Raw genomic sequence first — 72,089 nt, forward strand, 5'->3', positions numbered from 1 at the left:
CATAACAAAAATAATAATGACAACGCTAAAAATTTGAAGTTTAAAAAATAAAAGTTTAACAGACTGACCGCACTTAAAGCTTGTTAACATTGTGTTTTCCAACTTAACGACTTATTCAACAGTTTTGTTAAACTATGAAACTGTGTCTCTGAATTCTGTGATTTTGAGTTTTTCAGATAAATTGCAGGATTCACACATTTATCATGTTTTAATCTTTTAAAAGAGATCAGATTCTGACAGAACACAAGCTATTTCTGTTTTTCATTCAGCTCTGCCCTCTGGTTCACTTCACCTCTCCTCACGTCTCCTCCCATCAGCCATCTGGTCGTCTGCCATCACACACACACACACGCACACACACACACACACACACACAAACACACACACACATGCCTGCAACCTGTGGAGCAGACCTGCAGTGCTGCGTCTCCTTCTTCAGTCCTTCAGTCACCTGAGATTTCACTCACAGGAGGAGACGTAAAGTTTTAAAAGTCTCTTCTTGTGTTTTCATTCTTATTCTTTCTTAAATTTCTGCACTGGATTAAATAATCGACTTGTCTCTTTTTGTCCGACTGGAGAAGGTGAACAGGTTTCAAAGGTCAGAACTGGTTCTAAGAGCCAGACTACATCCATTTAGTTCTGCCTCAGAGAAAAAAAGTTTCTCGTTCTAAATTATTCCTGAGACATCCTCAATGTTTAAGTTATCTTTATTTTTAAGTCCTTAAACACTGAGTATCCCATCTGAATTTACAGAGAATATTTTGTGTTTTTCCTCTGCTGGCTTCTTTCGGGTCACTTCTAATAGTTTTTCACCCACCGGAAAGGAAATTGTGCTGCTGCTCCTTCAGCTTGCGGAAAATCCCGTTTAAATTGTCAGTGTTCCTCCAGCTGAGTCCTCAGGGACAAAGAGGACAAAGTGGAAAAATAAATAAATAATAAATAAATAAACATCTTTGTGACTATGACTGACGGCAGTTTGTCCTCAATCTGTCCAGGAAATACTTCAACATAAACAGTTTATTATGAACTAAAGAAGGAAAAGGTGACCTTGATGGATTGCAGTGACCTGTTTGCACACGGGGACGCGGCGCCTGTCCCCTTAGGGCCCCAGCAGGTGATTCAGCTCAGAGAGAAGAGCAGCCGGTCCTCTGGTTGTACAGAGAAACATTTATTTATTCAGGTTTATCTGCAGTAACTTCTGCATGCTAACAAACTCAGGAGCAGACTCACAAAGAATGGATTGCAGCCGATGATAGCTCCATGAATTTCATGCATATCACCTGAAGCTGCTGTCTGCCTGTCATTAGGTCCAATTCACTCATTATATCATTGTGCCAACACGCCCAGAAAGTGTTGAAGCTGAGCACAGTTTGCCTCCTTTTTACACATCATTGCATTTATCCAAGTAGCAAAGTGTAAATGTGTTAGAGTGTGAATAAGTCTTAATCTGATGCGTACTTGTGTTGAGCTGGTGCTGCTTGATTTTTTTAAGTGCAAAGATCCAGTAAGTGTGTCTTCAGAGATCAGAGAGACGCAGTGCAGCAGGTTTAAACCTCCACAATCAGACCAGCAGATCAGTCAGGGACTAATATTAATTAATGTTCTGTGTTCGTATACACACACAGTCAACGGCCACACAGTGAACGTATGTGAGCACAGTCTACATCCAAACAGTGGCCCTCATTTATCAAACAAGCGTACGACAGAAAGTCAGCCTATAGTGGGCGCACGATCATTTCTACGCAGGGCTCGGTATTTATCAATTTGGACGTGAGCTGAGGGAACGATAAGACGTCTGCTCTCAGCTCGTGTACGTAAATTGAAGTCAGCGTTAAGTCCACACATCTGAGTCGGAGAATTGTTCTTAGACTATTGTATCGACGCCTGGAGCTGATACAACTCTGCCGTGTTTTGTTTTTTAATGGTGACAAAGCAAAACATGTTTAGGTTACATCATTTATCATTAAAACATCATTAAAAATAAATACACCCTGCGACCGTGAAATTCTTTAAACAGAAGCTAGACGAGGCTATAAAATGTTGTAGTCTTCTGGTATTTACCGTTATCCAGCTCGGACACCGGATCGTCAGTGTCTCTTTCACCAGCAGTTGTGCCCCAATAGAAACATTTCCAGTCAGCGCTGGGACAGAATTCTACTAAATGTAAAGTAGTGAATAATATCTCTCCATCATAATAATAACAATATTTGGATATTATATAGGCTATTAGGCTCATGATGTATAAATTAAATATTCCAACCTCACCGGGAGTTTAATGGTCCACTGCTACTCTGCTGACAGCACCACTGATTTTCTTCCTTCCTTTTCAATTTTTATGCTGCCAAACAAAACCAGTTTGTTGTGTTGCAGCTGTTGGACGTCAGCGTTTCACTTTCTGCCTCTGAGAAATTCCTCTTCTTTTAGGATTAAAACTTACTTTCAAACATTGTTTATCTCCTGGCTGCAACCAAAAATATGTGAAAACATTAAAGTCTGTGGTCCGAATGTAAAATATCCACTGAACTTTAATTTCATAAACCTTCATCGCTGCGTATTTCTGTAAAATGTCTATTTCCTCCTGTTGTTATTTGTAACGGTGCATTTTGCTATTTAACATGTCTTTTGTGCCCTTCGGGTGTCGTAAACTCTTGAGGCGAGCCTTCTAAATCAGGTATATATTAGGGCGTGGTATTTAAATGCCGCTTGTTTCGAGCCGCCACATTTCTCAACAGCCGATCATTCTTACGCTGTGATTGGTGAGATTCGATTGTTTGATAAATCACACGTGAACCCTGTCAAAAGACGAAATGTACACTCAGATCTGTGCTCATTTCTACGCTCGTTTGATAAATGTCCACGTCCACACAGTGAGCGTATGTGAGCACAGTCCACATTCACACAGTGAGCATACGTGAGCACATCAGCTGTAGACATCACGAGAGTCAGACTGAGCCAGAAATCTATTCATTTATTAACCTTATTTTTAATTTATTTCTAATGCTGTTTACCAGGTCATAAATATATCTCTGAAACGGCCCTGCCCAAATTATACGAGGCAGTTAAGGAACACATTTCGTGTATGCTTAAAGACCTGCATGCAGTCAGAACATCGTATCGGAACATCTCTAGTTGCTCTGTCAAAGCACTTTGTAAACACTGTTTTTAAATAAATAACATATCCCCTTTCCTGGAGCTGCTCCTGATGGTGTCAGATACACATATGATGTGGTAGCACTTTGAAAACCTGAGCGAGGAGCACACAATCTGCTCACACTCCAGAAGAAGAAGAAGAAGAAGAAGAAGAAGAAGAAGAAGAAGGTAAAATAAATGACGTGGTTGATTTCATTGATCATCAGAAGCTGTTTGACCTGGAAAACAACTTGATTTAATAATGCAGATGCAAAAACCCTCATCAGCAGAAAAACACTCGCTCCGTGTTTCCACGTTGTTTATCTACAGCGACCTTTGACTGCCTCCAAAAATTAATCCTGCCTACACACACACACACACACACACACACACATGCACTTCATATTTCAAAGACATGGTAATAGGCATTGTCATCAGGCACCTACAAGGCTTTATCATGGAATCTAGGCCAGATTAGAATATTCATTAGGTCTGCCCTTTTCAACTCCAGGCTGCAGGAAGAGAAGTTGCTTCAGCTTCAACACACACACAAAAACACACACACGCACAAACACACAATGCTCAGCTGTCAGGGAGTCAGGCTGTCACCAGGTTATAATGTGACAAAAAAACTAACCTCATGCCTCTTCGGAGGCTAAAACATATAACATTGAACTCCTTGACAGTCAGTTGAGTTAACGTTAGTTTAATGTGTGTAGGAAATTTGGTACTTCCTGTCATGGTGGTACAAGAAGTAGGCGGCGACCTATTTGATATGGGCCTTAACTCTGATAACACCATGACTGAGGGGAACATGTAGATTAGGGGGCTCTGTCCTGAGGTGTTGTATAGGGGAGGAAGATAGGGCCACATTGAGTCTTGCTGAAGAGCCAATGCTGAAAAGTGCAACAGTCATAAGTCGAACGGTGTACGGGACTTTGTTGTATTGTAAAAAAGCCATTCGGAATTGTGTGGTGTATGGAATACAAATGTGCTAATAAAACTTGCTGAACAGAGTATTGAGTGCTTTGTGTTTGGCCAGCTCACCGATTAATTTAGTGCAGTTGTTAAAATTGCCACGACAAATGATCACCAGGAAGTCTCTTTGAGTCCTTTCAAAATAAAAGTGTCTGTTATCAAAACAGGATTTGCATAGTACTGTGTATATATTTTTTATTTTGCGCATGTATACATGCAGCGATTAATCGATGAATTGATTGCGAACGGTATAGATAATCAAGTTGGCAGGTTTCTTCCAAACGCCCATCCCTACGCCCAACTATTGTGCTTTTGCTGCTGACAAAATGTTTGCAATGAAAGGGTCTATTTGCCTGCACAGTAACAGATTGTGGGCCGAAGCGGAGGCCACGCAATGACTGTAGAGTCAATACATTCAGGGGGAGACGTACAGTAGCTAAGCTGCACATCCTCTGCATAATATACTGTTCAAACAACATGCACAAGGGCTTTTGGGCCAGACTTTAACAAGCTTTAAAAGTGATCAGTAAAATCTTAAAAATCCTGTTTCATTTACTTTTACTTCACAACACTTTACCTTTCATGGTGAATACAACCACATGTACCTAACTGAAACCACTGACGTACACACCTCATGCATGTGTTACTTTAGGTTATGTTACTTTATTTAAATAAATCTATTTTTATATCAGCTATGCACTGCGTCTCTCCCGTTTTTGTAATCTCCCTTGAGCCCGGTCATGACAGAATTAAGTCATGTTTCCATCAGCTGGTTTGGAGCGAATAGACTCATTCACAGCACCGTTTGGTCAGAAGGTCAGAAGGTCAGAAGGTGGCGCTACAGGCTACACATGTCTGTAGTCTGCCAGTAAACAGACAAGAAGAAAGTAGAAGTTGTTAAACGGAAACAAAACATTTCCACAGCCATCTTGGCTTTTACAAGAGAACCGGAGAGAGATCTAAAGTATTAATTGTTGTTTCATGTCAGCTGGTATTTTATGTTTCATGCTGTCAAGAGACAAAGACAAATTAATAAAACATCCAGGAAGACACCGTCAGGAAACAGCTGATGAGTCATATCAGTTGAATATTCACTTTATCAGACCTTATCCAGTAAAGGTGTTTCCATATCACATTGAGCAGAAAATATTTTTCGACAGAGGCAAAAAGCTCCTCAGGATAAAAAGTTTTTTGCACAATTGAGGAAGTTTTATTGATTCATTTTTCCATTTTAACACAGATTTTCTAATGCAATACTTACATTATACAGTAAGGCTGTTGACACTTTGATAACTTGTGATCTTCTGACAAAGAAAAGAAAATCATGAAACCAAGAAGATGCATATTTTTCACAGTTAATTTTATGTATTTTGTAGTCACTGTGTATTTCTTCTTGTTTGTCGAGATCTGACCCTGGATCTGTGACCCTCCATGTGTCTTTATACACTAGAATTTGAGCTTCAGATGTGACATTATCTGTGTCTAATGTTGTCACTGAAGCTGCTCTGAGATCAGCTGCTCCTCATCTCCTCCTCCTCCTCCTCCTCTCTCAGCTCCCTGCAGTCTGTCACAGATCACACACTGACACACTGACCCAGAACCTGCAGCTCACTGCTGAAATATTCACAGCTTCAGAGAGGAGCCGAGACGACTGACGGCCGGAGACAGAAACCGTCTGCTGACAGGAGACAGACAGCAGACTGTTTCTGTCCTCCTCAGGAAACAGCTGCACATGTGGGGACAGCTCGTGATATTTAAAAATGTAATTATTTATATAAATTAATTTTTGTGTTGACATATTTAAGATATTTTTCTTTGTGAGGTTAGTTTCTGTTCGTACTGCTCATACAGTCTACTTAGTTTGTTTTTTCTCCTGTGTTTATTCCAGATAAACCTGGACACTAAAAAAACAAGAGAACAAACTGCAGACATGAAACTATTTGTTTGTCTTTCACCGTTCAGCGTCTCTCGGTGTCTGTCAGTGAGACGAGGAGAAGAAAACCTGCAGCAGAACTCCAGGTGGAGAAAAACAAGAATTCTTCAAATATGACAAATGGTGCAGCACGCTCTCAGACAGGACGTCAGGCACTGAGAGCTGGAGCTGCAGAAACGTCACAACACTCCTGAAGAGTCCTGAAGGACAGACAGCAGCGCCAACCAGAGACAACCATCACACAGAGACACGAGCACAGAGCGGGTTCAGGCATAAAAACTGGTTTAAACAAAGTGGAGGAAAAGCTGAATTCCACGGTGTTTACTGAAATAAATAAAAATGTAACATACAACTACTTTGTTGTTTGCCAGTAAAATGGAAACACAAAGAAGAAACAGTGCAATCAGAGCAGAATCTGCCCCAATCTGTGTTTCCATGAAAGTCAAAGTGAAATTTTGGAATGTTGCATTTAGTTTGTGAGTTCCCTGACATATAAATCTATTTTCTAAGCAGTTATTGGAACATAAACGATTTTGTGTTGATTTCAATTATCAGAGCTCCAGCACAAGAAGATACAGTCGTACCATCAGCAGAAAGTCCTGCAGACACACGACACAAAAGTCTTTTGTTCCCTCAAATACCACAAGAGTTTCTTCTCTTCTTCAAAATTAGGGATTGCTGGAGATCAAAATGTCCTTGCACCTACATGCATACATTGTGACAGTTTAGTTAATTTTAGGTATTAAGCTGCTTGCTTAAGGTGAGAGAAAAATGTGCATGGTTTGGCGTAGAAAAAGATAGTTTAAAAGTTCTATAAATGGACACAACTACCAGAAGGGAGGTTGGTATGTTTGTGATGTGAAACAACATAGAAGTTCACTGTAAAAAATGTTTGTAGAAATTACAGTTACGCTGTCAAATTGCAACAGAAATAAACCATCAAATCTAAAATTGTATAACACCATAGTAGACATATTGAATTACCATAAATCATGAAAAAGTAAAACTTAAATTTTTAATGTCATAAAATGTAGAAAACATACAGTTTTACCATATAATGTTTTGGATGAATAAATGAAAAAAAAAGGCACAAGCACTGGATTATTCTGTCTTAATTACAGATTTTGCTGATGTCTACATTTCACTTTAAAGTAAAAAACTTTCACCATACAGCAAAATCGTACTGTAATGTCTGATATATTCTCACTGTATTTTTCACAGTGATATTCTGGCAACCACAGCTGCCAGCATTTTACTGTAAATTACAATGTTTTTGTTTTTTTACAGTGTAGCTACACACAGAAGTTAAGTCAAAGAGTTGAAGTGGACTTTGTTGTTCTTTATACTCTTTTTTCTCAATTCTGCCTCAGCTTTAAACTTTTATCTTCACTTTCTTCATAACTACTGAGGCCACTAGAGAGTGACGCTTACTGAAACGGTAAGTTTGGTCCACATACACAGGGTGTTTTTTGGGGGGAGGACCATCTCACTGGCAGAGATACAGGAGTAGCACTTAGTCTGTCCGTCTGTTCACATGTCTGGCACAGTGAGATCCCGCTGGTCCATTGCTCAGCGTCTGAATGGACCTTAGTGTCCCTGGTGGTGCAGGATCGTCTGCAGCAGGCAGAACAGTTAGTGTGAACATGGTAAACACTAAACCTGCTGAACATTCGTCATTGTTATGATGTTAGCATTGAGCTCATGTGCAGCATGTTACTGTGAGCAGCTGCAGACTCTTAGTCTTCTGCTGTGTTTCCTCAAAGCACTTTCTCGATCAGAGTGTCAGTTCCATTGTAAATCTAATCAAACATTGAGTATGCACTCAGTTCTGGGCCTCTCCGTCGTCCTGCTCTCCTCCATAATTCATCAGCGGAGCCGAGCAGAAAGCAGCAACACGAGGAGACACGAGAGGGACGCCGAGCTGCCTCCCTGCAGGCCGCGCACAGAGGAGGCATTAACGAGGAGGAGCAGACGACGTGGTGAGCGGATCCCTCCGGGCTCTGATGGATGGAGGCAGAAACACAACAAGCCGAGCCTCGGGCACGGTGAAGAGACCGACTCCAGCTGAGCTCCAGTCAGTCCATGAACCTGCAGAGAGCTCAGCAGCAGGAACACAAACAGCTTCATCTGCCTGTTGATCTGTTCCCAACAGTGCTGCACACACACATACACACAGGTATTTTAGGCATCTGTCTGCTTTTGTTTTGTATCTTGAAAAACGTGCCCAGATAGCTCTTCCAGCAGTCAGTGGACATGCAGCTCTCTGCAGTGTTTCCCTTCTGCAGCTGAACAGAAACTGCTCGGTGCCTCTCACCTTGACAGGAAGACGTTTCTGGAAGTAAAGAGTCAATAATGAAAAGTTGTTTCTTTTATGTTTTCTTTTTTTTCTTCCTTTTTTTTGGGGGGGGGGGTTATTCTAATGTGACATTGTCATATCATACAGCTCCCCCTGCATACTTCTTCTTCTTCTTTTCTATTTTCAAACCTCTTTGATTTATTTCTGTTCTGTTTGTTTCAGATAACTTCAGAGGTTTTCCTCTAACCGCAGCAGCGTGCTCCACTCTCTGCCGTTACTCACAGGAGGAGAACACACACACACACCGCTCACAGCCGGCACTCCACTGAACCGACGATCACGAGTTGCAGCCGAAGGACGACCTCGTATTGGTCCTGAATGTTAAATTACACTGAATTTTATGTAAAAACAGGCTACAAAAATACACATATTGCTGAATGTAAAATTAAGTAACTTTCTGTTTTCTTAGAGTAAAAAAAAATTTAAAAACTGTCATAATAAAGTAAAAAAAAAACTTCAGGGATTCTACAGATATTTATTTTTTTAATACAGATATTTACTGTTTACTATCTGTATTTTTAAAGAAATTATTATTATGCCTTACATTTGTTCACTGTTATTTGATGGAAAGTGTTTGTTAAGTGTGTCTTCCAAACTTTTTTGACGTTTTTTAACAATCTTTTTTTTTTTTTTTTAACAGTGTGGCTTCAGAGAGTATTGAGACCTCTTCAATGTTATTAAGTGTCGCTTGTGTTGTTTTAACTTTCTGTAGTTTGCCCTAAGGGTAAAAATGACGAAAGATTGAACCCCTTAAATAAAGCAGCTTGGTTGAATTTGAAAACCCAACTCTGTTTTGCATGAAGAAAGAACATGTCACTCATCACAAACTCTGTGAACATCGAGGTTTTCCCTCTTTACAATGCAGAAAAACTGGATTTAGTCAGTGAAATACACGCGGTATTATTACAACACGCCTGTCATGATTGTTTTTTTTACTAAAGAATCACACCTGCTCACATCTAAAGACAAGTGTTTTTTAGAGATTTTAGACAGACTGTGAATCTTGCAGGGTAACTCTTCACAAGATTACAACTAGATTCTTTTAGCATTTTTTTCCTACCATGCAAATTTTCCCATCATGCTTTTAGTAAAAACTTACAAAATGGAAGAGAAGCAGCTACTCTAGTGTGTGCAGTGGTTTGTGTTGAAAAAAAAAAGAAGAGGAGAAGACGCCACATATGACCCCTCGCAAAGCTGAAAAATGGCTGTTTTTTTTTTTACATGAAAAGTTGACTATTTCACAGTAAAAATAGATATAGGGAAGAATAAAGGAAAGGAAAATTTAGAAATGAATTCATGATATTAAATTATGTCCTATTTAATTATAATTTCTTTAATTGAATAATTATATTGATCAGCTCTACCAACTTTCATTTAGTTAATCATACATTAATCATTGATTATCAATTACTTACTTATGTATAAATGTATTTATACATTTTAACTGGGTCTCCTTATTGTTCTCTTTACTAAGAAACAGCGCCCCCAAAAATCTAAATATATCACATAACTATATTTTCATTTAGGACTGAGCTTACTAACATTATCGTGATGTTACTTTTTCCTGTCAAAATTGTTTTACTGCGTGGTCTGGAACCGGGGACCTTTCCCCCACTCATCTATTGGTTGTTGATTGTGTTACATCACTGTGAGGAGACTAGGAAAAGACTGATATGAAACAGTGCAGATTACTACCTTAAACATAACGATCGAGATGACAGGCGCGCGCTGTGACTCCAGTAAAACGCCTAGATTTACTAAAGGCTTTCAGTTTTAGGCTGGGTCCAGACTAAAGTCGTTCTCATTCAGTTGTAGAGTTCAGATCTTCGTCCTGATGGTTTTTAACTGCTGGGACATTCACAGCTTTACAAAAAGTTTAATAACTTTAGCTGATCTTTGTCTCTACACAATTTGATAGCAAATATCTTCAGAAACTCCCTCCTCAGCTTGGTTTCTGTGGGATGTGGAGGCTCGTGTGCACAGGTGTGTGTGCCCCATCAGTTCTCCAGGTGGACTTCAGTCGTTCGTTCGTCGTTCTCTGCAGCAATCAAAGCCAACAGGATGCACCTGGACTCAGCCAGAGCAGAAACAGATCAGACTTTTGAGGTTTTTGATAAAAATGTTTTTCCACTCTGTCACCATGGATCACTGGCTGTAGGAGTCATTACAGAAAAGGTCAATTTGATCCATTTCAGATTAAATCTGTAACATAAATGAAGGTCTGATTATTGTGTGAAGATGCTGTTCAAGGAAACAAACACCTGCAACTGTAAGATGATCTTCTACTGATCAGGAATTGTTAGGACCTACATTTGTTTTCTTAACTACTGATGTATTCCAGGGTCTATAATAATGAATAATCTTGGTTCCACTGGGGATTGAACCCAGGACCTTCTGCGTGTAAGCAAACATGATGACTACTACACTATGGAACCTCTGTGATGAACCTTTCACACATCAACTGTGTAAAAAAATACTTTCCAAGCTTCCAACTTTATACAATTTAACACAACTGAAGGACACAAACACCTTCAGCTGTTACACTTTGATCAACAGTTAATAATAAATGTAGAAATGCACCAATATAGTCTGGAAAGAAGAAGACTGCTGGCTATAAAACATGGATGTAAACAAGCAAGTTTCAAACTACTCAAAAAGTGTTTCATGAGATGGAAAGGCAGTGAAGAAACACTGAATGTTACATTGCTTGTTTATACAGAAACTCTTTAAAGGGGTCTTTGCCAAGTTGAATTCAAGGTATTTGAGGAGCTGCAGACAGCCTGTCAGGTGTCAGTCTGCCGGCTGACACTTTGTGACGAGAGAAAAAGTGAAGTTTAGTCCTCCGGGCTGCAGCAGCTACAACCTGAGCTGTCAGAAAAAACTGTCTCCAAACTGTTTTAAAGCTCTGAAAAACATAAAACTCAGCAGGCTGACACTGAAGATGGAGAGGATCTGTCTCCCTCAGAGTCTCAGCAGAGATTACAGCGCATGCATCTTATAATTGTTCAGAGCGAGTCACTCCTCGTACCAATTATAGCGCATTAGCAGCAGCTGCCAAAGTCATTTCATCGCCGCTCATCTGGGAGCTCAAAACAAAAAGAAAGAGAAGCCACCCTTCCTCCCACTGCCTTCAGTCGCTCGCAGCATCAAATGAAGTGAGGATTTAAGATGGTGCAGATAAATGAGATTTAAGGATTAGACGGAGAGATGTGACTGAACTTTTGGTGACTTGTTTTAAAACGACAAGAGGAAGTGAGTCACGCTGCTGCTGCTGGAGATGACAGCAGTTTCTTCTGAAATGCAACACAGGAAAGAAGGTTTAAATTAAACCACAACAAAAAAAAGCACCTTAGAACACATCGGAGGATGCATGATTCATAGATCCAGCAGATTCTCACATTCTCCTAAATATCTTATCTCCATTTTAGCAGCAGTCATGAGGCAGAAAAACACCAAAGCACCTGTGTTAAATAAAGTTTTGACAAGGATTTGAGTGTGAATTTAATATTAAATATCATCAGCAATAAGCTCATGTCCACTTAGTTCCTCTCTTCAAAGGGCATTACAGGAGATTCATTTTCCACTTTTATAAACTTAGGAGACAAAAAAAAGCAAAAACAACTTTTTCAGAAACTTTGACTGCATTCTTATGATGCATCTTTTATCCACCATGCTTAACAGACTGTCTGTCACACACAGAAAGCTGTTGGTCTGAGCCTGAGGAGAAAAATCAGGTTCAACACTACAATGAACTGCTGATCGTCCTGAAAAAACTGCCAGACACGTGTAACTGTGAACTCAATTTATTTATTTATTTACTGTGTACAGCAGTTTGCTTTACAGTTACCTGTTCATGGTACATGCACTACAGATGGCGTCAGTTCAGACGAAAGATATGGTAAACAGAGGATTGAACCCAGGACCTTCTGCATGTAAAGCACTACTACACTACGGATGGTACCACCAACTGTTATTCAATTGAGGCGTAAATGTGGTTCTGACTGTAATTTAGTTAAAAAAAGGAGGCTCACACATGTATGGTTCCACTGGGGATTGAACCAAGGACCTTCTGCGTGTAAAGCAGCATGATACTACTACACAATGGAACCCCTGATTTGTCTTGGTTGGATGCTGCAAACAAGACCAGCTAGTTGCTCGGCCTCTGTATGGTACAACCCTATATTTGTTATCTACTCCAACTACTGATGTTTTCCAGGGTCTAATAAGACTGTGAACTGGTTCCACTGGGGATTGAACCTAGGACCTTCTGTGTTTACCATGCAAACAGGAGAAACTTGTGTTTGTGTATGTTCATCCAAGCAGCACAGAAGATCTTATAACCAACACAGTTTTTATATAATAAGACAGAGGACCCAGGACCTTCTGCGTGTAATGCAGACGTGATGACTACTACACTATGGAACCTCAATACCATGGTTTTATCAAATGGAAGTAACGCACAAAAATGATTCTGAACATACTGTAGCAGTTAAAAAGTTGCCTCCAGAGGTCCATTAAGAAATGTCAGAGAGAGTTTGTCTGGTCTTGACTTTTGGTTGGGTGGATATTTTCTAACATTTACCATGGGAACACTGCAAACAGGAACTGATAAAAACTCAGATTGTAAGGCAATCCCACGTTTGTTGACTTCACAAGTGACATTTGCCAGGGTCTACTTAGACAAAGATGTGGTTCCACTGGGGATTGAACCCAGGCCCTTCTGCGTGTAAAGCAGACGTGATAACTACTACACTATGGAACCCCTATGATAATGCATTCGTGCATCACACTTTTGCTGTTGAATGTTGAAAAAATGGTTTGTTGGCTTCAAACGTTCTCAAATTACAGCTAAACATTGAATAAATGTATTTGTGAAAACATTTGAGATGTGAACATACAACGCAGTAACAGATTATTGACTTATATTTGATCAGCGCTGTCTGGTTAGACAGTTTGATCTGAATTGCACTGGACGCTTAGCCTGGGTATACCCATACTGCCTTGCACGCTCGAATTTAATTTCGAACCTCCATCCAGTCTGGCAACCAGGAAGATTTCTTAGCCCTGTTTTAGGGATCCAATCACAGAGCGGTGATCTGGCTATGAGCCGGGGGACAGCGGAGCCGCAGAGAAACTCACAGTCCTTGTTTATTGCCCATAAAATCAGTGGATGTGTGTGGCTGAATGACATGAGGGAGAATAAAGCGTGAAAATAAATCTTGCAGAAAGCGAGAACTGGGGAAGCAACGCAGCAAGCAACACTCTCTCACAGACACACACACACAACAAACATCCATTTCTGTTGCTCTACTACGTCATCTGGTATAACTGATCTGATTGGCTAAGAGCTACCTACAGACGCTTTTGATAGACATTCTAAGCGCCCAATAAACTGCTCCGGAGGATCGTAAACCACACCTCCTCTACGGAGAAATGAACGGTTGGTTTCCAGACCAAATCTCATTTGAGATTTGTCTGGTGTAAGCCAGGCTTACATTACATGGGGATTGAACCCAGAACCTTCTGCGTGTAAAGCAGACGTGGTGACTACTACACTATGGAACCTCAATACCATGGTTTTATCATATGGAGGTAACGCACAAAAATGATTCTGAACATTCGAGCAGTTAAAAAGTTGCCTCCAGAGGTCCATTAAGAAATGTATATTTCCAGGATGAATGTTGCAAACAAGACCTGCTAGTAGCTTGGCTTCTGCATGGTACAATCCCATTTTTGTTGTCTTAACTGTACTGATGTTTCCCCGAATGTAATAAAGAAGACTTGTGGTGCCACTGGGGATTGAATCCAGGACCTTCTGCGTGTAAAGCAGACGTGATAACTACTACACTAAAAAAAACTCTTAAGTAGGCTGCAATCTAATTGAGATACATTTGTGGTTCTGAGCATAATTTAGCAATAAAATAAGCTTTATGCAGTCCTGTATACACCCTGGGATAGACATACACCATGGGAACACTGCAAACAGGAACTGATAAAAACTCAGATTGTCAGGCAAACCCACGTTTGTTGACTTCACAAGTGACATTTGCCAGGGTCTACTTAGACAAAGATGTTGTCTACTGGGGATTGAACACAGGACTTTCTGCGTGTAAAGCAGACGTGATAACTACTACACTATGATAATGCATTCGTGCATCACACTTTTGCTGTTGAATGTTGAAAAAATGGTTTGTTGGCTTCAAACATTCTCATATTACAGCTAAACATTGATTAAATGTATTTGTGAAAACATTTGAGATGTGAACATACAACGCAGTAACAGAATATTGACTTATATGTGATCAGCGCTGTCTGGTTAGACAGTTTGATCTGAGTTGCACTGGACGCTGGTCATTGTATCAAACTGACACAAACCTCCAAACTACCACACTTTACTTTCAGAGCAGTTAAAGCTAAACCAACATGTACACTGACAATTAGAGAGACAACTGAACGCACACGGCTGCCCATGTCAATTTCTCCTTCTCAACTAGAATTACTGCCTTGTGTTTGTCTCTGCACACCTGTCAAGTTGTAGTTCATATCCATGTCTTTCCAGGCTCCTTTTGCCAGCCATGACAGAAGTCACTGTTGCTGCAGAAGATCAACGTTAACACAATTGTTCATCCAAGCAGCATAGAAGATCTTATAACCACCACAGTTTTCATATAATAAGACAGAAGACTGGTTCCACTGGGGATTGAACCCAGGACCTTCTGCGTGTAAAGCAGACGTGATGACTACTACACTATGGAACCTCAATACCATGGTTTTATCCAATGGAAGTAACGCACAAAAATGATTCTTAACATACGAGCAGTTAAAAAGTTGCCTCCAGAGGTCCATTAAGAAATGTCAGACAGAGTTTGTCTGGTCTTGACTTTTGGTTGGTTGGGTATCTTCTAACATTTACCATGGGAACACTGCAAACAGGAACTGATAAAAACTCAGATTGTCAGGCAATCCCACGTTTGTTGACTTCACAAGTGACATTTGCCAGGGTCTACTTAGACAAAGATGTGGTTCCACTGGGGATTGAATCCAGGACCTTCTGCGTGTAAAGCAGACGTTATAACTACTACACTAAAAAACCTCTTAAGTAGGCTGCAATCTAATTGAGATACATATGTGGTTCTGAGCATAATTTAGCAATAAAATAAGCTATATGCAGTACTGTATACACCCTGCCTCTTGTCCAGTGTTAGCTGGGATTGGCTCTATTGGTTTGATTGGTTCAGCTTAGGGTAAGAACATCAGGTCAGACAGAGTTTGTCTGGTCTTGACTTTTGGTTGGGTGGGTATTTTCTAACATTTACCATGGGAACACTGCAAACAGGAACTGACAAAACCTCTGATTGTCAGGCAGTCCCACATTTGTTGACTTCACAAGTGACATTTGCCAGGGTCTACTTAGACAAAGATGTGGTTCCACTGGGGATTGAACCCAGGACCTTCTGCGTGTAAAGCAGACGTGATAACTACTACACTATGGAACCCCTGTGATAATGCATTCGTGCATCACAATTTTGCTGTTGAATGTGGGAAAATGGTTTCTTGGCTTCAAACTTTTTCATATTACAGCTAAACATTGATTAAATGTATTTGTGAAAACATTTGAGATGTGAACATACAACGCAGTAACAGAATATTGACTTATATTTGATCAGCGCTGTCTGGTTAGACAGTTTGATCTGTATTGCACTGGACGCTGGTCATTGTATCAAACTGACACAAACCTCCAAACTACCACACTTTACTTTCAGAGCAGTTAAAGCTAATCCAACATGCACACTGACATTTAGAGAGACAACTCAACGCACACGGCTGCCCATGTCAATTTCTCCTTCTCAACTAGAATTTCTGCCTTGTTTTTGTCTCTGCACACCTGTCAAGTTGTAGTTTATATCCATGTCTTTCCAGACTCCTTTAGCCAGCCATGACAGAAGTCACTGTTGCTGCAGAAGATCAACGTTAACACAATTGTTCATCCAAGCAGCACAGAAGATATTATAACCACCACAGTTTTCATATAATAAGAGAGAGGACTGGTTCCACTGGGGATTGAACCCAGGACCTTCTGCGTGTAAAGCAGACGTGATGACTACTACACTATGGAACCTCAATACCATGGTTTTATCAAATGGAATTAACACACAAAAATGATTCTGAACATACTGTAGCAGTTAAAAAGTTGCTTCCAGAGGTCCATTAAGAAATGTATATTTCCAGGATGAATGTTGCAAACAAGACCTGCTAGTAGCTTGGCTTCTGCATGGTACAATCGCATATTTGTTGTCTTAACTGTACTGATGTTTCCCCGTATGTAATAAAGAAGACTTGTGGTGCCACTGGGGATTGAATCCAGGACCTTCTGCGTGTAAAGCAGACGTGATGACTACTACACTATGGAACCTCAATACCATGGTTTTATCAAATGGAAGTAACGCAAAAAAATTATTCTTAACATACGAGCAGTTAAAAAGTTGCCTCCAGAGGTCAATTAAGAAATCTATATTTCCAGGATGAATGTTGCAAACAAGACCTGCTAGTAGCTTGGCTTCTGCATGGTACAATCCCATATTTGTTGTCTTAACTGTACTGATGTTTCCCCGTATGTAATAAAGAAGACTTGTGGTGCCACTGGGGATTGAATCCAGGACCTTCTGCGTGTAAAGCAGACATGATAACTACTACACTAAAAAACCTCTTAAGTAGGCTGCAATCTAATTGAGATACATTTGTGGTTCTGAGCATAATTTAGCAATAAAATAAGCTTTATGCAGTCCTGTATACACCCTGCCTCTTGTCCAGTGTTAGCTGGGATTGGCTCTATTGGTTTGATTGGTTCAGCTTAGGGTAAGAACATCAGGTCAGACAGAGTTTGTCTGGTCTTGACTTTTGGTTGGGTGGGTATTTTCTAACATTTACCATGGGAACACTGCAAGCAGGAACTGATAAAAACTCAGATTGTCAGGCAAACCCACATTTGTTGACTTCACAAGTGACATTTGCCAGGGTCTACTTAGACAAAGATGTTGTCTACTGGGGATTGAACACAGGACTTTCTGCGTGTAAAGCAGACGTGATAACTACTACGCTATGATAATGCATTCATGCATCACACTTTTGCTGTTGAATGTTGAAAAAATGGTTTGTTGGCTTCAAACATTCTCATATTACAGCTAAACATTGATTAAATGTATTTGTGAAAACGTTTGAGATGTGAACATACAACGCAGTAACAGAATATTGACTTATATGTGATCAGCGCTGTCTGGTTAGACAGTTTGATCTGAGTTGCACTGGACGCTGGTCATTGTATCAAACCCCCCACAAACCTCCAAACTACCACACTTCACTTTCAGAGCAGTTAAAGCTAAACCAACATGTACACTGACAATTAGAGAGACAACTGAACGCACACGGCTGCCCATGTCAATTTCTCCTTCTCAACTAGAATTACTGCCTTGTGTTTGTCTCTGCACACCTGTCAAGTTGTAGTTCATATCCATGTCTTTCCAGGCTCCTTTTGCCAGCCATGACAGAAGTCACTGTTGCTGCAGAAGATCAACGTTAACACAATTGTTCATCCAAGCAGCACAGAAGATCTTATAACCACCACAGTTTTCATATAATAAGACAGAGGACTGGTTCCACTGGGGATTGAACCCAGGACCTTCTGCGTGTAAAGCAGACGTGATGACTACTACACTATGGAACCTCAATACCATGGTTTTATCAAATGGAAGTAACGCACAAAAATGATTCTTAACATACGAGCAGTTAAAAAGTTGCCTCCAGAGGTCCATTAAGAAATGTCAGACAGAGTTTGTCTGGTCTTGACTTTTGGTTGGTTGGGTATTTTCTAACATTTACCATGGGAACACTGCAAACAGGAACTGATAAAAACTCAGATTGTCAGGCAATCCCACGTTTGTTGACTTCACAAGTGACATTTGCCAGGGTCTACTTAGACAAAGATGTGGTTCCACTGGGGATTGAACCCAGGACCTTCTGCGTGTAAAGCAGACGTTATAACTACTACACTAAAAAACCTCTTAAGTAGGCTGCAATCTAATTGAGATACATATGTGGTTCTGAGCATAATTTAGCAATAAAATAAGCTTTATGCAGTACTGTATACACCCTGCCTCTTGTCCAGTGTTAGCTGGGATTGGCTCTATTGGTTTGATTGGTTCAGCTTAGGGTAAGAACATCAGGTCAGACAGAGTTTGTCTGGTCTTGACTTTTGGTTGGGTGGGTATTTTCTAACATTTACCATGGGAACACTGCAAACAGGAACTGACAAAACCTCAGATTGTCAGGCAGTCCCACATTTGTTGATTTCACAAGTGACATTTGCCAGGGTCTACTTAGACAAAGATGTGGTTCCACTGGGGATTGAACCCAGGACCTTCTGCGTGTAAAGCAGACATGATAACTACTACACTATGGAACCCCTGTGACAATGCATTCGTGCATCACAATTTTGCTGTTGAATGTCGGAAAATGGTTTCTTGGCTTCAAACTTTTTCATATTACAGCTAAACATTGATTAAATGTATTTGTGAAAACATTTGAGATGTGAACATACAACGCAGTAACAGAATATTGACTAATATTTGATCAGCGCTGTCTGGTTAGACAGTTTGATCTGTATTGCACTGGACGCTGGTCATTGTATCAAACTGACACAAACCTCCAAACTACCACACTTTACTTTCAGAGCAGTTAAAGCTAAACCAACATGCACACTGACATTTAGAGAGACAACTCAACGCACACGGCTGCCCATGTCAATTTCTCCTTCTCAACTAGAATTTCTGCCTTGTTTTTGTCTCTGCACACCTGTCAAGTTGTAGTTTATATCCATGTCTTTCCAGACTCCTTTAGCCAGCCATGACAGAAGTCACTGTTGCTGCAGAAGATCAACGTTAACACAATTGTTCATCCAAGCAGCACAGAAGATATTATAACCACCACAGTTTTCATATAATAAGAGAGAGGACTGGTTCCACTGGGGATTGAACCCAGGACCTTCTGCGTGTAAAGCAGACGTGATGACTACTACACTATGGAACCTCAATACCATGGTTTTATCAAATGGAATTAACACACAAAAATGATTCTGAACATACTGTAGCAGTTAAAAAGTTGCTTCCAGAGGTCCATTAAGAAATGTATATTTCCAGGATGAATGTTGCAAACAAGACCTGCTAGTAGCTTGGCTTCTGCATGGTACAATCCCATATTTGTTGTCTTAACTGTACTGATGTTTCCCCGTATGTAATAAAGAAGACTTGTGGTGCCACTGGGGATTGAATCCAGGACCTTCTGCGTGTAAAGCAGACGTGATAACTACTACACTATGGAACCCCTGTGACAATGCATTCGTGCATCACAATTTTGCTGTTGAATGTCGGAAAATGGTTTCTTGGCTTCAAACTTTTTCATATTACAGCTAAACATTGATTAAATGTATTTGTGAAAACATTTGAGATGTGAACATACAACGCAGTAACAGAATATTGACTAATATTTGATCAGCGCTGTCTGGTTAGACAGTTTGATCTGTATTGCACTGGACGCTGGTCATTGTATCAAACTGACACAAACCTCCAAACTACCACACTTTACTTTCAGAGCAGTTAAAGCTAAACCAACATGCACACTGACATTTAGAGAGACAACTCAACGCACACGGCTGCCCATGTCAATTTCTCCTTCTCAACTAGAATTTCTGCCTTGTTTTTGTCTCTGCACACCTGTCAAGTTGTAGTTTATATCCATGTCTTTCCAGACTCCTTTAGCCAGCCATGACAGAAGTCACTGTTGCTGCAGAAGATCAACGTTAACACAATTGTTCATCCAAGCAGCACAGAAGATATTATAACCACCACAGTTTTCATATAATAAGACAGAGGACTGGTTCCACTGGGGATTGAACCCAGGACCTTCTGCGTGTAAAGCAGACGTGATGACTACTACACTATGGAACCTCAATACCATGGTTTTATCAAATGGAAGTAACGCACAAAAATGATTCTGAACATACTGTAGCAGTTAAAAAGTTGCTTCCAGAGGTCCATTAAGAAATGTATATTTCCAGGATGAATGTTGCAAACAAGAACTGCTAGTAGCTTGGCTTCTGCATGGTACAATCCCATATTTGTTGTCTTAACTGTACTGATGTTTCCCTGTATGTAATAAAGAAGACTTGTGGTGCCACTGGGGATTGAATCCAGGACCTTCTGCGTGTAAAGCAGACGTGATAACTACTAGACTAAGAAACATGCTTAGTAGGCTGCAATCTAATTGAGAAACACATGTGGTTCTGAGCATAATTTAGCAATAAAATAAGCTTTATGCAGTCCTGTATACACCCTGCCTCTTGTCCAGTGTTAGCTGGGATTGGCTCTATTGGTTTGATTGGTTAAGCTTAGGGTAAGAACATCAGGTCAGACAGAGTTTGTCCGGCCTTGACTTTTGGTTGGGTGGGTATTTTCTAACATTTACCATGGCAACACTGAAAACAGGAACTGATAAAAACTCAGATTGTCAAGCAGTCCCACACATGTTGACTTCACAAGTGACATTTGCCAGGGTTTACTTAGACAAAGATGTGGCTCCACTGGGGATTGAACCCAGGACCTTCTGCTTGTAAAGCAGACGTGATAACTACTACACTGGTTTCTTGGCTTCAAACTTTCTCATATTTCAGCTAAACATTGATTAAATGTATTTGTGCATTTGAGATGTGAACATACAACGCAGTAACAGAATATTGACTTATATTTGATTAGCGCTGTCTGGTTAGACAGTTTGATCTGAGTTGCACTGGATGCTGGTCATTGTATCAAACCCCCCACAAACCTCCAAACTACCACGCTTTACTTTCAGAGCAGTTAAAGCTAAACCAACATGCACATTGACATTTAGAGAGACAACTGAACGCACACGGCTGCCCATGTCAATTTCTCCTTCTCAACTAGAATTACTGCCTTGTGTTCGTTTACCCAGCCATGATAGGAGTCATCGTTACTTCAGATTCACACAGATGTTCATCCTGGCAGCACAGAAGATCTTATAACCAACACAGTTTTCATATAACCAGCTGGTAAGAGGTCAGAGTTCTAATTCGACTGGGTATTGAACACAGGACCTTCTGTGAGTAAAGCAGACGTAATGACTACTACACTACCTGTTTGTCAATAATTCAACAAATGCATAAATACAGTTCTGAACATAATGTGTTGATGTCACGATTACCCATTTTCACAATTAATCGCGATATAAAATACCGCCAATTTCCAGAAAAGATTATGCTGGAACTATGTTGGCACATTAGTGCAACTCGCCCGTAACAAAAATAAAGTTCGACAACAGCCGCGTGTCACCACTTGTGTTGCTTTGTTTTTAGTCCGTGCAGCTGCAGACGGAGGTGACAGGAGGTAAAGCATGGAATGGGAAGAGCTTTTCCTTCTGAAAAAACATGTAAAATCATCCATGTGGGAATGTTTTGGCTACCCAAAAAAAGAACAAGGTGTCATTGTTGAAGACGGTCTGCCCAGGTGTAAAACAGGCCACAAAAAAGTTGCCGTTAAAACAGGCAATACATCAAACATGTCTCAACATCATAACCACCAAGCATTGTACGACAACGTAAAGGTAAATAGTAACTAGGTTAAGTATTGTCAATGTTTACCTAACATAACATTGAATTGGTAGAAAATACTTACCGTGTCATTTGCCATTAATTGTGTGCGACACTGATTCGCCATACAGTGCAACGGGACAAGTTAAGCCGCATCACGTAACGTTACATAAAGCTGAACATGTTTCATAGTAGTTAGTGAGTTGTCAAACAGTTTCAGTGTCACTGTGCAATGGCCTGTATAAGAAAACGCAATCTTCTTTAGGTCCTCAGTCAGTGAACATTCATCATTACCTCCTTTTGTTTCTGTATTGAGCAAAAAGTAGTAAAAGCACTATGGGATGTCCCTTTCATTTAATAGTAATTTATTTGTGGAAATGTAATTTAAAAATAAAATTAAAGGACCAAAATATTAGATACATATTTTTATCTGGCCACATAAGATTAGACAAACAAATTATTAAAATGATTTTCATATCTTATAATTTAGTATATATGATATGGATTATTATAAATTTTCTTGTACTTTTGTGGTTACTTTACATTGTTGCTATATTATTTTGTTATAAGAGCATCCAAAAAGGGAAATAAATAAAAAATAAGACCTATAAGGAGTGTTCAAATTAGTGTGAAATTAATGAATGCAAAAATAATAGTGATAATCGTAGTATTGTGATTATTTCTCTGACAATAATTGTCCCAAGAAAATCTGTAAACGTGACATCCCTACTCCATAGTGCTATTATGGAACTATAAAACCTCTTTTTCTTCAATATCTGTAATTTAATTGAGACATGAATGTGGTTTGGCAGTTATATAAGCTAGGACTGGTTATATCGGTGTGACTGGTCAAGGTTAGGTCAGCCAGAGTTGGGAAGGTCATGACTTTTGGTTCAGTATGTTAAGTGGGTGTTCTCTAACGTTTATCATGGGAACATGGCAAACATGAACACCTGGGATTTAACTGTCATACAGTCCTATATGTGTTGACTTCACTATATGTGTAGGCCTCCAGCATCTCACAGAAAGATGAAAATGTGTTGTTTCTTAGTTAGGTGTTGCAAAAAGAAACTGTTAAAGCTGTTTCTAGCCAGCATCCAATAAGGAAAAATCTGGGGATTGATCCCAGGACCTTCTGTGTATAAAGCAGACATGATGACTACTAGACTATAGAACCTCGGTGATTTGATTTTGCTTTTAAAGAGGGTGTTCAAATCTTCAGGTGCTTAATGACACCAAATAAGTGAATGTAATATTTTAATAGTCAATAGGTTTTCGTTCAAAGACTCTGAAGTTCATGAGCTATTAAGAAGATACTAGGTTTTAATATGACAACGGTGCAGAGTTCACACAGTGAGAGTACACACAGACACACAGACACACACTTGGCTACAGGAGGTTGTTTCCTGTTTAACCGCAGTAACGTTCTCAGACAGCAGCACATTAAAGAGCAGCAGCTTATCACCAGCAGCCAAACACAACCGACACACTGCTGCTGCAGCTGAAGCACAACACACTCTGTGTTCTTCAGGTGTGTGTGCAGCGGGGAAGTACCACCAGGCAACCAAACAGCCATCACACCTTGCTGTAAAGGTCTGTGGTCACTAAAACCCCCACTCTGCTTGGATCTGCAGGCCAAAAACGTCATTAAACTCTACATCAAATATAAAATGTTGAATACAAGAAGTGGACGGAGCCTCTGGGCCTGAAATGTGAAGTTAAAACGTTACGTCTTTCTAACGTCCAACAGGGGGTGAAAGAAGTTTGCATAGAAGTCTATGGGAAAATTAACCTATTTCTCACTTGACTTCTTACCTCAGTAAACATCTTTCATGTAAACATGATATTTATTTACTGCAGTATCCAGTTTGGAGTAAAAAAAAAACGATAAAGCAGTGGAGGATTTAGGGTGAGGCTATAGTATGATTGACAAGTAGCTACTATTGAGACTTGTCAATCAGGATAAAATTGTACCACAGTAAATTGTAAAATTGGGGTCACCTACGAGTTTCAGCAAAAAGACACTCTGAGAAGTGACTGTTCATTTTTTCAGGTAAGTACAATTAATTTAAGCTTTTTTTCACTAAATTAGCATCAAAATCCTGATCACACTTAACGGGAATTATGGATGCACCTTTTAATCAAGCTGGCTTGCTATCACTAGCTGGTAACTTAGTGTTTGTGTTTGTTAGTGATTGACATTTGAATTTACATGAAAGACAAACATATACTGTTAGCCTTCAGCGTTCAAGTTCTCAGTCTGATCCAACCCTCACTTCTGACTTATTTTATACAGTCTATAATGATATAATAATATGGAATATGAAAATATGAAAGAATATTAAACTGCAGTTTTTAGACACACAACTCAAACAGAAGGCAATAGTGCGTTTGTTGGGAATTATTTTTAGCGACACATTAATCCACATTCGGTCTCCTGATGAGGATCTGTGGCAGCAGGACGGTGCGTGTGGGATTTAATCCAAATAAACTTAATCATGAATGTAAAACAACCCGCTGGCTCTTTAGTAACAACAACGATAACACACACACACACACACACACACACACACACACACACACAGATCACACCATGCTTATTAAATAAATTAAATAGGTAGTTTGAGCCTCTTGGTGCTCCAGTTGGACTCTTCACTGAGAGAGAAACATGCTGCTCAGCCTTCTGTGCCCCTTCCCCTTAACACACACACATACACACACACACACACACACCCTGGCCCTCCCGCCCTCAGGGCCCCCATATGGACCCGATGGATGAGCCTTTTCAAAGCTGCTCCCACAGACACGAGCAGAAACATGGCAAACAGTGCAGTGTGTATTAATAAAACAGAGAGTTCACAGAGGCGTGTACAGCTCATATGTGTGGTTAAGAAGCTCTGATAGAAGTCTAACATAAAAATCAGCCTGGGTCTTTCATTTTGTATTACTACTAAACATCAACCAAGAAACAAAACATGCTTTAGCATCCAGAATCCTGGACCGGTTGTCGGGCGATCACAGGGCTGCATGAAGCTCATTTAATCTATTAATTTTTCTCAGAACCACATTTTAGGCATTGAGTAGATTAAAGATGGTGATGCTCAAGGGGTTCCATAGTGTAGTGGCCATCACGTCTGCTTTACACACGGAAGGAGAAGGTATAGAAAATACCCACCGAACAGAAAGTCATACCTTCCCACCTGATGTTCTCACAATAATCCTTAAAATATTGAACCATTTGAGCCAATCCCAGGACTGCATGAAGCTTATTTACCTGCTAAATTGTGCTCAGAACCACATTTATGACTCAATTAGAGTACAGATGTTGAGGGAAAATAGGTTCCGTAGTGTAGTAGTCATCAAATCTACTTTACATGCAGAAGCTCCAGGGTTCAATCCCCACTGGAAGTAGATCTCTGTCTTATTACCACCTGGCAAAGAAGCTGCAATGTTGATTACATCAGGTGGCCTTAACCTTATTAACTGCTAAATTATGGTTTTGAAATTGATGTTTTCCAGGGTCTAATAAGACAAAAATCTGGTTCCACTGGGCTTGAACCAAGGTCTTTCTGCATGAAAAGCAGACTTGATGACCTGTTAGACCCTGGAAAACAATGTAGGATTGTATGACAGTCAAATCTGAGGTTTTATGAGTTCCTGTTTGCAGTGTCCCCATGGTAGATGTCAGAAAATACCAACCAAACAAACCGATCCGAAAGTCAAACTCTGGTTTACCTGATATTCTTACCTCAACCTAAACCAATAGAGCCAATCCAGCTGACACTGGATAACGCTTATTTAACTGCTAAATGATGCTTAGAACGACAGTTGTTCCTCAATTTGATTAAAGATATGCATATGACAGCGGTTCCATAGTGTAGTAGTCATCACGTCTGCTTTACAAGCAGAAGGTCCTGGGTTCAATCCCCAGAGGAACCAGAGTTCAGTCTTTTTACCAGCTGGCAACATTAATTATGAAGAAAGGACCTCCCCAACTCTGTCTTACCTGATATTTTTACCCTAAGCTGAACCAATGAAACCAACAGAGTCAATTCCAGCTGACACTGGATGAGAGGCAGGGTCCACCCTTGACACGTCTCCTGACTATACAAGGCTTTATTACCTGTTAATTAAATTACATAAGAGGTTCCATAGTGTAGTGGTCATCACATCTGCTTTACACGCAGAAGGTCCTGGGTTCAATCCCCAGTGGAACCAGATATTTCTCTTATTATGACCTGGCACACATGACTTATAAACTCATGACCTTCCTAACTCTGTCTTACCTGATGTTCTTTCCCTAACCTGAACCAATCAAACTCTTTGTTTAGAGCCAATCCCAGCTGACACTTGACAGAGGCAGAGTACACCCTGGACAGGTCTCCGGACTACACAGAGCTGCATAAAGCTTATTTTACCGCCCATTTGTCATAGAACCACATTTCTGCCTAAATTAGATTACAGACATTGTTACAAAAGAGGTTCCATAGTGTAGTAATCATCACGCCTGCTTTACACGCAGAAGGTCCTGGGTTCAGTCCCTAGTGGAACTAGATATTTGCCTTATTACCACCCGGCAAACATCACTTTTGAAGTCAAGACCAGTCCAACTCTGTCTTACCTGATGTTCTTTCCCTGACCTGATCCAACCAAACCAGCAGAGCCAATCCCAGGTGACAATGGACAAAAGGCATGGTCCACCCTGGACAGGTCTCCGGACTATACAGGGCTGCATAAAGCTCATTTAAATACTAAATAATGCTCAGAGGTCATCATGTCTGCTTTATACGCAGAAGGTCCTGGGTTCAATCCCCAGTGGAACCAGAACTCTGTCTTATTGTGACCTGGCTGATATCTAATTATAAAGTCAACAAAGGCAGATTAGTACCACATCAAAGAAGTCCTGATCTGTGGCCAAAATGCTTTAAAAAGCTGGACTTCAGACCGGCTTTTCTCTCCAGGCTTGGTGTTATTTTACTGGTTACTGAGCAAAAAAAGGTTTACATGAACAATAAACACCACAGATTACAGGAAAGACAAGCATGACTGGCTGCAGCATTAATCTACAGGATGTGCTCTGATAGGTATCTGTGGAGGAGTGTATACGCTGTATACCACACCTCTGCTCTCAGGGAGAATATGTTCAACACTATGGTGGCTGATAGGAAAACAAAGCTGCTTTTCTCCTGATAAGTGACATGTTGCAGCTACTAGCTTTTCATACAATAGTGACAAGATCAGTGTGTGTGCATGTGTGCAGAGGCCTCGGGGGTAAACACAGCTCTGTGACAGTGTGTGTGTGTGTGTGTGTGTGTGTGTGTGTGTGTTATCTCTGCACTAACTGCTGTTCTGACGAGCTGCTGAGGGACTGAAGATACTCCAACTGTGAACATGTCCGTGTGTGATTCAATTTGTCTTTCTTTTTTTGTCTTTTCCACACAGCATGTGCATCACTTTATCTTGTATTTTTTAAGTTAGTTTTAGTTGTGGTGATGCAATCAATGTGTTTGTCCCAGAGAAACACAGCCAGAGCAGTTAAAAGCACCTTACCAGAGTCTTTAAACATTATATTCAGATGTTTTAAGTTGATGCACCAGTAAAGAATGGGGTGCTTTAAATACTGGAGTCATATATTTGGCTTGTTTGGCTCATGTGAACAGTCACTAACACACAGAATGACTTTACTCACTGTGAGCAGAAGCTAGAAACATAATCATTTAATATGAGGAGCTAATTGAAAGTGGAGCACCAGTGGAGCAGCTCTCATTAACTCTCACTGCCACATGTGATATCAAGTGTGCAATCAGCAGCATGTGCACATCACCTACCTGCAGAAGGTCACGTCCTCATCAAACAGGCCACGCTGCTCACAGAGTCTTTATCTTTCACATCTAAATATTATCTGACATCAGGAAGCATCCTATGGTCATGGTGACAGTGTCACACTGGGCTTGTTTTGTTCTCTCAGTGACCTTCTGAACACCTTCAATGGCCTAAAAAGGTTTTAATCTGGGCCAAAAGATGTAGTTACAGGATGATGCTAAATTGAAAATTAATGAAAACCTGCAGCTGTGTTAAAGCTAACATTAACCACCATAGCTCATACTGAATCAATAAAAAATGCAGTTCCTCAACTGTCCACTTGAGGCAGGCTCCAAAAGGGACATATAAAGAGAAGTGAGACAGTAGTGTCTGAGACGGAGCTATATTCATTCCTATGAAAGCTGCTCAGTTAAAGATCTTCTTCCATGTATAAAAATTCCTGGATGGATTTTCTGACTGCACTAAAGACTTCTACTTCCTGTTTAGTGCTCCAGTGACGTGAATGTGAATAAAAGGATTTAATCTTTCAGCTCTTCTAGACTTTCCAAATGTTGTCCGACCGAATGGATCAAACTCTGACAGTGAAATGAGTCATTTTGCATGTTCTGATGTTTTAATTTACAGATGCTTCTTTATCAGTGGAAGTCTGAAGTCTTTCTGGGTCCAACATCATCACGTGACGGACCCAGAAACTGGATTTCCACTGTTTTACCACCACGTCAGATCAGCATCGACGCCCGACACTCCGACTGCAGGTCTTGGCGTCAATACCTATAGACCCTCATGTAAAATACCAAACTTAAAAGCAGAAATAAACACGTTTACAAAATTAAAAGTATGGCTCACGCCAACACTGTTGTTTGTACGTCACATCTCAGACAAAATGCAACATTACATTTACAAGTTTGCCTTCCACTACATAACCAACATGGCAAACACTGAGTACAACCACAATTCTCAGTTCATGATCTGCTGGCCACTGAGCAGTTGGGGTTAAGGGCATGAGGGAGCAGCTCTTTCACTTACCCCTCTCAGATTTATCCTGAGGTAATGGTAAAAAAAAAAATGGCACATGTACTGCACTAATATAGCACTTTTCTGGTCTTTGCGACCACTCTGGAGGTAGGCATTCATTCACTCACACTGGTGGCCGAGGCTACCCTAACTGGTGCCACCTACCACCATCCAGAATTCACTCACACACCATTGGTAGAAATTTGGGGTACTAAACGATACAGATAGTTGAGAGACTGCCATGGACAGGGATCGATTCATCAACCTTCCGATCAGTGGGTGATCACTCTACCAACAGAGCCACAGCCTAGATCTGGTGGATCTGGAACGCAGACCCTCCGGTCACAAGCTCGCTCCTCTAACCTTTAGGCCAGAACTGTCAGTGTGAATCAGGATCAACTAAATAAATTTTCCATCCACTGAGATTGAAAGTTAGTCGCCCTCTGCAGTTAATTCATCCTTAAACTGTACAATCACCACCAGAAATTAGGATCTGTTGCATTTGTGCTAAAAATGGTTGTCTGAATTTCCTCATGAGCCAGTGAACACATGCACAGTGTGTGTGTGTGTGTGTGTGTGTGTGTGTGTGTGTGTGTTTTACATCAGAGAGTCATTATGTAACACTGACATCTGCTGGGAGCAGAGTGGGTGTTAGTGATGAGCTGCAGCTTCACTGCCGCTGCCGTGTGTGTGTGTGTGTGTGTGTGTGTGTGTGTGTGTGTGTGTGTGTTTATCCGTCTGTTAACTCGTGTTTGTTTGTTTTCTTCAGTCAATTACCTATACAGGCTCAGCTCCAGCACTGAACCCAACATTTGTGCAAACACTTATACAATGTTTAACACAAAGTTGTGAGAGAATTCAGTCATTTATCTAAAATAAAACCATAAAATGTGTTTGAAATTATTCATTCATTGATTGAAGCCAGTTGGCTCTGTAACAATATTAATTATTTGCTGGTTTCCTGAAAAATGTGAAATATGTCCCTAAATTATTTAATGTGAAGACTTTAAGGTCATTTATCAAAAGTGAAACCTGTCATAGTAGATGTATGACATGCAATAAACATGCCAAATGTGTTTTATATGTCATAAATTCATGTGAGCACTTTATTGCGTGTAGATTCTCCTTCTAGTTTTATGACTATAGACTGAAATAAGTTTGACTTTTTGGACTGTTGTGTAGATATAACTTAATTTTCCCCAAAAAACTGAAATTTAAAGCTGAATTACTTACAGACCGTGTGTCTTTTGTTCCATTAGTTAGTTAGAAATATTGATTATTGGAGTTTAAACACGATTTTCGATGACTTCCTATCTGCTAGTACTGTTTGGTTTCCTTCCATCTTTCAGCCTTTAAACTCTTCAGGCTTTAACATCAGAACCGTCTGTGTAACAAACAGGGGAAATGAATTTAAGTGGTATTGAATGGAGCCTCGCTGGCATGCATCTTGTCAATTTTCAGGGGGGCCGTCAGGCTGAGTTTAAGAGCTCTAAACTGGTAGACGATAAAGTTAATCCTTTTATCCATATCCTTGCCGCGGGGCGACCAAAATAAACGCTGAAATGGGAGTTGGGGAGAATCTGGGGGAAGTCTGTGTGACTGTGAGAGCAGGAACAGGGAAATGCAGATTAATGAAGATGTGAACCGTGTTTTTTATTTGACTGGGAGGTGGAAAAGTGAAGAGATGTGACTTCTGTCTAATAGGTTCCTCCCTGAAGCCCTCATGTCTCCAGTGTCGTGAGGATAAAAGAGCCTCACAGCAACACCGGTGAGGTTCGGCTTAAATTCACATCAGAGAGCCTCCAGGTAAAGAGTGAACTCCAGATAGAAGCTTTTATTACTGGAAACATTTAGGATTATGTAGGTAAACAAGTCAACAAAATACAGAACATAAGTCTGGTCTAGGCGGCAACCTCCGGGTATGAGCAGTGAGAAATTCCAACAGGGGGCGCTGAAGGCAGCTGCAGAAGCATTTGGGTCCATTCATTCCAATACAAAATGAGAAAACTTCTCACTTGATTATTACCTCAGAAATGAATTGAATTATTGAATTAATATTTCCTAATTTTGTCCATTTATTCAGACGTCATTTTTTGTCTTTCTGTTGTCATATTGTGCATATGTAGCTCAAAGATATAATCCATCTAGCTGTCAGGTTAAATTGTTTAAAATTAGTTTTAAAACTTTTTTTTTTTTAATTCCACTGAATCTACCTGTTATATTGTTTTATTGTTTCTTGTTTATATATATAAACATATGTTGTTTATATATATATAAACACACACTTTGACCCTTTCACGCTGTATTTTTACTTAGTGACAGTTTATTTGAACGTTTTGTTCATTAAAAATGTCTTGTTCAGCGTTTGGTTGGACTCACAGACACTCCAAGGAGTCGCTGTTCAGTTTTCTGAGGTAAGTAACATATACTTTGTTTTTGTTTTTTGCCATCCCAGTTAATGCTCCAATTAATGCTAACATGAATCAGTCAGGTTGAGGTGTAGAGAGACCTGTAGTCAGTGTTGTCAGATCCCTCTCGCTCCTCCACAGTCCACAAGTATAGTCTTCTCCCCATAGTGAAACACTGAACCTGATGCCTCAAACGGGCCAGAAACCAATGCGTGATGTCACGGTCACTATGTCCATTATTAATACAGTCTATGGTCTGGTCATTTAATGTGGAAATGTTGCATGTCTTTAAACAATAACTCAGTTTCCTCTGACTCTGTACAGTAGAGACATCAGATCATCCCTTGCTCTAGGGGTGTGCCATATCGTATCGTTCACGATAATACCGGTATATGTTTTTTTATGGGTATAAAAAATGCATATCACGATATTGGCAACATGCCCTACTTCTTGACAAAGTGGCGTAAGGATTTCCTATTAATTACCTAGACGTTGGCGGCCCGCCAGTCTCTTGTGCTGCTCTAACGTCACATTTCAAGCTACTGAAAGTATATCTACACTATTCATAACATAAAGTTATTTTGCGTTGTGTCTCTGCTCAGCAGTGTCTGTCACCCGTCAGTCAGTCTAAACCCCGACCCTCCTCTCGGTCCTCCTCCGAGACATGCGCACGCATTCACACACACGCACTGAATATACCGAGCTGCCCTCCCACTGCGCTTCAAAACAAGAACCTACCTGTCTGTAATGTATCAGTCCCGTCCCCTCTCTCTCTCTCTGTGCGTCTGTGTGTGCGTGAGCCGATCTAAATACTATCAACCTGTCCTGTCAGAGGTCCAAACGGTCCAAACACACTGTTGCATTGTGCCGTTCGTTAGCCGCGAGCTAACATTAGCTAACAATTAAAGTTGTTTTAATCACAAAAAGCTACTATTACTTCCTGTCGCTTCACAAATGCAGCTTTCAAAATAAGAGCACAGAATCCACCACAGAAATTACAAGAAGACTGTCAAAATAAGATGCCTTAAATAAAACATAGAAGAACCTTTATTCTCCTTTACAATAATTAATTAAAATAGGCAATGATGTGTTTGTGAGTTGTTTGCTCACATTTAGCTCTCAAAGTGGACGAGATTGATCACATTGTACTATAAAATGTACAAAATTTTCTCCCAGGGGGACCCCAGACCCCCTAGAAGGTTATTTTTTATTATTATTCGCTAATACTCAAGTAAGTAATTTTTTTGTATTTGGCAACTGTTGAGATTTGCAATTTACACTACATTTAGATTTATGATTGATTTTTATTTTGTTGTACAATTTTTATTTATTTATATGGACTACAAAATAATTTTCTATATATTTTTCAGTATTTTTGATATCGTCAAGAATATCGTTATCGCGATAATACTCTGAAATATCGTGATAATCTTTTAGGGCCATATCGCCCACCCCTACCTTGCTCTATAATAAACCTGTTCCTGTGAGTGAGTGAGCAGGTGTGACAGCCACTCGTTCATCCTGTTGGTGCAGGCGAGTCTCACCTGAGCAGCAGAGAGGCAGAATAAATCACAGCAGCGTCTCCAGACATCTACGAGCTAAAAACAGGACAGAGGAGACAGAGAGAGGCCGGCTCACTCGCTGGCTCGTCCCAGCGGAGCGCCCAGAAACATCTGAGATATCTGTGTTGCCCTGCAGAGGCTGCAGGCTGCAAACTTTCTACTGCTGCACCAACAAATGACTCGGTGCACCGTCTCTGCACAGCAACATGATGAGCTACTGACTGTTTGTTTCTTCCATCCTCTCACTTCTCAACACTTTTATGCGATCGTATGAGTGACAGTATAAAGAGGCAGGAAGTTCAGGGACAAAGAGAGATGATATGTGACAAAAACCTGCAAATAGAGAGCAAATGAAACTCCGTATTTTGTAGTCCGACCCTGAAGTTTATCTGTTAGAGTTCTTCTCTGGGATTTTGGATCATTGCAGAAAATAAACATTTCTGCTGCTGTCATGTTTTGATCAGCAGGATAATCTCCACAGATGAACTCCACTTTTATGATGTTTGAAGCATAAATACAGTTGACAGAAGTGAAATGCTAACGTGATGCTGTAGAGAAATATGAATGAGAAAAAAATGAATGAAAGTTGTGAAGATATCAGTGACAAGAACGACACTTTTTGATGGTAATTCGTGCAAAAGAACCATAACTCAAACTAAGTCTTTCAACAGGCATCTAAAACATGAAAACTTCCTCTTTTTCATCTACAGTCTGAAGCAAGAAACTCTTTAAACTACAGAACAGCTTCTTTGAACAACAGCCTCTAAAAAGAGAACTTACATACACATATCAGTTTTTAATATTAACGAACCAGCAAAAAAAGTTATGCTGCAAGACAATGTACTTATAACTCAGAAAAACTAGTCTCTGACACAGTGTTAAGGATTAATGAAAATGAGCAATTATCTGCATTATTACTGCTACCACCAGATCCTGCAGATTCTTACTGCATAACATCAGGAGAACCTCTACAACTCATCCAGAATGCAGCAGCTCGGTTGGTCTTCATTCTTCCCAAATTTTCTCACACAACACCACTCCTTCCTCCCTACACTGGTTACCAATGGCTGATACGCTTCAAGACTCTAGCACTAGCGTACTCCGCTGCTAATGGTTCAGGCCCAGCTTACATCCAGGACCTGGTCCAACCCTACACTCCTGCCCGTCCTCTCCGCTCTGCATCAGCCAAACAGCTGGCAACCCCCACCCTGCGTGGGGCAACTTACCTCAAAACCATTTCCAGACTTTTCTCTGTCCTGGCACCCAAATGGTGGAACGAGCTCCCCACTGACATCAGGACCTCAGACAGCCTGTACATCTTCCACCGCAGGCGGAAGACCTACCTCTTTCAACAATACCTCGGTTAAGTCATGGTCGCTAATAATAATAAATAAAAAAACCCTCTTATTCCTTTGCTCTTCTTCTTTAGCACATTGCTTAACTCTTATAAAGCACTCCTGTAGCAATTACAGATGGCTCTTAAAGTTATGTACTTACTTGCTTGCTGTGGTCTGAGGCTAGTACCACCAGGTTGAATGCACTTATTGTAAGTCGCTTTGGAGAAAAGTGTCAGCTAAATGACATGTAATGTAATTATGACCATTAGTAAATGCTGCTTAAAAAGTGTACATTACACAGAGCATAAAACACAGATTGAATATAACAGAGCATACACACATAGATAACACTGTTTGCACATTCCTGAGGGCGAGCAGATGCAACACAGAGACACATTCATAGAGACAAATCCAAGGTCATACACTTAAAGTAGAGCACTGAGGAACACTAGGATCAGATAGAGAGGGCCAGATAAGGAGAAATGTGTGTCATTGTATTACTTCAACAGGTGCTGACCAGAAGCTGTAACACCGATGTAACACAGATAGTCGAACATTCACATTACAAACTCTGTGTAACAGTAAGATATGCATCCTTTCTCTGAAGGTGGTTGCAGTAAACTGTCTTACAGACTGAGATTTCTGATCAGATTAAGGTCCATGTACATGCTAACTCTTTTATTACTGGCTTAATAAATAGTTAAAAGTATTTTACTCTCCTCTCGTCTGTTCTGCAAAACAAACGCGCCCTAACAATGGAGAAGTGTAGTGGGACAATTATCTAACACACCTGATGTCACAGCAACATGACACACACACAGACACACAGACACACAGACACACACACACACACACACGGAGTACCATGGGCAGAATAATCTTAGCATCAATTTTGACTTAATGTGGCGGTTTCTGTAGTTGTTTGATACAAGTCAATCTCTTTCCTGCAGACACTCAACATTTCTAAAACCTGCAAATATTCATATATATTAATTCATTGATGTTCATACCATTATATGCAACAACCTATTTAACATTTTTAACATGCCGAAATATATATTTTCCAATGTGCAATATCTGTAAATTGCAATCAGAAAAACAAACAAACCCAAAAAACACATATTAATAATAAATGCCAAATAGCAAAAATGTATATGTACATTGTGTATGTATGTAGAATGCAGTCTTATTCTTTATATTCTTATTCTGTCTTCTATATCTATGTTTCTGTATCTTGAGCTGCTGTGACGACTAAATTTCCCCACTGCAGGATAAATAAAGTCTGCTCTTATCTTATCTAGTTTTATTTGAATGAAAATGCAAGAAGAGCAAGTTCATCAGCTAATACGCAGACTTCAGACATCAGTTTGTGGGATGTTTTCTGAAACTCTGGGACACTTTTAGATCAGAAATCATGAATACTGACTCAGATTTGTGACTCGGAATAGACTGCAGCATTTAACTCGACAGATTCAGTCCCAGAACAACACTTGACGTCTGGATCCAGGTTTGATCCATTAATATGAAAGTCAGAATTGACGCTATTGTGTTGCCGTTTTCAGTCAAAGTGATGAGGTTGATGTTATTCCTCATTAATAACCCACAAACATCTTCACACTGTTTCCCTGTTGAATTAGCTGCAGATTGATGCTCTTGCCCTAAAAGCAGTATTGTTAGCAGATGACCAATGGTGTGTTGTGTGCAGGGAGGGTGTGTGTGTGTGTGTGTGTGTGTGTGTGTGTGTGTGTGTGAGTGTGTGTGTGTGTGTGTGTGTGTGTGTGTGTGTGTTATCATTAATATCTCCCCGGGCTCGAGGCCCCTCGGACCCGGAGCGAGCAGCAGCAGCAGCTCCAGCTCATCTTTATCTTCCTGGACGGAGCTGCAGCTTGCCGGCCAGCTGAGAATCCATCACAGCTATTATTACCAGAGACTCTAGCAGAGCATCCATCACACACACACACACACACACACACACACAGAAACACACAAAGACACACACATACAGAAACACACAAAGACACACTCACACACACACACACACACACACACACTCACACACACACAATACCAACAGAGGACCATGTTTTTTCTGGTCACGACGAACTTAGAAAACACTAAAATAAAATTGATTTTTTTTTCATGATATCAATTAAATTAAACTTGTTTTTCCTTTCTTAAAAAAATATCAGGAGGGGACTTGTACTCCTGACTTTGTCTACCTGTTAAAGAGGGGATCTCTGTGTCCTGCAGTTAAATTGTCTGTAGACTCAAACTGATATATGTGTTTCTTGAGACTAATACAGGTTTTAGAGGGGAAATATTCACAGATCACCATGTGGCAGCTGATATTGTGAATGTTTGGGGCTGAAATGAGCTTATGCACTCAAAAGGCTGCTTTCTTTAAACACATTAGTTTATTAGTAATGCATTGTATAATGTACAATATTCTTTCATAAAGAATTAATTAAAACTGAAATAATTTACTAAATAAACATTAAATAAATAAATAGAATAAATAGCTGTATGACATCATGTGAAAATCACCCCAAGCTAAATTTTCTACATTATACGTTCTGTAAAAAAGTTCCATATCAGCACTTATTAGAAACATATACACCAATATGATATATCTGATATCTGATAGGAGTTTCTCTCCACTTTAACTGACTAATCATGTGTTCATTTGATCAATTATTTATTTAATTAATAATTTCCTCACTAACACACTCTGCATGTGATTCTGTTTTCTTCCTTCAATGAAATTCAAGGTGAGTATGTGAGTACTGCCTGCAGCAAGGCATGATGGGAGAGAGACGTCTGTCTGTCTGAGGATACATCTAGTCTGCTTGACAGGCAGACGCTGTGTCTCTCTCTCTCTCTCTCACACACACACACACACACACATGCACACAAACACACACAACGATAGCTTTTTTTTCATGGTGTCAATTTTTTCCTCACTGAACTCTGGGTGACTCGTATTTTCAATGTTAGTCTCCGTCATAATGAGTTCACCTCTCCATCAACCCAGAGGGGGAACCTGTCTGTGTGTGTGTGTGTGTGTGTGTGTGTGTGTGTGTGTGTTTTAGGCAGGGGAGAACATTTTTCAATATATGATCATAACATGCAGATTTCTGCAGGTTAAGTGCTTCAGATCGCAGCATGGATCAATGGAGCGACTATGTCATCACCTGCTGAGGACAGATTTTACAGTATTTAGTTTTTTACTATAGTTGTTAATAAACCTGTTAATTTTTTTATGTTTTTAAATCATCATATCAGATGTTTTTTCTGGCTTTTATAACATTATATTTTTTCCCTTTTTTGTTTCAGTGAGTTCTCTTGGAAAATATTGGGAAACAAAATGATGTTAATGTGTTCAGAGTTCCCACAGTGAGACAGAAACAGACGTAAAAACACTGTTAACCTCTTAAAACCCTCCTGCACAGGTAGGTTTACAGGTAGGGGAAGGATTAGGAGTAGTTTAAAGGTTTATAACAGAAGAACTGGAAGGACAAGGCCTCATTTGAAAAGACACATCTTCTGGTTTCTGCAGTTGTGCTAATTTAGCGGTAAAAACACCAAACACCGAAACTATGAGACAAAAAGAGGTTAAAGGTGGTTAAAAATCTCTTTGTATATTTATATTAGTGCCTTGTGTACCGTTTAATAGATCTGTTAGTGAGAGATATGTCACAAAGTGTGTTTCTGTATTACATCGGTGAGATCCCCCAGCAGTGTTGTAACAGCACACATGGCTGTCTCTGTCTGCAGCGTCTGTACTGCTAATTCATCTCAATAAAATCTGAATCATCATTATTATTTAACATCAGAAGGATCTATGATTCATTCTTTCATTCATAACGCTCACGTTGTCTCTGACTATACGAAGTGCTGCACAGCTCAGGATCAAATGAAACGATAATAAACTGGGAGAAGATGCTCAAATGTAAAAATAAAAAAATAAAAAAATAAATGATACAATGCATCACTCATAACTTAAATTAAGATGGAACTGTGCCTTGGACAACCTCAAACCTCATGCAAATCATATGCATTGCACATTCTTCCTTTATAAACACAGTATATGTGTGGGGAAAAGGCGTATACATGCATGTGTTCTGTGTGTGCACGTCCTTTGCACATCTGGCTGCAAAACTGTAACTGATCTTATGAAACTCTCAGCAAGACAGAAAATCAGGATTATAAAATGAATCAATTCTCTTTATAAATCAAAGTTATTCTTCAGTGAAAAAGTTTAAAAGCTGAAACATTCTGCCTCTCGTCTGTGTGCTCTTTACTGTTTTTTCTCTCGTCTGCCTGGAAGTTCTTTGTCTTGTTTATCTGCCAGTTCTCATCACTTTCTCTGAGTTGTTTAACAGTCCAACATGAGTGTGTAATATTAAACACATGAGCAGCTGCTGTGGTCAGTGATGTGGACGAGAGGCTGCAGGAGATCCCAAACAGCCTGATTAACTCCTCATCCTCGGCTTGGGATGAAGCTCGGCCGACTGAAGAATGAGCTCGCTGTTTGTTCTGCAGCCGCGGGAGGTCGGTGACGGAGACAGCGGGGCCTCGACAAACACCAAGAGAGGAGAGGGAGCTGTCTGTCGGTTAGTCAACACAAAGACTGAGGACAAAAAGAGAAAATCTAGAAACAAACCCTGCACTTAAAAACACTTGAAATGATCTGAAGAGGAATATAACAGACTGACTGATGATTGGACTGGTGAGAAATCTGGGTGAATGAAAAGAGTCACAAGTCAAAACTTAAGTAAGTCAGGGACTAGGAGTCAAAGTCAGGGACTAGGAGTCAAAGTTAGGCACTAGGAGACAAACTCAGGGACTAGGAGCAAACTCAGGGATTAGGAGACAAAGTTAGGGACTAGGAGACAAAGTCAGGGACTAGGAGACAAAATCAGGGACTAGGACACAAATTCAGGGATGAGAACAAAATTTAGGGACTAGGAGACAAAGTTAGGGACGAGGACACAAAGTTCGGGACTAGGACAAACAACAGGGACTAAGACACAAAATTAGGGACTAGGACAAAAATGAGGGACTAGGAGACAAAGTCAGGGACTAGGAGACAAAGTCAGGGACGAGGACAAAAGTAATGAACTAGGAGATAAAGTCAGGGACTAGGACAAAAGTTAGGGACTAGGACAAAAGTCAGGGACTAGGAGACAAAGTCAAAGACTAGGACACAAAGTTAGGGACTAGTATAGACAAAGTCAGGGACGAGGAGACAAAGTCAGGAACTACGACACAAAGTTAGGGACTACGACACAAAGTCAGGGACTAGGAGTCAAAGTCAGGGACTAGGACACAAATTCAGGGATTAGGACAAAATTTAGGGACTAGGAGTCAAAGTTAGGGACTAGGAGTCAAAATCAGGGACTAGGACACAAAGTCAGGGACTAGGACAAAAGTTAGGGACTAGGAGGAAAGTTAGGGACAAGGAGTCAAAGTCAGGGACTAGGACAAAATTTAGGGACTTGGAGACAAAGTCAACTACTAGGACACATGCGAGGGACTAGGACAAAAGTTAGGGAATAGGACACAAAGCCAGGGACTAGGACAGAAGTTAGGGACTAGGACACAAAGTTAGTGACTAGGATACAAAGTCAGGGACTAGGACAAAAGTTAGGGACTTGGAGACAAAGTTAGGGACTTGGAGACAAAGTTAGGGACTAGGAGACAAAGTCAAAACAGGTTAAAAACGTGAAAACAGGTTCCACAGCGGCACCAACTCTCTGCTGGTCTTGCCAGCTTGGTCAGGGGCTGGTGGCGGGGTTATCTGATGAGCGAGCATGCCAACATTAGCGCGCTTTCATTAGCGTTCTATCATTAGCGTGCTGGTGCTAACCTTAGCAGGTAATCAATATCGTGCTGACGTTAGTGGGCTAGCGAGACCAAGACCAACTCGGTGCCGTTGAGAGAGATCAACTTAAATAGTTATCATTCACTTATTGAATTTGTTTAACAGCAATGTGACTGATAAAGCGAGCTATCGGGCTAACGTTAGCGGGCAATCGTGCGGACTATGGTTTCCTCCATGTTTCAGCCTTCAGTACATCATGATGTTCATTTAGTTGATTATGATTCATTTAGAGTCAATTTAAAATGCTGATGCTGCATGCTAAAACAACAACAGGTTACTGTCAATGTGAAATATATTCCAAATTTGCCAAATCAAAACCAAAACATTTAAACAACTTTTATGCTTTATGTCGTCAAGTGATTGAGTTGAAATGAAAAGAAACTTAATTAACCGAAGTTTCTGTTTCTTCAAATAGATGTTAGTCTGCTTTCTATGCTGACGTCAATGCACGGCAATGCAGCAACACACACACACACACACACACACACGGTGCAGCCGGCCCTCAGATGTGAGGATCAGTGGAGTTTCTGTCACAAACACTCTCTGTTAGCGTGACGGCAAATTGCTTTAATGAGGGGGGTTTTCTGAGTGTTCTTGTGTTCTTTTGGATTTAAATGTGTGTGTGAGATCATCGTTTCCTGCTGAGAAACTGGAAACACATCAGAGTGTTTAAACTGCTGAGTTACTGACATCAGAGCAGCAGAGAGTCAACCTGCAGCAGATATGCAGAATGTTTTATTCTAATGATATTATTGGATAATTATTAAAATGCATTTCTGTAAGTAGGGCTAATTTTAACTACTTACTAGTTTCTTATACTGTTATATTGTTTATTTATTTATTTTAAAAAGCGTTATCACTATAAATAGATCATGTTTTTATGTTAAATCTCGACCTGAAAAGTAACTAAAGCTGGCAGCTAAATGTAGTGGAGTAAAAAGTGCAATATTTACCTAAAGATGTAGTGGAGTAGAAGTATAAAGTTACATAAAATGGAAATACTTGAGTAAAGTACAAAACTTAAAGGGGTAAAGCCCTATTCCAAAACAGTTTGGACGTTGTTTAAAATGCATAATCCTTTAATGCTCTAATGTTACATTTTCCTGCTGCAGATGTTTCTGGTTGTGTTCATTTGAAATACTTTATTTCCTAGGTAGTTTAATCTGCAGTAATCTGAAGTATTCAGATTACTTTACTGCAGTAAAAGTACCAAAGTATCAGCATCAAAATGAAAAAGTAAAAGTACATGTTAATACGAAGCTGTGAGCTTTTACTGTCACCATCTGAAGTCAAATACTCGTCTTTTAATCCGTGCATCCTGTTTATCAGGCAGCTGACTACAGAAACAACATAATGAAGCGTGTTTATATCTCACCCGCAGCTTCTTCATGAACACAGTGAATCAGTGGCAGGTTCCCAGATATCACCATGAATCACACACTTCAGTTCCAGGAAGCTTTATTTTTTATTTTTCCCCTTCTGGCTCCAGTTAAACACGCTCTCCCTGGTTTGAAGTCCAGAACCTGCCCCCACATGTGGCATTGTTCAGAGACACACACACACTGAAACACACACACTGAAACACACACATGTCCGTGTTGAGGCTGGCCCATCCATCAGGGGACTCAACGGAGGAAAATCAATGTGTGAAGGACAGAGAAGAAGAAGAAAGCCTCAACAAGGGAGAACAGAGCTGCAGGCTCATCACTTCTGTCAGTGATGCATTAAAACAACATAACACATGACGCTCAGGTGAACAGGATGCACCTGAACGCATCGCAGTGTGCAGAACACACTGAAGTGATTATCAGCTGATCAGGACACACAGCTCCAGTAATCTGATGAGTTAGACTGTGGCTGTGTCCCAATGTCAAGGATCCTTCCTTGGTAGGATCCTCCCTTCAGAGTCGGGTCCTCCGAAGGCAAGGCAAGAGTCCTTCCTTTGACTGGTGTAATGCACAAATGGAGCAGCCTTCAGAGTGTGCAGCTTTGCATCATTGTGTAATTGGACGTCCTGCTTAACTTCAGCGCCGCTCTCGGCCCTTTGGCTAAGATCAAGTGTAGTATCTGTTCTTATCAGTTTAATAAAAAATAAATAAATAAATTCAGCGTCGCAATTTCAAAATCAGTTCACGACATGAATGTGTCTTTGGCATCAGCACTCTGACACATATTTGTGAAAATGGAAGAAGATGCTTTAAGGTTGAATCTCCACGATTTATCAAGTAAAAACCATAAAGTGGATTAAACCTGAATATTTAACTGATCCTGGCTGAATTCGGCCGCTACTTAGTGCCATGAAAGCAGCGGCGCATAATTCATCATGGAAATATGTTATGTGATAACATTCAGTGTAAACTGAAAATATCTACATATTTAAATGCATATTGCGCCGCCGGCGTCACTGTTTCTACGCTCGCCATTTTTAAATCTCCCGGTAGACCAGTGTGCGCAATGCTTTATGGGTAGTCGGAGCGCACGGAGGATACACACATGCATCCTCGGAATTTGGGCAAAAGAAGGACTCTGTCCTCCGGAGCATCCTCGACATTAGGACAGTCCTTCGGCGGATGTCGATGACGTAGTGTCCTTCAAATCCAGCCGTTTGAGCATCCTTCCTTGACTTTGGGACACAGCATTTGTTGAGATTGGAGTCACTTCCCTGTTGTTTTTAGGGGTTCTACATGAATCTCTGCTGTCAATAAACCGCTGTAAAATGGTATAACTGTATAACTCCCCTTCCTGCAAGGAGGAAAGCTAACATATCGGACTAACTAATATTAACATCATGTGCAATAGCCTACAATATTCAACACCAGAGACTATATTATGTTCATTATCATGTGTAATTTATCTGTTTATTACATCCTGCCATGTCATCTGCAGTCTACCCACTTTACTCCTTAGACACTTATATTACATTGTTATATTTATATTCATATTTATATTATATATTGTTACCTATTTTGTTCATTGTTTTTTTATATTATCCTATATTGTGATTGTTTTTGTAACGTTGGAGCAATTTTGAACCAGACATGCCCCCGGACCCGTCGGATTTAGTGTTTTAGGGATTTATTTTGTTGTACGATTATTTATTTATACAGACTAAAATATCATATTTTTCAGTATTTTCTAATATCATCAAGAATATTGTTATCGCAGAAATACCTTGAAATATCGTGATATTCTTTTAGGGCCATATCGTCCACCCCTGATCTGTAGTATACACCCTAAAAAAAACCTGTAAACAGCAGTGAACAACTGCTAAAGTTAAGTAAAAGTTATTTAACAGATCATTTATTTTATTGACTGTAAAAACTCTTTTACAGTCTAAATGTCGAACAATAAAAAATATAGAAATATAAATATTAAAAATGAAAAATAAAAATGCACAAAAAATGAAAAACTTTGCAGAAATACCTTAAAATGATAAAGGCTAATTTAATTAAAGAGTTTAGTTTTTATATAGACTTCTTTGGTAAATTCAGACAATCATCCAATTAAACCAGAAGGACATAAAACACAAAAAAGCATCTGAAATTACATTGAAATAACCTCATGTAAAGCCTATCAACAGTATCTTGACAGTTTTAATTATGGTTAATATCGATTTCAAATGGAAAACTCAAATAAAACAGTAGTTTTCTGTAAAATAACTTTTTCTAGACAGACTGTTATAAAACTCTGGCAGCAGAAATCTAAACAGACTTATTTAGGATCGTAGAGTTATGAAAGGAAGCTGAAATATATATTTGTGTTGCAGGTACGAGCTGCAGCGTGTTCTCATTCTCACTAACTGCTGGAACAAAAGGTTGAAGAGTTGAAGGATAAATGAATGTATGTGATGGTGTCTTGCAGCCTGCAGTGTACACATGTACCGAGTGTCCTCACGGTGTTTGTTGAATACTTTACAAACAGCTCGGAGGCTCCAGTTGCATCAAGGTTTCATCAGCCGCGTCTCACAGACCAGCAGCACAAAGCTCCATCAGCAGCCGACTGTCAGCCAGAAATCAAAGGCCAACACATTCCTACAGAGCAGCAGCAGCCGGCCGACAACAAGCAGACAGAAAGAACACATAAACCCCTGTCAGACGAATCAAACGAGGCTAAATCCCATTAGAGGAATCACAAAGAGTTACAGCCAAAGAGACAAACAGGAGAAGAGGCTGAGCAGGAAACACAACCACTGCTTACAGACAAATATTAGGTATTTTATGTTCAATTGTTGCTAAAACTGCAATTCAATTTCAAATTTTTTTGCAGAATTTAATCTGCATTCACAGAAATTTCCATCAGCTGGTTTCATATGATCACAGACAGCTTTTTAAGAAATTATGTTTCCTATTAACATCAAGTCTGTTCTACACAAATATGATACTGCAACCAGTCTGAACAAAGGTTGTAATAGTTTGGGATTTTTCATTAGTTTGAGTTTTCATTTCGTTGTCAATTTTTGTTTTCAAATTCAGTTAGTTTTAATGAGTTTTTAGAGTGTGTTTGCTAGTTTTAATTCGTTTTTAGTTTTAGTTTAGTTTTCATTAGTTTTAGTTTTTTTGCAATGGGGTATTTGTTGGGTGCGAGATTCAAAGAGGTCATAATAAATGTTGCTTTTATTTCCTTTGTCTTATCCATCTCAGCCCCAATAAGGTTATTAAGTCATAAAACCAGATAGATGAAATAGATTTCATATCAACCAAAAAGGTTTACGTATGTAAAAGTTGACAAAGATTAAAACGAAGGACATTTTCCCTAAAATTTTAGTTAGTTTTGTAACCCCACAATACAGTTTCAGTTAGTTATCGTTTTTTTTCTTTTTTAAACTCGTTTTTATTTTTGTTTCAGTTAACGAAAATGTTTTTTCAATGTTTCAATTTTTTGTTAGTTTTCATTTTCAACTATAATAACTTTGGTCTGAACTTAACGACACATTAACTCTATAATATCTGCCCTCAGTCCTGAGCAAAATTAAATTCAATCATTAATTGTTTTGTCCAATCAGAGAAAGTTCTCAGCTTATTCATCTCACTTCAGTCTTTTTATTTCTCTACAATGAGAGTCAAACCCACAGACTGACCAACAAAGTATTCAGTCAAACTGAACTGATATCAAACATGTATGGACGACAACAACTGCAGCATTTTATCAAACTTTCACAAACAATAAGCTTCACTGATAAAAATGTCTCTGAATCAAACAGAAAAAAAGACAAACTTTGCAGCGTTATTTCCACAACTTCTCCACACCATATCCTGATTTTCTGGTAATTTTGACTGTTTTCTAGTAATTTTGAAATTTTTTCTTGCAATTTTGACATTTCTTTCTGGCACTTTTGACTTTTTTCTGATCATTTTGACTTTCTTTCTTGTAATTTTTTTCTGATATTTTTTTTAGGAAAAAAATAAAGTAAAACTTTAGATTTAATGTAAAAATATTCTATTCATTATTTAAAAGAAATCATTAAAAATTGGGAAGAAAAAAACTTTGCAGCGTTATTTCAGAAGTATTGACAACTTGCAAAATATGGTGATACTATGCTGAATCAATTTTTCCCCCACCTCTTCTTCAAATCTTGTTTTGTCATCTAAAGGTCACTCTAATAAGTCCATCACTTTATTATCATTTCTTATAAACACAGAAAATCTGTTTACCAATCTATGAAACACAATGAATGAGCCAGTTTAGGATGAATCACTTCTGTGTAAAGGATAGGGTTAAATGCTGGGGTTGAAAATGTCCCTGTTTTGTAATTAATAAGGGCATCTTAATCTTCAAAACATGTGACGTCAGGAATATTTTTATTGATGTATTAGTTTAGACATTACTGGCTTCATGAAGTGACTCTGCTGCTGCTCTACACACATTTAATTGTGATTCAAATATTAAATTCTAACCTTAAAAAGGATGACTTGAGGAATGAAAAAGAACGGGTAACTGAGCAGCACTTTTGAGTTTGAGTTTGAGTTTGTTTTTTTCCTAATCAGTTTTTACTTGATGGTGCAGTAGTCTTATGGTTTATGGCTTTATCTCTGTTAAGTTAGGTTCCTTTTGTCAGTTTGGGTTTGGACTTGATTTGGTGTTCATTTGTTTGTTGGAAATTTACATTTAAAATTAAATTGAAGGTTGTTTTTAAATGGTATTCCCAACTATTTAATTATGTCATTAAAGAACTTCGTCTCACATCACGTGAACATTTGAGAGCGCAGCAGACGGACGGAGACATCAATGTTACGTCTGAAAGGACTTTGTTGATTTTGTCTGGTGTGTGTTGGACAGATCGTCTCCATCTGCTGCAGCAGACTGACAGAGTGACACTCCACCCACCTCGCTTTCAGGAGGTGAGAGCCAGGAAGACGAATCAAACACACCTCACACGTCTTTATAACACAACCTGCAGGTTATCAGTGTGTGTGTGTGTGTGTGTGTGTGTGTGTGTGTGTGTGTGTGTATGTGTATGTGTGTGTGTGTGAGTGTGTGTGTGTGTGTGTGCATGCATATTAGAGCTGGAGAAAGGAGCGATGACCCGAAAAACTTTTCTGCACCAAAGCATCTTTCAGTGTTCTGTTTGTCTCACTTTGCTTCAGACTTCCCTCTCCTCTACAGAGCTGCAGGTCTGACTGTGTGGAGGAGCTGCAGGAGGAGCAGATCACAAATCATCAGAATATCGTTGGTGAGAATTAATTCTGCAGTTCAGGATCGGAGGAGCGGTGATATAACCTGCAGATTGTTACGCAACATGCAACACTCTGAGAAATCTGAGAGGAGTGTGTTTAAACACCACCTGGTCACACACTGGTGTGTGTGTGTGTGTGTGTGTGTGTGTGTGTGTGTGTGTGCGCGCGCGCACGTGCGTGCGTGTCTGTGTGTGTATGCGTGTCTGTGTGCGCATATGCGTGTGTGCATGTGTGTGCGTGTGTGCGAGTGTGTCTGTGCATGCATGCGTGTACGTGTGTATGTGTGTGCATATACGTGTGTGTGCATGTGCGTGCGTATGTGTGTGTGTGTGTTTGTGCATGTGTGTGTGTGTGTGTGTGTGTGTGTGTGCATGTGTGTTATTTTGTGTTTTAGTGCAGAGGAGACAGAGAGGCCTTATTAAAAGCTTCCTAGTTATATAGAAGGATGCAGGAATCTTTCTAGTAACAGAACAAGAACAAAGAAAAAGTTTGTGACTCAGATGATGAGACGTGAAACATCAGATTCAGTGAGACGACACAGATGTGTTAGGAAGGAATGAGAAGGCAGTTTCCTATAAGATGGAGGAGCAGGAACAAATATACTCGTTATAAAGCAAAGAAGAAAGAGGAGTCTTATTTAGGGAGAAAAGGACGACGGGCTCTTTCTAATTAGGGATCAAGGATTTCCTCTGAACAAGAATCTTGTAGAGAAAGCAGAGAGGATGTCTGTAATGAGGACACACAGGAGACACCTCGGCTCATTACAGAGCAGAGGAGAAGAAGATCTCTGACCTGCAGTTTGTTTGTTTTGTTTTGATTCAGCAACTCATTTAATGCAGTTGTTGGGATTATCCCCACAGCAACCCTCAGCATGCTGCGCTCTCATTGGTCAGAGATGTTACAGTGAAGATCTGCCTCCAAACGTTTCCTCCTGTCTGGTTTTACTCTTCTTCATCGCGCAGCAGCAGCGTGCTCTGCTAATTGTTTTCATTGTGGTAATTATACGAGCGTTCATTAAATCTGCAGCTCCAGTGAGCGACCAGGAAACAACTCCAGACAGTCACACGACAGCTGTTGTTCACAGCTACATCAGGTACAGTTGATTAGATTATCCGATCTTGTTCCATTCTGACCAAACTGCTCCAGTTTGAGCGAAGGCCGACCTCTCGGGTTGATCTCCGTCCACTTGGTATGTGTGAATGTCACCATGAACTGAACCTGGAGGTGTAACGACGGAGGTTTCAGAATAACTGATCCAAACGAGCAAAGTGTGAAGAGAAAGAAATACAAACAGATCAGGAAGCTCAACAAATGGAGAGCAAAACAGAGGATTCAGTTTCAAGAAGGAAAGAAGAGAAAACATTTATTCTGGAGCCAGAAAAAGAGAATCAAGCAAAATTTCCATTTGAGATGCAAAAAGTGAAAAAGCTTTTCTGGATATGGAGCAAAGATGGAAGAAGCTTATCCTCTTCCTCCTCCTCCTCCACCTCCTTCTCTTCCTCCTCTTACATTTACATTTATCCACAGCGACTTACAGAAAAAGGGAAAAAATCAAGGTATGGTGTGATAAGAGGCGTTAGTGCAGCAACAAGGTCTAGTGAGGATTCTTTAAGAATCGTTTGGTGCTAGGAGAGAAGGTCCTCTCTGAAGAGCTGGGTCGTCAGGAGTTTTTTAAAGGTAGAGAGGGACGCCCCTGCTCTGGCAGGAACTGGTAGTGTGTTCCACCAACAGGGAAAAACAAACGCAAAGAGTTTGGATTGCCTTGAACGAACGTGTGGCAGAGCCAGGCGCCGTTCATTGGAAGAGTCGTGAGGTATCGTATGCCTGAATCAGGGTGTTCAGGTAGGTAGGAGCAGTACCGGAGACCGCTTTGTAGGTGAGCATTAGAGATCTGAATTTGATGCTTTGGGCTGCAACAGGTAGCCAGTGGAGCTGGATGAGCAGCGGTGTGACATGTGATCATTTTTGGCTGGTTGTAGACCATTTTAGATCATCTGAAGGGGTTTCACTGTGCAGTCTGGCAAACCCGTCAGGAGGGCATTGCAGTCGTCAAGTCTTGAGGTGATGACAGCTTGTGTCAGGAGTTGAGTAGCATGTTGAGTTGGGTAAGGTCTGATTTTTCTGATGTTGTAAAGTGCAAAGGTGAGTTGGTCATCAATCATCACCCCTAAGTTTCTTACTACCCTGGTGGGGGCAAGACACAGGGAGTCAATTTCTTCCTCTTCCTCCTCCTTCTCCTCTTCCTCCTCTCTTTCTCTTTCTCTTGCTCTTCCTCCTTCTCCTCCTCCTCGGACAAAAATATTTCAGACCTGAAAATTCAATTTCCCAGAGTTAATTTCTTCCTGGGCATCCAATCTGAGTTTAATTTTAGCCGGAGGGAGAGGTGACGAGGAGGAGACGGCCGGAATATTAACAGCTTTTATTTTAAATCACATCTGCACCACTTTATTTAATGTAAACACCTCCACACACACACACACACAAACACACACACACACAGTGTACGGGTGGATGAGATGCTTTAAGTTTTTGTGACACACAAGGAAACTTTGTTTAATTTCAGTTTCCATAAATAAAGCGACGTATAGAAAACATGTCTCTCTGTGGATGATGAGCTCCAACGGCTGATATCAGAATTTAAATGGATTTGGAAACGCCGGCCTCCCACTCACACATGTGGCTCAGAGATAACAGCACACACTGGACTGAGTGTGTGTGTGTGTGTGTGTGTGTGTGGGTGTCATCACAGATAATGTTTCTGCCTCAGGAGAATTATTACACTCAGGATTTGACCGCTGACAGATTGTAGAGTTTATGTCTCAGATTCTGTGTTTTCCTACGGCCTGTGAATGCATCGTTGGTTCCAGCTGCAGCCTCATTTTATTTTTCACGTCCTTTCTGAGCTGCAGCTTCCTCTCTCACTGCTTTCTTTCCCACTCCCTCGGATGAAAACTTCTATAAGTTTGAAATCTTCAGCTTTTCTTGCTTTAAATTTTTTAAAGCTTTGTTCTTCACAGCTCGGTTGCTTGTTTCTTATTTTATCCCTGAGAAATTACTTTCTTCCTAATGTCCAGATTAGTCATATTTCTCTTTTGTTTTGTTGTCCTCCTCTATTCCTCCTCCTCGTCCTCCTTTTCTTCCTCCTCCTCTTCATCCTCCTCCTCCTCTTCATCGTCCTCCCCCTCTCTCTCCTCCTCCTCCTCTTCCTCTCTCTCCTCGTCTTCCACCTCTTATTCCTCCTCCTCTTCCTCTCATCCTCCTCTTCCTCTCTCTCCTCTTCCTCTCCTCCTCTTCCTCCTCCTCCTCTCTCCTCCTCCACCTCCTCTTCCTGTCTCTCCTCGTCTTCCACCTCTTATTCCTCCTCCTCTTCCTCTCTCTCCTCTTCCTCTCCTCCTCTTCCTCCTCCTCCTCTCTCCTCCTCCACCTCTTCTTTCTGCCTCAGGAGAATTATTACACTCAGGATTTGACCACTGACAGACTGTAGAGTTTGATACGGGCACGGCTTTATGCTGCTCTTTAACAACTTGGAGAATAGATTAAAAAAATTAAAGACCAAGATGTTGTAAGCTTTGGGCATAACCATTCACGTCCTTCACGTCCTTTCTGAGCTGCAGCTTCCTCTCTGACTGCTTCCCTCACTGCTCCCTATGAGGAAAACTTCTTTAGGTTAGGAATCTTCAGCTTTTCTTGCTTTTAATTTGAAAATCTTCCTTCCTTCCTCACAGCACAGCCTCTTTTTTATTTTATCCCTTTAGAGCAGGGGTGGGCAATTCATTTTGAGATACTGACCAATACTCTGAACTAAATTCTGCCCAATATTAATTTCATCACATTATAAAATGCAGTCAAATATCTGGTTTTGAGCTGCTGTTAAGAATAGATACTTGTTATGATAAGACTATGTTAATGTGGAGTCAAATAGAGCAGAAAAAAAATAATAAAATCTCCAATCATTATCTCAATTTTACATTAATTTTAAACACAACAAACATTCAAATAATTATAGAGCACGTATGCTCTGCAGTAAACCAGAAAGGTATGTACTTTATGTAAAAAGAAATAAGTGTATTTCACAAGGTGACAAGGTAACTCTTGTTTCTGTGCAGGTGCATGCACACACATACACACCTCACTAAAAAGATCCCTAACCTTGCTTAAGAGACTTGAAATGCTTCCAATATTTATGCACAAATGGAAAGCTTCTTCCTTCCTTTATCATTAAGCTTTTCCCTCCTCACATTCCAATAAAGCAGCTTCCTTCTTCCTTGCTTTCTAAAATAGATGCTTCCTCCTTCCTTGCTCTCTGAAATAGGTGTTTCCTCCTTCCTTGCTGTCAACTTTTTTTCTTCTCTAATCTAAATAGAAATCTTACCTTTTTTTACTTCCATTTTTCAATCTTACACTTCACTCTTGCAATTCTCATTCTGCTTCTTTCTTACTAAATCAGAAAGCTTCTTCTTTCCTTGCTCGCTACCTTTTCCTGCCTTTTTCCCTCTTAGCATCCCAAATAGGAGACTTTATCTTCCCTTCCTTGAAACAAACTGGATGAGGGTATTTTATGGATATTTAAGGGTCAAAACTGACCCGTTAACATAAGAGATAGTAACAGAAAGATAACATAAGAGGAAGGTTAACGACAAATTGATCCTGTTCTCAATGTAACCTAAAAAACTGTCTGAGACTTTACAAATCTTGTTTCAGTTTTTCTGCTTTAAAAACAACCAGATTATGCCTTTAAGACAGTGTGTTGGGGACAAAAGCTCATTAATCTGCTCTATTATTACTGAGTAAAAACAGCTGATCTATCACCGGAGGACAAAAGTTCCCCGCTGTCCTTTAAAGCAGCGCCGTCGATTGTTTCCATCAATCATCCTGCACGTCTCTCCCTAAATATCTCGTCTGGAGGAGAAGAATCGATAGAAGCCGTGTGGCTCCTGAGGGCGAGCGGCAGGGAAGAAAAACTCCTGTAGCAACGTAGAACATCACGTTCACCTCAAACTTCAGATTCTCACTTTGTCAAAGTTACACAAGACGAACAGACATGACGACCTCCTTCAAACACACACACACACACACACACACACACACACACAATGACAACCTGTGTGTGTGTGTGTGTGTGTGTGTCAGGTCAGTCTAAGAATACCAGCTCGTGCCGACCTGCAGGTATAAAAGATGAGAGAAACTTCCTCATCCATCAGCAGCTGAACATCGGCCCACTTTAGAGGAGAAGATCTCCTCTTCCTCCTCCTCCTCCTGCTCCTCTTTTCCTCCTCTCTCCCCTTCTCTTCTCCTTCTCTTCCTCCTCCTTTCTTTCCCTCTCTCCTCCTCCTCCTCCTTCTCTTCCTCTTTTTCCTCCTCTTTCTCTTCATCTCCTCCTCCTCTTCTCTCCTCCTCTCTCCCTCTATCCTCCTCCTTCTCTCTCTCCTCTTCTCTCCTCCTCTCTCTCCCTCTATCCTCCTCCTCCTCTTTTTCTCTCTCCTCTTCTCTCCTCCTCTCCTCCTCCTCTTCCTCTCCTCCTCCTCTCTTCTCCCCCTTCTCTTTCTCCTCCTCTTCCTCTCCTCCTCCTCTCTTCTCCTCCTCCTCCTCCTCCTCCTCGGTGATCAAGGTGAGTTGCACCGGAGCAAAGTCACCACGAGGACTTTGACTGAAGAGGAAAACTTTTTTCAAGACCTTTAAAAGTCGACAGGATTTCAGAAACATTTTATTTCTTCCTTCGGGTTTTATTCTGGATGTCGTCAGAAGTCGTCTTTTTCTCTTTTTTTCTTATTTTAGACTTTTACTCTTTCCTCGTCTATCTCTCACTTTTCATGTCTTTAATATCCTGTTTTTTCTCTACATGGTCCAGAGTTTGTGCACACCTGACTGTTACACCTTCATGTGATCCTTAAACACTGGAATTAAGAGAACTATGCTGTCCACAGCCATATGGCCACAAACTGTATTATATCTACTAATGTTTCACTGACTGGAAAGGAAATGTAATACAGGTAACATAAGAGTATTGATCCTGCCTTTTATTCTATTTTATTTGATTTATGTTTTTTTTACTTTATGACTTGGTTACTTTACTATTATATTTCTGTGATAATTATTATTATTATTATTATTATTATTATTACTATTATTATTATTACTATTGTTGTTGTTGTCATTATTATTATCATATTAATTATTACTGTTATTGTCATTGCTCCGTTTATTTCCTTTGTGTGAATGTGTGACTGTATGAAGTGGACTTCATATTTGTATGTTGATTATTTTTTTCTGATAAAAAAAAAACCTTGAAATTACAATAAAAATCCACTCCACTATCTTGAGTTCTCCCTCAACTGAAGCTTCACCCTATCACCAGGTTTCATTAAAATCAGACAATCCTGCAGACAAACACACAAACTGAACCGAAAACTTGGTGGAGAAATCAACCTGAAACCACGTTAAGAACTTTCAGCTGCCAAAAAAACGTTTATATCCTTCTTAATTATTACAGAACATCAATCAGTCTGAAGAGAATCCATCTGTTATTTTCTTTACCTTAAGTTAATAAAAGTTGGCATTGTGTAACTGTAACTGTACTCACAGGCCACTGTCTAATCTGTTAAATTTCAATCCACCATTTCTTGCTTTGTGATCAGAATCACAATGGCCCTCATTTATCAAGCGAGCGTAGAAACGAGCGCAGATCCGAGTGTATATTTTGTCTTACGACAGGGTCCACGTGTGATTTATCAAACGATCGTATCTCGCCAATCACAGCGTAAGAATGATCGGCTGTTGATAAATGTGGCGGCTCGAAACATGTGTAATTTAAATACCACGCCCTAATATATACCCGATTCAGAAGATTCGCCTTCAGAGTTTACGACACCGAAGGGCGCAATGCGGCCAAAAGGAGGATTTTTTCACCCTAAGTGCACCGTTACAATTAACAAAAGGGGCAATATAGACATATTAAAGAAAAACGCAGCGACGGAGGTTTATGAAATAAAAGTACTTATAGTTATAAACTCAAACAAGTTCAGTGAATATTTTACATTTGGAGCACGGACTTAGAAGTTTTCAGCTTTTTGGTTGAAGGAGGTAAACAACGTTTTAAAGTAAGTTTTCAGTCAGAAAGTGAAACGCTGACGTCCAACAGCTGCAACACAACAAACTGGTTTTGTTTGGCAGCATAAAAAGTGAAAAGGAAGGAAATCAGTGGTGATGTCAGCAGAGTAGCGGACCATTAAACTCCCGGCGAGGTTTGAGTAATTACATCGTGATATATAAAGCCCAATAATCTATATAATATCAGAATATTGCTATTATTATGATGGAGAGATATTATTGACCTCTTTACATTTACTAATAATGATGTCCCAGTCAGAGCAGCGTGTGGCAGCGCTGATTGGAAATGTTTCTATTCGGGCAGCACCGCTGGTGAAGGAGACGCTGACGCTCCGGTGTCGGAGCTGGTTAACAGTAAACAGCAGAAGACAACAACATTTAATATCCTCGGCTAGTATTCTGTTTAAAGAATTTCACGATCGCAGGGTGTATTTATTTTTGGATTATTTTTTAATGATAAATTATGTAGTCTAAAAATGTTACACTATTAAAAATCAAAACACCACAGAGTTTTATCAGCTCCAGGCATCGATACTGTAGTCTAAGATCAATTCTCCGACTCAGACGTGTGGACTTCACGCTGACTCAAATTTGCGTACACGAGCTGAGAGCGACGTGAGATCTGATCGTACCGTCCGCTCACGTCCAAATTGATAAATGCCGAGGCTTGCGTAGAAATCATCTTACGCCCACTTTACTCTCACTTTCTGACGTACGCTCATTTGATAAATGAGGGCCACTGTGAGGATTTGATGTGCAGAAGAAAAGAGACTTTCTGCAGAGAAAGACGGTTTCAGGTGAGAAGACGACGAAAAACTGGAGTTGTCACCTTTCTTTCTTTCTGAGGCATTTCAAGTAATATATTTTTAACATGCTACAGTTAAAGTCCCTTGTATAGATTATTTTGTGTTTGAAGATGAAATATCACCATATTATTCCCACTACAACACAGATTAATCCCTTTTTTTTAAGTATATGTGAAACGTTGGTGCCACATTGGTAACCTTGGAGGTCACACAGTTCATAATGAACCCCGAGGTTTATTTAAGGTGTGTTCGTCCCGCTGACTGTGAGCCGTGTGATGACGCCGGCTGGACGGCGTGCTGACGTCAGGCGCAAGCTGAGCTGCAGACTGACACCAGATCAGATGCGTCTGACAGGAAACACCTGCTTTGATCTCGGCTGAGCGTTTGGGTTTTTGCATTTCAAAGAGCTGCCGGCTGTCAGCGGCTCCCTCCGTCCGGCTGAGATGAGAAGGAGCTGGAGGCTCCACGGTGGATTCATTCACACAGAAACTCTCCATCAGCTCAGAGAAACAGTCGAGAAATGTCATGTTGTTTTTTTAAAAATGATTTACTTTTCTTAAGAAGTAGCAGCAGCAGCTGAGTCACTGAAGCCAGTTTACAGCCAGGCAGCTACCTCCAGGTCTGAGCAGGGAGGCAAACCAGGAAGTGCCTTAAACTGCATTCTACCAAAAATTCCAGCAGGGGGTGCTAAGTTTGGCTGCAGAAAGATTTCAGTCCATTCATTTCAATGCAAAATCAGAGAACTTCTCTCGTGATTTCTTACCTCAGAAATGTTTTTTCAGACATTATGGTCTCAATCACTAGTAAAAAATCTTCTTCAAGACAATTTGATGTTAAAAGTTCTAATGAGGGCCCCATTTAGAAGAAAATAAAAGATAAAGAATCATATGATTTGGGGCGTGGCTACCTTTGAAAGTACCTCTCAGCGTCAGTCCCCTTTTCTGCTAAAAACTAAAACATACAGATCTGTGTTGTTGTTTATAGTTTGTCAAAGGAGAGGTGATTCTGACTGCAGACCGTGCGTCATCAGGGTTCAAACTACACATTAAAAACATTAAGCTGGAGTTTAAAACTGGTGCTGGAGTTTAAACTGCAAGATGTTATCCAACTGCATTCTGGGAAATGTAGGATCCAGAGTTTTTACAGTTTGACCCACAGGACATGATGTTCTGGTGCAAATACAAACCAAAACACACTAGAAAATGTGTGTGCTTGCATGCGTGCGTGCGTGTGTGTGCGTGTGTGTGCGTGTGTGTGTGTGTGTGTGTGCGTGCGTGTGCTAACAGGCAGTTAACAGCAGTCAGAGACACATCTGTCACCTTGTACAGGCTGCTCCTGTACTGTTTTTTTCTGCAGATGATAATGTGAAGGACGAGCTGGCCTGCTTTCTGTACAACACACACAAGACACACACAGACACACACACACACACATACACACACACATACACACACACACACACACACACACATTTTTTTCATCTCAGATAGAAAAACAAACATGGTTGCATCATGTGTTGCTCCCTGGTGGATTCACAGAGAGAAAAATAATCAGACGCAGAAGAACTTCTTTCATTTTTCTTTTGGTTTCAGAGTCCTGAGGGACACACACACACACACACACACACACACACACACACACACCAGATCTAACAGTGTGTTACTGCAGCTGATAGTTGAGGTTGTTCTCTGTGAACCTGCTGACCTCTGTGTTATAAGAATCTCCTGCATGTCTTCTGTCCAAAAGCTCAAAGAGTTTACAAGTTGAAACATAGTCTGAGGTTTTCCATTTACATGCTACATGTTATATAATGTGCAAAGAGCATCCAACATGCACATTATTGGTATTAATCAAACCATACACACCTGTAGGCAATAAGCAATGATACATCTGTGCATGAATAACCTTGTAAATATATTTTTTAAAAGCCTCAAAATGCATAATATTCTGCCCTGACTTGGCTCAGACTACATGTTGGGCTCCAGCCAATCACAGCTCAGCGTCTTTTACAACCTGCAGAGATGATTGGCGGGCTGACAGCACTGATACTGAATGTTTGTGGGTAGAATTGGAGTTTATAAGTGACAGGAAAGTCAAATATTTCTTCCACTATAAAACTATAAACCAGCAGTGTGTTGAAGGTACTGATGACAAACCTGCTAGGGTGCTCTGTTATCGGTTTGATATATGAGTCCAGCACTAGATGAGTAGAGAGAAATCCTAATAGTTGTTATTGAGAGCCTGTTCACATGCTCTTGGGTGAAAACAACAATATTTTATCAGATGTGCCTTTTGTTTACAAAGCAACAGCATTTTTGTGGCTTAAAAACACAGAAAAATGAACCCACCCTCCAGGGTGGAAATCTTAAAAATGCTCCAGTGCTGCGTTTAAAGGGTAAAAAAACACAAAAGTGTCTCTGATCAGCTCATGCTGGCTCTCATCACGTTAACGTAACATCCATGTGCAGTCCAGGCAAACGACAACAAACATGTCGGACTATTTTCATCAGTCAGACATTGAAGCAGCTCTGAGAATTATCAGAAGTCATTTCAGCAGTTAAGCAGAATTATCACAGATAATAGAAAAGAACACAGAAGGAGCATTAATTACCTCGGGACATTTTTTTTTTCATTTCTGTTTCTATTTCTATTCTATTTTGCGCTACAAGGAAAAGAAGTAGGAGAAAAGAGACATGTCTTTGATGCAGAGCTCTTGTTGGTGTTGTGTGGCGGTGATTCAGTACCACCTAGTACATACTACATCAAATTTCACAGACTTTTGCGTCACCGTATGCAGCAGATTTCCCCCTAAAGACGCTTGTTTAAACCTGGAATAAAAGGTGAGAACGCAACACCACTTTTGACTTTTCTGTCCAGATCTTCTCCATATAAACAGGGCCTGAAGTTGTCTGAGAGAAAACCAGACTCCTGCTCCTCCTCTTTCTGTCTGTTTTCAGGCTTTAGAAAATCAAACCCCTTACGAAAATTGCTCTCCAGTCACAGCTCATCTCAGAGAGAGAGGGCGCTCCTATTGGCTGTCCTACAAACGACGTGGTGAAAGCCTGATTCAGTGTTGTAAAAACCTGCAGAAAAGCTGCTTTTCCAGTATTGGCAACAACTGGCTGCACTGCAGAAAAACAAAGAAAAGTCTGAAGAGAGTCAGACAATAAACGCAATTAAACACAACATCAGTGAAGTGTTTCAGAGATGGAGAGAAAATGATGCTAAAATGTATGTATATAATGTATATAGAATGTATGTTTTTGCCTTATTCTTTATATTATTTATCCTGTTTTCTATATATTCTCTCTTTCTATAAATAAAGTCTGATCTTATCTTATATTATTTTAATAAAAAGAACGGCGGATCCTGAACATGATCATTAATCACTTAATGGATATACAGTCATGGAAAAAATTATTAGACCAGATCTTCAGTTTCTTGTTAATTTTGATGCCTAGTACAACTAAAGGTACATTTGTTTGGGCAAATATAATGTTAACAACAAAAATAGCTGATAAGAGTTTAAGAGCTGATATCTAGACATTTCCATGGTTTTATTGATAATGATTTTGGTTATTATCAAAAAATATTTGTCCAAACAAATGTACCTTTAGTTGTACCAGGTATTAACATGAACAAGAAATTAAAGAAAAAAAGTGGTCTCATAATTTTTTCCATGACTGTATTCATGCAGATCGATGCACCGTATTAAGTGAGAGGCCTGAGCTGTATTTTACACTTCCACCTTTATTCTTCCTTTCCCAGAAACCTTCCTACAGCAGCTTTTATGCAGAATCATCACAACGAAGTGTAATAATGAGCTGCGGTGGAGTTGCTGATTCTGGAGGAGATGAAGATCTGGAGACATCAAGCAGAAACAGCAGGAGGTCAGAGTAAATCTCTCCATGGAAGAACTTATTTAAATAATATACAGAAGCAGGGAGCCCCCGGTGCTGTGAGGGTGGGAATAAAATAAGCATGATGAGGAGTTTTATGCACTCAGATTCAATAAACTGCCACAGTCTGCTGTGTGAAATTTAGACACAAACTAAACAATGAAGAATTGATTGTTCAGTGTGTTTCTGCAGTGAGAGGAGCCTCAGCTGCTGTGTGAGTCTCTGCAGTGATGTGAGTGAACACTGTGAGCGTGTTGGGCTCTAATCCGGCAGCAGACTTTACCCGCCGCCGACGTTACGCCAAATCTGCACCGAACCCACGAGATAAACACTCCTGACTGATGGAGACAATCGCTCTTTCCACACCGAGCAAGAACAAAGAGGAGGCAAGAATAGCTTTGTATGCAAATCGAACCCTCCGTCAGCCGCTCCACCTCCACACGCACCTCCACCTCCACCTCCCTCCTCCGACTCCGACACCGAGAAACACGCAGCGACATCAAAGGCAGCAGCTGACACGACTGCAGCAGCGTGCAGAGAGGCTGATCAGGATTCACAGCAGCTAAATGATAGTTCACTTTAATCCTGCAGGGAAACTTCACCTCCACCCACACACGCACACACATACACACACATACACACACACACACACACACACACACACACACACACACACACACACACACACACACCACAAACATGTACCAATCAGAATAATATTAATAAAACTGCAGCAAAGGAAACAGTACCAAACGAGAATCATGTCTTGTTAGCAGGTTTGCAGGCCGCACTGCTGCACAAAGGTTATTGAGCTAAATGCTAACATGCTGTCTCACATGTACTCACAGATATTTGGTCAGAAACCAAAGCATTGGAAAAATTAAATTGTTTCGAATGTGGTGCTAGATGAAAAGTCATAAGATCACCAAAGTTATTACAATTACTTCGGAATGTGAATATGTGAGCTGGATTTATTTCACCACATTTTGCTTAAATATTTCAGTCTGGACCCACAAATGTCTCCACGTGGCACCGGAGGAACGTTACTGGGATCCATTGACTGAAAATCAGGAATTTTACTATATAATGCTAAAGTTTCACAGCAAATTATCCAATATGTATTTGATATTTCAGTCTGAAGCAAAAGTGATGAAATGACTGCACTGCCATAGGTCAGCACTTTGAAAAAAGATTTGTGTGTGTGTGTGTGTGTGTGTGTGTGCGTGCGTGCGTGCGTGCAACATAAACTGTTGAAAAGTACAGCATGCAGTCCCCTTGACATTTTGTGGATGACTGTGTTGTTCTTGGAGCAGAAATGAGCATATATGGAGGAGATGGTTGATCTGACTGAGAACAGGACCTGACACACAGCAGCTAAACCTCAAGCTGACTAAACCATGCAAACATGTTGCAGAAACAGTTGGCATCCATAAGTCAAGTTAACCACAAAGTTAATGCTGTAACATGGATGAGCATTCTCTGTCCTGACTGACTGCTTCTGAGGCAGCTTCTAACTTTATTTTATTTTGAGTCTGAAACTCAACTTATGTCCTGTCGTTCAATGTATTTAACAGTTGTACGTTTCTTTTCAGATGCACTGAACTGTGATCACCACGTCAAGTTCTCATGTGTATCATTTTTCAGCAGTTTTGCTTTGAGAAAAGTTTGAAGTTTTGCAAATATACCAGTCTGTGAATTTAAGATTTTTTACCGTGCAGTTCTGTTGTGCCTGAATAACAGCCTGATGAACAGAAAATGTGAGGAGGAAAAAAATGCGTTCTGGTATTTAGCATATTTAAAATTACGTTTCACAGTTTTGAACCATCACTCCTCAGTGATAAAAGTTAAATAAAAATAGCATGAATTTAGTAAAAAAAAAGTGAAAATATCATACAATGATATGCTAACTAGGCATTTGTGTGTAGTTGATGAGCCCTGGTTTATAGTTAGAACTAAAAATTCTTTTTGGTGTAACAAATGTAGAAGAAACTCACAAAACTAAACTAAAGGAATTTTGACACTTTTATTAACCAGCGAGGAGTGGAAATTATCCAGGTTTGACCATTTGAAATAATTGATCTGATTAATTGATGAACTGAGTGATGGGAATGTGCAGCAGGACGCAAGTAGATAAAGAAAGTCTGATGTGTTTCTGAGCCCAGCTGTCAGTCGGACAGATCGAGCTCATCATTTTATCATTACAGGCTCAAATCTGATTCTATCTGAAGCTGTGAAGGATGTTCATGCTGCTACAAACACACACACACACACATATCACCACATAAAGTGCTTTTTCCGTATGAGGAATAAACATTGAAATTCTGTAAAAAAAAATGGCGTCTTTGTTGCACATTTGTCTCCACTGACACCAAACAACAAACAAACAAACAAACCTCGAGACACACACACACACACACACACACACACACACACACAAACACACACACACAGAACAGGCTTCATCACTGTCTCTGTTGCACCGTTTGTTGGAAACAAACACAGTGTGTCCAATGTTGTTGGCAGCTCTGAGAGAAATGGGATGCGACCGGATGTCAGTGACACCAACAACACTGAGACTCTCCAGACAGAGTCTCAGGTTAGAACCAGGGGATGTTTGGGTCCTGTTGTCTGGTACATAAAAGAAGAATAAAAGCAGAGGTGTGTGTGTGTGTGTGTGTGTGTGTGTGTGTGTGTGTGTGTAAACGGGAGCGGTCTAATCTCTGCAGGAGGAAACTCAGACTGTGACAGATTCTCACATTTTCTGTGGAGCTGGAGTCATCCAGAGGTTCTTAAAGAGACACGACACTTTTTACAGCTGAACACACAACTTGAAACAGCTGCTGCTAGTCAATCAATCAATCAATCAATCAATCAATCAAGCTAACCGTTAACCTGTTTGTTAGTGTGAGTGAAACACAGATCAGTTCAGAGCTGAAACCGTCTCCGTCTTCTCTCCTCGTCGCTCCTCGCCATCTGGACTCTCTGAGCAAAACCAACCGGGAACTCTCTTTAACTGCTAATTCATATCTGAGCTCAGGTCAGCCACCTGTCTGGGAGGAGGAGGAGGAGGAGGAGGAGAGAGAGAGAGAGAGAGAGAGAGAGAGAGAGAGAGAGAGAGAGAGAGAGAGGAGAGAAGGAAGAGGAGAGAGGAGAAGGAGGAGAAAGAGAAAGAGGAGGAGAGAGTAAGAAGAGAGAGGAGAAGGAGGAGGAGAGAGAGGAGGAGGAGAAGGTGAGAGGAGGAAGAGGAGGAGGAGAGAGAGAGAGAGAGGAGAGAGAGGAGAAGGAGGAGGAATAGGAGGAGGAAGAAAGAGGTGAAGGAGAGAGAGGAGGAGGAGAAGGACGAGGAGGAGGGAGAGGAGGAGAAGGACGCGTTGGAGGAACGAGGAGGAGGAGAGAGGAAGAGGAGGGAGGAGGAGGAGGAGGATGGACAGCAGGAGCAAAAACTGGTTTCCAGGAGAAAAATGTAAAGAAGATTTTGTAACGCTGCCTGGAACTAAACTGTGTCTCTGACATTAAGATACAAAAGGACTCAGTAAACTGTCGACCAATGACAACAACAACAACAAATCCATGTTGAAATTACTAAAAGAAACACAAGAAAAATAATAATAATCCACCAACCGGGCACCGTTTTCTTACTGCATTTATCCCGTGTTCATAATCTGAATCACTGCAGGAGAGACACACAGATTTAATCTCAACAACCAAGAATACAAACTTTAAACATGTGATCACTAATCGTCATTATCACATGAGTAAATAGCGGTTTATCATAAGTATGAGTAAGGGTCTGGTACACCTTCTAGCAGGTCCAGCAGGTTGTTGATATACTAACTTGAATTGTTGGCACCGCCCTCTAGTGGCCATAGTGATTATGAACAACGGCAAAGTTGGACTGACGTTACAAAGTGTTAATGCAAAGTGGGGGGAAAATACAAGTTTTATTGGGGATCCTCTGAAATGACCACCTAGGACTAAAATCTATCAACTTCACTGGAAGTATGACCGAAAACTTTCAACCTGTATCCTCTGAGATCCAGACGATTACAGACCTGAGTGATGGATTCATCATTTGTAACTAAATATGGAAGGTTTATGAAATGGTCACAGCTGATAATGCCAGAGTGAATGGTTAATTTTAACATTTCTACATTTCTTCTCCCTAAGGATCCTTCACTTTTCCTGTTTCCAAATATGTTCAAAACTTTAAGCTTTTATTGTGAAACATCTGCAGGATGTGTAGCTTTATTTTAGTGATTTTGAAAATGGACCCATAGAATCTATGAGAGGAAATGATCAGGCTGCTGCAGTATTGATGCACTCAGTCGTGATAATGCTGAATCCTGATTTCCTCCTCCGTCCATCTCCTCCATCTGATCTCAGATCTGCAGCCGGATCGAGTTCTGACATGATAATGAAATTTCCACGACAGACTCTTGTGTCTTTATCAGCGAGCAGCGAGGCGTGCTCGGCCCGCCGGGCCCGCCACCGCCGCACAAAGGAGCCGCCAACACGCTAATTACCAGCTGGCTGCAACCCAGAGAGAGAGGCACTCTGGGTAATTACCAGTGCTCACTTCAGGTGTGTTGGTAAACAACCTGCAGGGAAGAATCTGATGTTAGCGAGTTAAGAGAATCTGAATTATCAGGTTTGTCTCAACCAAACCTGCAGGATGATAAATAATCAGACATAAGTTGTGATTTTTAGTCAAAAATTCAAGCTTGTAATTTGTATTTTTTACCAGACCTCCTCAATTTCCATCATTAACTATGAATTAAATGACATATTATGACTATAATTGCAAAGCATACCTTTATACACGCATTCAAAGTATCAGAATAATACAATAATGGTGGATTTAGTTAGACATTTAGTTGAAGTGTGAGCACTAAATGGAGTTAAAGGATCAGTGAAGGAGCTGGGAGCTATTCCACTTTCACTGCTGAAGTTTCAGCACTGAATCGTCACTTTTACATGCCCTTCAGTCATCAGCATACAGTCGACTTTCTCCAGATTTGTTTAACATCACGTAAACAACAAGCCTGGTTTCAGCAGCACAGTGCTGTTACACTGCAGAGAAGATTATACATCTCAACAGCTGATATCTCCAACACTCAGCAGCTCACACCAAAAAGCTATCAAAACGAAACATTAAACACATTGACAGGTGATAAGAACAGGAGGAAAACTGAAGAGCTGTAGGTCTTCATCAGAGAATGGATCAGACATCAGGTCTGGAGCTTCAGACGTCAGCTGAGTGTTAGTGTGTGAGAGCACCTTCAGTTCCTCTCAGATGTTTTAATTGGCAGCGAGCATCAAACCTCCAGCTGTGATCACTCAACCTGCTGACTCCAGATCAGCTGACGATCGTCTGAAACATTCAGACGGAAAAACCACACAGTTGACCAATCAGGAGGCAGACAGGTCTCCGGGCAGATAGCAGACCGAAGGGATCGCCAGGACCTCAGACACTCAGTGACACACACACGGTTTTATGGTTCTTGCTCGTCTCTGTGTGTTTGTGGGAGATCAGCTAACCTCAGATCAGGAGGTTCATTTTTAATAATGCTACAAAAGTTGCAAAACACATCAAATAACAGTAAACAACCATAAGTTATTTTACAGATTATTTAATTTAAAAACAGAGATAATATACAGTAAATATCTGGATTTAAAAATATATATCTGTAGAATAAATAAAGTTGTTCATTTTTTATACATCAATATTACTGCCAGAATTACTAGTTTTTTTATTTTATTTATTTTATTTTATTTTATTTTATATTTATATAAAAACTTTATAAGAAAACAGAAATTTTCATTAATTTTACATTCAGCAATATGATGTGTATTTTAGAGAATTTACTGTAATTTAACATTGAAGACCATTAAACAATTAAATAATACTGTTAAAAAAATCTAAAATGTCCCATTATATTCATTTACAGATTTCAAATTTATTTTATACTTAATATGTACCACATATAAAGCAATTTGCACAAAACAAGAAAACTCCTGTAAAATAAATTGGAATTTAAAAAATAAATAAATTACAGAGTAGTAATGTGTCTATGTGGATGGAACTGTCAGCAGTTGGTCGACCAGTTTGGTTCAGACTGAAAAATCTCAACTAGGGATCATAATTTAGACATTTTTATACAATCATTAAAAGTGAACAGACAACATCAGTGCGCTGCAGGCAGGACGAAGCTGCAACAACAACCTGATGCACAAACAGCTCAGATCCTTTATTTACTGCCACATCAGCCACAACAAACTGTCAAAGTAAGCAGACTGAACAACAACACCAACAACAAGAAGTAAACCTGTTAGTCTGTCATGGAAACTGCAGCTGTGGAGTTTTATTCACATCCTGAAGCCTGAAAAACCAAAATGTCCTCAGCATCAGGACCACACACACACACACACACACACACTGCTGTGTTCTGAGCACATCCTCACCCAGTTCCTGAACACTTTAAACTGGGTCCCACGTTCACTCAGAGCTGCTGCAGCAGGTTCACCTCTAACAGCATCTCATATGACCTGCAGGAGTTATTTTCCTGACTTTAGAGCACAAATGAAATGACATATTTTTGTAGGCCAACCCAGAAGATCATCATGTAGTCTGTTAGAATTCTCCTCTGGGATTTTGGATCATTGCAGAAAATAAATGTTTCTGCTACTCAACAGCCACTGTCGTCTCATTCAGCCTCTTGTTAGCAGAAGCCATTTTAAGGACACTTAAAAACTACAAAATTCACAAGTGGAGGTATTTACTAACGTATTTTATGTCGTACAACAGAACTGAAACATATCTTCAGCTCGTGTTAAACACAGACCTTATTTCAGCTTCTAACCTCAACACATTCAGCTAACATGCTAACTTACTTCTGGGTTTAAGAACTCATTCCTGTTGCGCTCTATAGACAATACTCATCAGGTGTCTCAGAGCAGGAAATCTATCCTAAACATGTCCTAATAATCTCAGTGTGATGCATTTTTAATTTTAATTTAAAAACTAAGATTTACAGCATCAACTTTCTTAAAAAAAAAAGGCACTTCCTCACATTAAGTCTGGATCATTTTTCTTGAGAATCAGATAAAAAAAAAAAAAATTAATATTCCTCTTGTCTGTAGTTCTGTGTATCAGTGTTGATAGTTTTCGTTGTTGCTCTGAAGAGACATCAGGTCTGGAGCTTCAGACATCAGCTGACTGTTTGTATGTGACGATCTCCTTCCATTTTTTTTTCAATTTTCATTTAAAAACTAAGATTTACGGCATCAACTTTCTCAACAAAAGGCACTTCCTCACATTAAGACTGGAGATTAATTGTGGAGAATCAGGTCTGAACATCGTCCACAGTGGAGCTTTTGCACCACAGACTGCAAATATTTATTTCGAGGAACAAAGCGTACATGATGCACAAACTACGCTGCAGTTCACTTTGGTCATAAACAACCAAAATTTACAATGTCAGTGTTCGTCCTTAGTGACAGAAGATCTCAAATCTTGTCGTCTCTCCAGTCATTCATTTAAATTAGCATTTTCATGTAAATAACTCTTCTTCATCTGCAGATGTTTGTGTTCTTCTGGAGCAGCAGTCGTGTCAAGATAGAAACATTCAACACGACCGCTCGCTTGCTGTGAACTCTCTCAACACAGACTTTATACTCAGGAGCTGGCAGGGTAAAGTCTGTTTAATATCCGCTCCAACTGATTTATGCAAGTTTTTAACCTGAAAACTTGACAGCAGGTCATATCCAATAAAATAATTACAAATAAGTGATAAGTCACAATAGCTGCAACCTTGTGTTCACGCATTCATCCAGATGTTCATGCATTCAAACACAAACAACCTCACAAACACTCGACCTGCACGTCAAATTTCATCCTTCTAGAGAGAAATGTGGCGTCCAAAGATCGGGGACATTCCTGTGGACGGCCTGAGCTGCAGAGCTTCACAGAGTGTCAGATCAGACCAGGAGAGAGGAGCTGAAACACCTTCATCACTGACAGAGACGCCCTGCAAACTGAGACTCTGAGCCGGAGATAAAGGTTCACTCTGATTGTTTGTAATGAAGCTAAAAACCGTCTGGAAGCAGAGAAGAAGAAAGAGAGAGAGGAGCTGTGTGGGTGAGACGGAGAGCCTCGGGGGGCGAGACTCGTCCCGGAGGAGGAGAAGAAGAAATACAACAAAACAAAGTGACAAGAAGACAAAACAACATCAGAAGTGTGCCGAGGTTAGCTGTGTTTGTGTGTGTGTGTGTGTGTGTGTGTGTGTGTGTTTGTGTGTGTGTGTGTGTGCTCCTGTCTTTGAGAGGAACAAAATCAGAGTTATAAATCTTTTTCAGAATGTCGTGAGGACAATTTGTCGTGAGGACAATTTGATAATTTTTTGGTATGTGCACATTCATCATAATTTACATTTTAGGTCATTTTTAGAAGTGGTGACATTTTTAGCGGTCCAAACCCGTGACAAGTCAGAGTTGAGACCAGGAGGCAGAGTCACAGTGTAAAACACTTCTCTGTGCTTCCCTTAGAGCAGTCACCCACCCAAAAAACGCCATAGAGACTGTGTCTGTCCCCCGTCCTCCCAAAGCTAAGTTATTTAAACCAGGTTCTAACAGAAGAGGAGTTACCCAAAATAACCTGATAAAAATTGAAACTTCAACTGCAAATAAACATAAACCCAAAATAATTAAATGTGGACTCTTAAACATTAGATCCTTATCATCTAAAGCTTTATTAGTAAATGAGTTAATATCAGATTGCAATATTGGCTTACTTTGTCTAACTGAAACCTGGCTGCGTGATGAAGAATATGTCAGCCTAAATGAATCTACTCCTCCTAGTCATATTAATACTCATATCCCTCGTGGCACAGGCCGAGGAGGAGGAGTTGCAGCGATATACTGTATGAGTCAAACCTTCTAATTACCCCAAAACCTAAATTAAACTATAACTCATTTGAAAGCCTTGTTCTCAGTCTTTCACATCCAACCTGGAAAAACCAACAGCCAATCCTATTTGTCATAGTTTACCGGCCTCCCGGTCCATATTCAGAATTTTATCACAATTCTCTAAATTTATCAAGTTTAGTACTAATAAGAGATAAGGTAATTATTGTAGGTGATTTTAATATTCATGTTGAAGTTGATAATGATAGCCTTAGTAATGCTTTTATCTCTTTATTAGATTCGATTGGCTTTAATCAGAAAGTTCATGAAGCCAGTCATTCTTTTAACCACACCCTCGACCTTGTGCTGACGTATGGGATTGAAATTGAACATTTAATAGTTTTCCCACAGAATCCTGTTTTATCAGTCTAAGAAGCAAGAGTTTCTACACTAGATGTCTATCTGATAGTGCTGTAGCTCTAGTTCAAGTTCAAGGAAGTGATTCCACCTGTCGTTAACTCTTTGTCGTGTCCCACATAACTATGTTAACTTCAGTCCCTCCCTAATTGATCATTTTGTCGACATTTTTTTACACAGATCTTTTACTGTAAACGAGAATTTTTAAGTATTTGTTTTTCTCCATGCACCGAAGCACAAAGACATGATGACGTGTGTGTGTGTGTGTGTGTGTGTGTGTCTACTTGTGGTTTCGAAAGTCCTCAAAAGTAGATCGGAAGCCAGAGCCTTCAGTTATCAAGCTCCTCTCCTGTGGAATCATCTCCCAGTCTCAGTTCAGGAGGCAGACACCCTCTCTTAATTTAAGAGGAAACTTAAAACTTTCCTCTTTGACAAAGCCTATAGTTAGGGCTGGCTGAGGCCTTGGACCAGCCCCTAGTTATGCTGCTATAGGCCCAATGTGTCGGGGGACATGATACACCGGGCCCCTCTTTTCTTCTCTCTCTCTGATGTCCCAATAATACGTGACACAAGCTTTTATTTTCCCAGAGTACTCGCACTCTTCTCTGCTCTGTCTTTCACAGGGTGTGGAGCTGTGGTCCTGTTCGCCATCACTCCTGCTGGTCTCACTGCTGTGGATCTGGTTCGGCCACAGATGGGAATGCTCCTCTCCTGGTCCACTCTACACTCACCATCACTACTGGCCAATGGTGGCGCTTCATCACCTGCTGCTGTCTCCTCCCAGAACTCCTGCTCCTCTCTGTCTCTCTCTCAACCGCCTCTCTCTATCCTCCCTCCCTCTCCCTCTCATCCTCTATCTACTCTATTCTACTCTGTTGATCTGTACAACGACATCTATTGTACGTCTGTCCGTCCTGGGAGATGGATCCCTCCTCTGTCTCCCCCTGAGGTTTCTTCTTCTTTTCCACTGTTAAAAGGGTTTTTTGAGGAGTTTTTCCCTGGCCGATGTGAGGGTCTAAGGACAGAGGGTGTCGTACCATGTACAGTCTGTAAAGCCCTTTGAGGCAAATCTGTGATTTGTGATTTTGGGCTATATAAATAAAATTGACTTGACTATAGTTTTCGGGGAGTCTTTTGTAAATATTTTCAAAATCTTTTGATGTATAGGTAGCATAATGCACGAGAAAGTATCCAAAGAGAGTCACGTTCCCCATTCTTTTAAATATAGAAAAAAAACGGGAATATTTCAGATATAATAAAAGTTATGAATGAGTATAATACACCTGTTAATGTCCTAATCGAGGTGAATATTCTGATGTTTGAATGAGTTGAGAACAATATGAACTTAGGCAAAAACAATAATAAAGAATCATGAATAACAAGAACTTTTATATTCATACACACTTAGGAAAAGTAAATAGGGTATCGATCAGATCAATAAGGAAGCTGCTTATTAATCAACTAATAATTGATTAAAATTGTTAATCTATTACATTTTTTACTTGTTTGATCAATTGTTTCTCTTTTTCATGCTTAAAATATACAGAATTAACACATCACTGTCAGCTGCAAACAAAGGCCTGCGTCCTGTTTATAGTGACAGTAAAAACAGTTTCAGAACGATCCACATCTTTAAAAGCTGACCTTTAAACCTTGCAGAGGAGAGAGGTCAAACCTGCATTGAAACTACACACAGATATTTTACTGCTGCAAACTAACATCACACCTCACACTTAAACTGTGCAGCTCTTCTCATTGTAAAAGTGATTTTTTTACACAGATCTTTTACTGTAAACGAGACTTTTTAAGTATTTGTTTTTCTCCATGCACTGAACCACAAAGACATGATGACGTGTGTGTGTGTGTGTGTGTGTGTGTGTGTGTGTTCAGCAGCAGATCTCTGTTTCCCTGCAGCAGCGGACATCACACATCTGGATTTTCTGACTTAATATTCTCAACAAATAGGGTTTTTTTTCTTTATCTGAAAAGATGTGTTTCTAGTCAGCAAAGAGACACAATTACTTTGAATTTAAGACCTACACAGGAGTTCTGGTGTTTTCAGGTTCCTGCAGTCAGATCAACAGGTATGTTGGTTAGTTTTCTGTGTGTAACAAAGCAAATCTGTATTTTTCATGTTTAACAAACAACTAAATTCATTATTAAATCTATTTATTCTCTGTCCCCATCCTCCTCCAATCTGTTGGACGGAACAAAACCACAATGACCAGAACCTTCATTTTTTTAATCACATTTTAGAATAAATAGATTTTCTGTCTGCATCTGTGTTGCTTTTCAGTGAATCGAGTCATGTTGTGTGTCAGTCATCAAGTCTAACAGCAGAGAATCACCAGCAGCCGATTAGCGACACTACAGACTAGACAGGTGGGAAAAAAGTTAACTGCACTTCCCTCATTGATATTGATCGTGTGTGTGTGTGTGTGTGTGTGTGTGTGTGAGACTCTTAACACGCACATAAGATCTGTTCTTCACACAGAGCTGAGCCATACGACCAGAAGAATCATCCTGATTCAGATTAATACATATCTCGATATCAATATATATCATGATACAGCATGTTTTCCTTATGAAATAACTTCATGATAAAGATAATTTCTATATGCAACATGCTCTAAAGTTCACTCCCACATGCAGGAATCAGACTGTAAAGTGTCGTCTGAATGATGTGAATATTTCAGGTTGCAGTTCAGGTTTTCCAACATTGCAACAGAATCGATCCATTCAGACGATCAATGACGTCAGAATCAGTTAAAAACCGTCCATCACAGCTTCTCACAGAGACAGTGACGTCCACAAACAGACTGAAGCCAAAAATCTTTTATTCACATTCAGATATATGACGAAGAAAATCTGCAGTTTGAAACAGAATATTTTGACTTTTTTCTGATCATTTTTCTGTCAATCAACTTATTGATTCTGTTCAGAGGAGAGAAAAAAGTCCATAAATTCTCCTATTATAAAACAACAGCAGGAACACAAAGGTTACCGGACTTCATCATGCATAATTATTAGTATTTTTCAGTTCTGTTTTTTTCCCCAAATGGAAGGTTGTTTTATAAGACAAACAGTTTACATGAATGAAAAACATTTCTAACTTCAGATGCAATAATACTTACTTGAAGTCATCTTTCATTTTTTTTAAACAAATATTGTTTAAAAAAGTCAAAGTCTCAGTGCATTACTGTCACAAACAACCAGCCACCTTTAAACTGAGTCTTTACAGTTCCTCACTTCTTCATTAGGAAACACAACATGACCACAAGTCCACAGACAGACGATCATTACGCCTGCATACATCCAAACAACTGAATATCCAGAAAATCATGAAGCTCTGGTTTCCTCTGGTTTCCAAACACACCTGTTGTGTCAATATGAGCTGAGGTATCACAGAACAAGAACAAGAAGAATAGGTGATTGAAGAGCTGCAGTCAAAGGTCAAACAATGTGCATCATGTGAGAAAACATGTCTTCAGCTCTTTATTCCTCCTGTACGTCTTCATTCAGTCACTACGTTGTTTTTTTTAAATCTCTATTCCTTTTTAAATTTCCAGCATTTCCACTTTGTTTTTTATGTGGAAATTTTGAAAATGCATAAAAACAGGTAGACAGAGGTGGATTACCATTCATCGTTTTCTCATTAAAATGCATGAATTTAGTGAAAAACACTCAACCAACAGTCCAAACTCCAAATATATTCATTTTACTGGCTACGAAGAAAGGCTTTAAACCCATCATGTTAGAGAAGATAGGAGTGAGACAGTTCACATCAGAGCTGGATGGGTTGAGGTCAGAGATCTGTGCAGACCAGTCCAGTTCTCCCACAACAAACTGGGAGAACCATTAGAACCATAACTAGTATTCTTTACAGAGCAAGACTCATAAAGTGTTGACACAAAGACAGACTGACGTCTCAAACATCACAGCTGCAGCTGGAGCATCAAGATTCACTTCCACTGAATCTGAGACACCAAACCAGCAAACACACTGAGCTTAAATTCACTTTTCCACTCATGCATTCATAAAAATAACCAATTTGAGTGCCAGATTATGTGTTCTGCAGCTGAGTAGTGAGTGGCTGTCAGATCTCTCTCTCTGACCGGCTGTCAGTGACCTCCTGCGGCTCCACAGCCCGCTGCATGCTGGAGGAGTCACGGTGACTTTACCATGAGTGTGTGAGACTGTTAGTGTG

General features: G+C 40.1%; 13 non-coding genes across 13 annotated transcripts; 3 read left to right on the forward strand and 10 right to left on the reverse strand.

The window, feature by feature from the left end:
- Positions 1 to 13,085: 13,085 nt before the first annotated feature.
- On the reverse strand, positions 13,086 to 13,158 carry trnav-uac (transfer RNA valine (anticodon UAC)). Its single transcript has one exon. It is a non-coding gene; the product is annotated as a tRNA-Val (tRNA).
- Positions 13,159 to 15,081: 1,923 nt separating this feature from the next.
- Positions 15,082 to 15,154, reverse strand: trnav-uac (transfer RNA valine (anticodon UAC)). Its single transcript has one exon. It is a non-coding gene; the product is annotated as a tRNA-Val (tRNA).
- Positions 15,155 to 15,819: 665 nt separating this feature from the next.
- Positions 15,820 to 15,892, reverse strand: trnav-uac (transfer RNA valine (anticodon UAC)). Its single transcript has one exon. It is a non-coding gene; the product is annotated as a tRNA-Val (tRNA).
- Positions 15,893 to 16,442: 550 nt separating this feature from the next.
- Positions 16,443 to 16,515, reverse strand: trnav-uac (transfer RNA valine (anticodon UAC)). The gene has a single exon. It is a non-coding gene; the product is annotated as a tRNA-Val (tRNA).
- Positions 16,516 to 16,736: 221 nt separating this feature from the next.
- Positions 16,737 to 16,809, reverse strand: trnav-uac (transfer RNA valine (anticodon UAC)). The gene has a single exon. It is a non-coding gene; the product is annotated as a tRNA-Val (tRNA).
- Positions 16,810 to 18,044: 1,235 nt separating this feature from the next.
- Positions 18,045 to 18,117, reverse strand: trnav-uac (transfer RNA valine (anticodon UAC)). Its single transcript has one exon. It is a non-coding gene; the product is annotated as a tRNA-Val (tRNA).
- Positions 18,118 to 18,782: 665 nt separating this feature from the next.
- trnav-uac (transfer RNA valine (anticodon UAC)) lies at positions 18,783 to 18,855 on the reverse strand. The gene has a single exon. It is a non-coding gene; the product is annotated as a tRNA-Val (tRNA).
- Positions 18,856 to 19,405: 550 nt separating this feature from the next.
- On the reverse strand, positions 19,406 to 19,478 carry trnav-uac (transfer RNA valine (anticodon UAC)). Its single transcript has one exon. It is a non-coding gene; the product is annotated as a tRNA-Val (tRNA).
- A 221-nt stretch (positions 19,479 to 19,699) lies between these two features.
- Positions 19,700 to 19,772, reverse strand: trnav-uac (transfer RNA valine (anticodon UAC)). The gene has a single exon. It is a non-coding gene; the product is annotated as a tRNA-Val (tRNA).
- A 550-nt stretch (positions 19,773 to 20,322) lies between these two features.
- On the reverse strand, positions 20,323 to 20,395 carry trnav-uac (transfer RNA valine (anticodon UAC)). The gene has a single exon. It is a non-coding gene; the product is annotated as a tRNA-Val (tRNA).
- A 5,521-nt stretch (positions 20,396 to 25,916) lies between these two features.
- trnav-uac (transfer RNA valine (anticodon UAC)) lies at positions 25,917 to 25,989 on the forward strand. The gene has a single exon. It is a non-coding gene; the product is annotated as a tRNA-Val (tRNA).
- Positions 25,990 to 26,195: 206 nt separating this feature from the next.
- Positions 26,196 to 26,268, forward strand: trnav-uac (transfer RNA valine (anticodon UAC)). The gene has a single exon. It is a non-coding gene; the product is annotated as a tRNA-Val (tRNA).
- A 15,836-nt stretch (positions 26,269 to 42,104) lies between these two features.
- On the forward strand, positions 42,105 to 42,291 carry LOC131961010 (U2 spliceosomal RNA). Its single transcript, XR_009389815.1, has one exon. It is a non-coding gene; the product is annotated as a U2 spliceosomal RNA (small nuclear RNA).
- The last annotated feature ends 29,798 nt before the right edge of the window (positions 42,292 to 72,089 follow it).

Source organism: Centropristis striata, chromosome 2 (assembly GCF_030273125.1).
Source record: "Centropristis striata isolate RG_2023a ecotype Rhode Island chromosome 2, C.striata_1.0, whole genome shotgun sequence".
NCBI classification, from domain to species: domain Eukaryota; kingdom Metazoa; phylum Chordata; class Actinopteri; order Perciformes; family Serranidae; genus Centropristis; species Centropristis striata.